Source organism: Eschrichtius robustus, chromosome 5 (genome assembly GCF_028021215.1).
Source record: "Eschrichtius robustus isolate mEscRob2 chromosome 5, mEscRob2.pri, whole genome shotgun sequence".
Classification (NCBI taxonomy): Eukaryota; Metazoa; Chordata; class Mammalia; order Artiodactyla; family Eschrichtiidae; genus Eschrichtius; species Eschrichtius robustus.
In genome coordinates this window covers 51,042,620-51,114,708 of record NC_090828.1, presented here as the reverse complement: position 1 = coordinate 51,114,708, position 72,089 = coordinate 51,042,620, and the positions used below count along the sequence as shown (strand labels likewise).

General features: G+C 38.7%; 1 protein-coding gene across 1 annotated transcript; it reads right to left on the bottom strand.

The window, feature by feature from the left end:
* Nucleotides 1-29,481: 29,481 nt before the first annotated feature.
* On the bottom strand, nt 29,482-61,616 carry FRZB (frizzled related protein). The gene is made up of 6 exons (XM_068544823.1): nt 60,562-61,616; nt 53,550-53,597; nt 37,709-37,774; nt 33,404-33,608; nt 32,992-33,055; nt 29,482-29,896 (listed from the first exon to the last, which is right to left on the bottom strand). The coding sequence occupies exons 1-6, from the start codon at nt 61,037-61,039 to the stop codon at nt 29,780-29,782; spliced, it is 978 nt and encodes a 325-aa protein (XP_068400924.1). The 5' UTR covers nt 61,040-61,616; the 3' UTR covers nt 29,482-29,779.
* Nucleotides 61,617-72,089: the final 10,473 nt, after the last annotated feature.

The window sequence follows — 72,089 nt, the reverse complement described above, 5'->3', positions numbered from 1 at the left end:
GTAATGAACAAGTGGAATTCGAAATAATAAAACACAACACCACTTACATTAGCACCCTTACAAATGAAATACTTATGTGGAAATCTAACAAAATATGTATAAGACCTATAAGAGGAAAACGACAAAACTCTGAAAAACTACAAAACTGTAAAACTTTACTCTTTTCTATCTGCCCTGTCTACCTGTCCAACTTTACCTTCACTCTTTTTGATCCTTTCCACCTTCATTCTCACCCACATACTATACACTCTGACCATATGCAACTAATGCAATTGAAAGGTCGTACCATTTGTTATGTCTCTATGCCTTTGCACACACTATTCTAATAAGCTCTCAACAACAGTGACTGTTATTACCTATTATAAAGGACTATAAAAATATTAATATGCCCACTTAATGAAGAATAAAAATACAGAAGCTTAATGAAGATAATACAAGAAGTAAAGTATGTCAGGGTGATCTGAAGCACTCACAAAGGCAGGACCCTCTTCATCCTGAAACTGCTCTTGTCAGGGTCATCGACAGACTCTATCCTAAGGTCCCTTTTCTGCCCTCCATTTGCTTGGCCTCTCAGTAGCGCTGAACACTGTCCAGCTTCAATGACACTACATTCTCCTGGTCTTCCCCTTCCTCACTGGTCTGCCTAACTAATCTGTTTGCTTCTCTCCTACTTGACCTCTAAACATTAGTGTAACACAGGACTCCATTCTCAGCCCTCTTGTCCCCTGTTTTTCTCCACCTATGTTCACTTGTTGGACAATCTTATGTGTTCCCATGGTTTCAGATACCATCTGTCAATGACTCCCACATTTGGGTCACCAGCTCTTTCTTTTCTAGGCTCCAGATTCACTTATCCAACTGCCTATTTGACATTTTCTTTTGGAGATATTAAAGGCATTTCAAACTTTACATAATCAGAACAAAGCTTTCTGTCTATCTGCACCCCCCCGCAAAAAATTTCTGTTCCTTCCATATCTTTTCATCTCAGTAAAATGGCCCCACAGTTGCTTATACCAAAAACCTAGGAATAGTCTTTAATGCCTTTGTTTGCCTCCCCTTCTATATCCAATTCATCAGGAAGTCTTATTGATACTACTTCCAAAATATATCCTGACTTCTCCTCCTTCAGCTCCCCTGGTACTACCCTATTTCCAACTTCTAGCATCTCCTGCCTAGATAGCCAAACAGCCTCCTAGCTGGACGCCATGTCTATACTCTTGCTCTTCCACAATTTGTTATTCATTGAGTAGTAGAAGTGATCTTTACAAAGTGTAAATTAAATGTCACTCTCTGGCTGAAGAATCCCTCAATCGCACCCTATTTCACTTAGAATAAAACGAAACCCTTCCCATGATCTACAACAATCTTGGTGATGTAACCCCTGACAATTTCTCAAGCTCATCTGGCACTGCCCTCCCTCTTGCCCCCTACCCTCCAGCCACACTGGTCTTCTTTCTGTTCTATGAACTCCTCAAAATCATTCTCCACCTTTAGGCCTTTGCACTTTGTTCCCTCTACCTAGAATACTGTCCCCCAGATATCTGTGTGATTGGCTCCCTCTTGCCATTTAAATCTCAATTTGAATATCACCTATAAAAGCCAGTTCTTAAAAATCTTGCTGCGCTTATTTACAACAAGTCTCGTTTAAGTGATTGTGTGCGTGGTGATTCTATAAAATAAAACAGGGAACACCTGAGGAGGACACAGTTTTGGAGAAAATGAGTTCAATTCAGAACCTGTTGAGTTTGAGATGGAATGCCACCAGGCATTTGAATGGATGGGAAAGAGATGTGATTGAACATGTAGTTACCAGTGCAGAGGGGGCAGCAGAAGGCATAAGAACTGGCAGGTTTGCCTCAGGAAATTAGAAAAGTTATAAAAGGACTGGTGGTAGAACACTATGAAATGATACCCATTCATTGATGAATATAGGAAATGGTTCCAAAAGGGCCTAGGGGATAAGAAGGAATAAGAAAACCAGTGAAGAATGGGTACACAAGGCAAAGGAGAAAGAAGTTTCCAGAAGAATGAAGTGATAAACTCCTATAAGAAATTGAAAGTGTAAATAAAACAAAAAGCGTTCAATGCTTTTGGAAATGATTGATCATTGATGGCCTGGGCTAGAGCTTCAAGCTGAATTGCAATAGGTTAGAGAGAAAGAGTGTAGGTGATGATACTTGCCTGCTTCTTTTATCAAATGTCTCCTTCACCAGACTTTAAGCCCCATGAGGGTAGAGCCCAATCTTTCCAGTATAGCCATGTTTTCCAGAACTCACTACAGTGTGAGGCACATAGGATACACCGCTACCCTCAAAAGCACTTACCCAGTGAATGAATGAAAGGAAGCAGCTGGGGGAGGAGCAGGGATAAGGAGAAGAAAGGAGAGAGAAATGGAGAAAGGAAGGGAAAAGAGAGAAAGAGAAAGCCAAACAAGGAAAGATGCAGCAGTGGGTAGATGGAATCTAATTGTTTTCAAGATTAGAACATATTGAGCATATTTATATGTGGAGGCAAAATTAACCCAATAGGGAGAGTTTTCAGACACAGGAATGAGAAAGACAAATAGAAAGAGAAGCCTCAGTGAGAGGGTAGGATATGGGCTCAGAAACCAGAGGAAGGATGAATTTTATATTGATAATACAATGAAAATTAAGTTTCAGTAAGACCGGCAGAATGCCATTGATAAGTAAAGGGTGATTTTTAATTATTTCGTAATACTAGTTTCCTACTGATTTAATCATGCAATTATGAGAAATAGCAAATATTTATATCCAATTTTAAATTCCTGATGAAATTCTTAATAACCCAGTTATCATTTATACTTGTTCCATCAGAATTTTAATTTTTAGAAAAACTTCCTACTTTAGCCATAAAACATATAAGACCAAGAATAAAGAACAAATATGCTTAATTTTCACATAAAATAAATGGTTGAATCTCAAATTAAAAAAAAAAAAATTGTTCTGATTTGCCAGTTTCAGAACCAATAGAGTGAGACAGAAGAAACTGAGAAATAAGGTTCGCTGTTTGTTACAAAAAAGATTCCAGTCTAAGTCTCATCTATTTTAGTCCATGTCTTTTGAGGAATGTAAACTTCTCCCCACCTCCAGAAAAAAAAGAAAGAAAGAAAGAAAAGAAACGGAACAGTTAGTAAACTCTACTTCAGCATTGTGCTAATATAGCCAAATTTCTTGTTTACCGAAATTGAACTGTCCTAACATTTGTCCTGTATGTTCCTACCTAAAGGACAAGGCCCTACTGATTTCTTTGTGCTCTCTAAAACCTTATTTTGGCCTCACCCCTAACCCAGGGAAACAAATCTGAGTTTTACCTAATTTGAATCTTAGTTAAAGACAGGCAAGAAATACAAATTTATTTTATGCTTTAAAAACTTGGTGCCTGGGGCTTCCCTGGTGGCACAGTGGTTAAGAATCCACCTGCCAGGGCTTTCCTGGTGGCGCAGTGGTTGAGAATCTGCCTGCCAATGCAGGGGATACGGGTTCGAGCCCTGGTCTGGGAAGATCCCACATGCTGTGGAGCAACTAAGCCCATGCACCACAACTACTGAGCCTGCAAGCCACAACTACTGAAGCCTGCGAGCCACAACTACTGAAGCCCACGCACATAGAGCCCGTGCTCCGCAATGAGAGAAGCCACCGCAATGAGAAGCCCCCGCACCGCAACAAAGAGTAGCCCCCGCTTGCGGCAGCTAGAGAAAGCCCGCATGCAGCCAAAAATAAATAAATAAATAAATATTTTAAAAGATAAAATAAAAAATAAAAACATGGTGCCTAACTAGGACCTAACATCAGATTCTTCATCTCTGTTTCATAGGGTATTTGTCAGGGCTGACCTCAGAGTTCCTCCTTTTGTAAGAAGATAGTGAGGCTCAGGAAGTCAGTGACTTGACCACATGCCACTAGTTATCAACAAAATTAGGACTATCTCAGGTGTTCTGACTCCTCGCACCCTTCATTTCCCACTACCTTTGGGTGCTCTTTTAAAGTACTTGCAAATATATGTGGCTAAAAAAATTGTGTTTCCAAGGAATAGTGTATCCCATCTGGGTCTTCTAAAATAAATTTTGAATTCCATTTTTTCTTCATCTCAATCGCACCTACTTTCACTCATTCAGGCATCCTATTGTTGATAACCAGAGCCTGTGTTCCCATTTTGCCTCCTGGGCACCTCTTCAATCCCACCCCCAACCCCCCAAACACACACATAACTGAAGTGCGGGGGCTTTCACACTCCAGGATCTCTTTTGACCAATGGGAGCCACTGGATACATTTTTCCACCTTTTGCTCCACACCCATAATAGCCCTGAACATAGTCTCTCTTAGACTCAAGAGAATTTCTTTTTCCTTAAGCTCCAGGAATAGTCTCTTGCATCTTTGAAACCATCATTCCTTCCAATTCTTGTTTCTTTACAGAGTTGAAGTTAGGTTGCTGTGGTTCTCCTAGAGAGGAGAATGAAGAAGGGAAAAAAAGCAGGGAATGTACTGCTTATAAAAGCCTGACACACGTGGTCCATCCCAGAGAGATGGGGCAGTGACCAGATGTGACACAACAAAAAACCATCCGTTACTTACATTTCTCATCACACTGAGGGAAAAATAGAGACTTTGACAACACTTCTTTAAAATTTCGTTTAAATCCTCTTACATCCATTAGAACTTTCCCTGGTCTTCTCTCCTCAAACTTCTTTGGTAAAACTTCTCTGCGCAGCTGGACTTATAAAGTTCAAACCTTCCCCCTCTTCAATTTTGATAACATTCTTATCTTAACTCTTTTTCTTAAAGTCCCTTCCCTCCACTTCCTGCCCTTTTGGCACTAACTCTGTGCCCCTTCTCCGAATCTCCCCCATAAACAACAATAACAATTTCAGAAGTTTTCTAGGAGTGAAAGTACCTTAGGATACACAGAATGAGTCAGGATCCGTATTAGTGCAGTGGTTCTCAAAGTGTTGTCCCTGAGGCAGCATCAACGAGCACTGGAACTTGACAGAGACAGAAATGCTCAGGTCCCAACCGAGACCTACTTAGAAATGCTGGGGGTAGGGCCCAGCAAGCTCTTTTCACAAGCCCTCCAGGTGTTTCTGATGTGAGCTAAATTTTGAGGGTATAATAAGTCATCATGGTCACCTGGTACTCATTCAACACAATGAGTATAGATCAGAACCCCCATGGAGCATTTAAGACCAACCCCCCAGAGACCAGTTTCAATTGGACTATGATGGGGCCCAGAGTTTCTAGGTGATTTTACTGTTTGGCCAGGGTGCTGAAACATTGCAGTATCCTCAAATAAGAACTAACTAGGGAAACAATTTTTTTCAATTGTGGAGGGTTTCAGGAGTGGGGGAGAAAAGGGATGGTGCTGGTTTCCTGGTTTAAGTTCAAAATATTTCGCTATCTTTATAACCTTAATTCTAAAGTTGTCATTAACATGAGTATGGAGCAAGACTGCATGTCCAATTTTTAAAATCTTGCTTCAATAAAATATATAAACGATCATTAGAATTTCTGAGCACATGTGATAGAACTGCTTAAAGTAAGCAAAACTATTCCGAGCATCGTGGACACCTAGATTGGCAACAGAGCACTTGTGGTTCATTGATGGCTGGCTGGGTGCCCTCCCCCTTAACAAATTTAGCAACCCTTCAGGTCAGTGCCCTGGCCAACTGGCCTTCTCACACCCTCCTCTCAGCCCCCAATCCTTTGGAACACAACTACAATTCTGCTAATGTCTTCAGACAAAGGCATCATTTTATTCAACTTTTATTAATAGCAGCAAGTGTTAGAGACTTTGTAGACTGAACCCCGTGGGGAAAAAAGTTAGAGACCGGGTGTGGATTTAAGCATTATGCCACCTCATCAGGCCATTTTTCCACTTTCTTTTCATAAGGACCAAAATAGACAATGTAAAAAATACCAATTGCAATATTCCAAATGGAAATGAGACACTGCTTTGGGAGTTCACTAGTGAAGTTTATGTTTAGATAAGATAACAAAGAACCACACAAATCTCTACCTTTTCTGGCTTAATCTGCCTCCATTACTGCCAGCTGATTTGATTTTGGGATTTTTTTTTTTTTCTTTCAATTTAAGTAATCACCTGGCATGTAGTTAGAAATAGTATAAACTTTTTGTTTCAAGAAACTTAAAAGTTGACCCATGGGGGTGGGATAGGGAGGGTGGGAGGGAGGGAGATGCAAGAGGGAAGAGATATGGGAAAATATGTATATGTATAACTGATTCACTTTGTTATAAAGCAGAAACTAACACACCATTGTAAAGCAATTATACTCCAATAAAGATGTTAAAAAAAAAAAAAGTTGACCCATGTATTCAAGTTTTAGTATTTTTATCTTGGTTGCATGAATTACCCTGATTAGAAAATCAATTGCAACACAATTAGCCAAAAATCCAGTGTGTTATCTGGTTACCCCATGAACAATGGCCAAGCTGCAGTTCAGGGAAAATCACCAAAAGCATGTGGTATTTATAGGGAATTTGAGCACCAGCTTGTCTCTATGCCCAACGACAATAAAACACTTTAAATATCTATTCTGTGCTTCCAGTAGGTTAAATGAGCATGAAGGAAATACATAAGAGGCGCACTGTGTCTATCCTCCAAGAGAAAGCACATCTGTTCTTTTGCTCACAATAAACAGTGCCGGGAATGGATACTCACTGCAAAAAACTACCTGCTGAGAATTCCATAAAATCTTGAACCTTGTCTTTGAAGTTATTTGCAAAACTCAGGGAAAACAGAAGTTGGGAGAAACACTGTAGAGAGATGGAACTTGAACTCTCCCCCCTGCAAACTATTGATGTGCAGAGCATGAAAGTAGCTGGGCAAGACATGGGCAAATTTGCATGAGGCGATTCCAGCCCCCTTCTGAGCTTCCAAGTGATTGACAACTGTCAGAGAACCCAGAAGGTCTTAACCAAAGAAAGGCCCAGTGGCAGGAAATAAAAACACACTGTGGTAGTAGAGAGACCAGCCAGGGAGCATGGCTGCTGCAACTAGTGGATCACCAGAGGGAGAGAGAGCTTCTAGGCCATGGTGGTGGCAGATGCCAGTCCTCAACCCGCCCAGGCGAGGCGCCCTCTTGGCTGAGGCGGCCCCAAGGCAGGGATCGCCATTAGACCTGTAAAGTTAAAGCAGCAAAGTCCGCTCCAGCCACGTTTCTGAGGCTCGGCCAAAGGGCCTGCAAACCCTAAGATAATGTTTTTTTGGTTTCTTAGACTAGACCAAATGTACACAGAAAACTCCAAGATCGAGTGACTCCTCCTCCCCTTTGAGTCATTATTACTAATAAAATTCTAATTCTAAGGAACTACAAAAGAGTAAAAATTGGAATTTAAAATATGACGGGCTTTTAAAGAACCTCTGCTGAAGGCAGATAACACTGTCAACCCCGGAAGGCGAAACATGACTTCTTCCTTAACGCTTAGCTGTTTTCCAAGGAGTCTGCTGATTCGACAGCTATATTGAGCCAAAGTTAAAACTGGACTTTCTCTGCTTAAGATTACATGATTTTTGAATACAGCAAAGATGATTATCTAAATCTTGGTAGAATTTAAGGGCCGAAAGCAGGATACAGAGGAGGCAATGCTGAAGTGAATCTTGGAAGACGTGCGTAAACTAGTCACATTATCAAAGGGCAGGATTGCTGGACCCAGAGAGGCAGCAAAAGGTAAAACCCTGAAACTTCATCAGAGAAAAGTAAAAATATTTTGTGGCCACAAAAAGACCTTAAGATGCTGATTATATATCGTATCATAAAAATAAAACCTACAGATTGTAGTTGATAATCTGATAATTTGTAGTGAAAAATACAAATATAGACAATTAAAAACTCACAAAAAAAGGCAACACTTACAAACTTCACCAGTAGCCAGGCAGCACATTCACTGTTTTCTGGGCATCAGCTCACTTGAATGTTTAGTAGTCCTGTAGGGTAGGTAATGGTATTACTCCCCCTTTAGAGATGAAAAAGCTGAAATCTGACAGAGCTCACCCTCCTGACCATGACATGATTATATGGCCTCATCGTTATAAACTCCTCCAAGGATAACCAGTGTATTGAGATCCCCAAAGATGTTTATCACCAAAGCACATGTAGTATGAGAATTAATTTCTTGGCACAAGTTGTAAAAGTGAATGCTTGGGCTCTCAGATCCCTCTATTTTTCACCACTTTTTTCTGGTACTTTACAATTTTTGATGCTTTTAATGCATTATTTTTTCCTCTGCATCTTTCTCAAATCATTTGCAGACTGCCAACTATACTTTTTCAATCAGTACATTTGGCTTAACAGAAATGGGAACCAGAAAAAAAGATGTTTTGATGTTCTAGCATTTTTTTAACCTCAGATTTTTTTTTTTTTTTTTTTGAGCAACTGTAATCATTATACGGTAACTTTGAGTCCTGCTTTATTCATTTAAATTATAACATAAGAATTTCTTGCATTATTAAACACTCTTACAAAAACATTTGAATAGTTGATAGTATTCTCTCAATTAACTAAATCATAGGCCTTTTAACCAATCCTCTGTCACGTGAGAGACATAAAGCTAAATTTGAAGTATAAAATTTACCTTAGCTCTAGAGATCTAGAAACTAATCAGTGGGTACTGCTGTCAGAGTTGGTACCTAAAAGGCTATTGCAATCAGTAAATTATATAGCCTGTCACACTTGATCAATTTTTACCATATTAACAGCGATTACACGTTTCTCGTGTTTCACTGGGAAAGCAAATCATTGACTACAGCTGGCAATATTTTATTTTACATGGAACACTGCAGCTGGAGGAACGCCAGGCTAGCCTTGAAGAGGGCTTTAATTGATGCAAACATTTAGGGGCAATGTCTTGTGCTGGCTGAATTTCTTTCTTTGCTAACCTTCTACTTGGTGTCTGAATATTTTCAGAAGTACACACAGGAGTTACATACCCTACACCAAGGCCCAAGGAGAACCCAGGAGCCCAACAAGCTTTACCCCAAGAATGCAAAACAACCCTCTAACCATCCAGGGTACGTCATAGGTACTTCTTAACAGCGTGTTTGGAAACTCATTTGAGCCCCTCAAGTTTTACAGCTGTTTCAAATCAATAAGTAAGGATAGTAACTTCAGAGAACATATTTTGAATGCCAGTAATTCTTGCTGCAGGATTTTTATAAGCAAGAATGAAATAAAAATGAGAAGAGGAAAAGAGAAATAAAAACGTTTCCTACCACTTTGGTTTATAAACTCTTCCTGACATGCACCATGTTTTACCTGAATCAATTGATTAAACAAAGAAAGGTTTATGTGTGAGATGCAGATTTATCAATATCATGTTTATTCATTCAGCAGGAATATTAACATGTAGTTGCAGTTGTTTTGTTATTAGAAAGAAATATCAAATCCATTCTACCCACATAATCCACAAAATTTGAATCAACATGTATAATTTAGACTGTAATTTTCCTAAAGTTGATTCGTTTTCATTGGGCACTGTAAGAAAACGAAAAAAAAAAGATCATAGGAAACATTCTCTAGGACATATCCTTGATTTACTAAAGATAGAGACAGATGCAAAGAACCCAATCTTACTACAGCTGCTTTTTACTTCACACAACAAAGAATGCTGCTGTCTACAGTAAAGGCACTTGAAAAAACAAAAATAGCCTTTAAAAAATTAACTTACTACAATATGTCATACTTGAATCTTTAAAACATAATTGAGGATCAATTGGAATCAGCTGATGAAAATATTTTTATTCTAATAAATAGCCATATACATACACATTTACACACACACATACATATACACTTCTCACAAGTCTAGCCTTCTATGTTAATTTAAAAACTTTGATGTCAGCATTTTAATGCTTGTATATATTTTCACTATATGCATGTCAACATAAGAATGATTGTAGGGGAAACACTGTCGCTCTCTGGAAAGAAGCTGAGGGTGGTCAGGAAGGCCTCTTTGAAGAGGAGTCACTTGAACAAAGATCTCAATGAAGTGAGGAGGCCAACCATGAGGAAATCTATGGAAGAATAAACCAGACAGGCAAAACCTTTGCAACTGACATCTTCATCCCCATTTTACAGAGGAGAAAATTAAGACTCAGAGAAGTTGAGTAACTCATTAATAAATGGCAAAGTTGGAACTCAAAGCCATATCTTGGAAGTCTAAATTTTATGCTCTTTTTGTATGACCACAAAAGATTCATATTTTAAAATTTTCACCTGATGGAAGAATAACCCAATACGTATATGTGGACTTTGAATTTAAACATGTACCTTATCGAGAGGAGCTTCAAGATGGCGGAAGAGTAAGACGCGGAGATCACCTTCCTCCCCACAAATACATCAGAAATACATCTACATGTGGAACAGCTCCTACTGAACGCTGGCAGAAGATCTCAGACCTCCCAAAAGACAAGAAACTCCCCACGTACCTGGGTAGGGCAAAAGAAAAAAGAAAAAACAGAGACAAAAGAATAGGGATGGGACCTGCACCAGTGGGAGGGAGCTGTGAAGGAGGAAAGGTTTCCACACACTAGGAAGCCCCTTTGCAGGCGGAGACTGCGGGTGGCAGAGGGGGGAAGCTTCGGAGCCATGGAGGACAGCTCAGCAACAGGGGTGCGGAGGGCAAAGCGGAGAGGCTCCTGCACAGAAGCTCGGCGCCGAGCAGCACTCACCAGCCCGAGAGGCTTGTCTGCTCACCCGCCGGGGCGGGCGGGGGCTGGGAGCTGAGGCTTGGGCTTTGGTCGGATCGCAGGGAGAGGACTGGGGTTGGCTGCGTGAACACAGCCTGAAGGGGCTAGTGCGCCACAGCTGGCCGGGAGGGAGTCCAGGAAAAAGTCTGGACCTGCTGAAGAGGCAAGAGACTTTTTCTTGCCTCTTTGTTTCCTGGCGCGCGAGGAGAGGGGATTCAGAGCACCGCCTAAACGAGCTCCAGAGACGGGCGTGAGCCGCGGCTATCAGCGCGGACCCCAGAGACAGGCATGAGATGCTAAGGTTGCTGCTGCCGCCACCAAGAAGCCTGTGTGCGAGCACAGGTCACTATCCATACCTCCCCTCCCGGGAGCCTGTGCAGCCCGCCACGGCCAGGGTCCCATGATCCAGGGACAACTTCCCCAGGAGAACACACGGCGCACCTCAGGCTAGTGCAACGTCATGCCGGCTTCTGCCACCGCAGGCTCACCCTGCATCCGTACCCCTCCCTCCCCCTGGCCTGAGTGAGCCAGAGCCCCCGAAGCAGCTGCTCCTTTATCCCGTCCAGTCTGAGCAAAGAACAGACACCCTCAGGCGACCTACACGCAGAGGCGGGTCCAAATCCAAAGCTGAACCCCAGGAGCTGTGCGAACAAAGAAGAGAAAGGGAAATTTCTCCCAGCAGCCTCAGGAGCAGCGGATTAAAGCTCCACAATCAACCTGATGTACCTGCATCTGTGGAATACCTGAATAGACAACGAATCATCTCAAATTGAGGAGGTGGACTTTGGGAGCAAAGATATATATTTTTTTTCCCTTTTTCTCTTTTTGTGAGTGTGTATGTGTATGCTTCTGTGTGTGATTTTGTCTGTATAGCTTTGCTTTTACCATTTGTCCTAGGGTTCTCTCTGTCCGTTTTCTTGCTTTTGTTTTTTTTTTTTACTTAAAAATTTTTTTTTCTTAATAATTATTTTTTATTTTAATAACTTCTTATTTTACTTTATTTTATCTTCTTTCTTTCTTTCTTCCTTCCTTTCTTTATTTCTTTATTTTTTCTCCCTTTTATTCTGAGCCGTGTGGATGAAAGGCTCTTGGTGCTCCAGCCAGGCATGAGGGCTGTGCCTCTGAGGTGGGAGAGCCAACTTCAGTACACTGGTCCACAAGAGACCTCCCAGCACCATGTAATATCAAACGGCTAAAATCTCCCAGAGATCTCCATCTCAACGCCAAGACCCAGATTCACTCAACGGCCAGCAAACTACAGTGCTGGACACCCCATGCCAAACAACTAGCAAGACAGGAACACAGCCCCATCCATTAGCAGAGAGGCTGCCTAAAATCATAATAAGGCCACAGACACCCCAAAACACACCACCAGACATGGACCTGCCCACCAGAAATACAAGATCCAGCCTCATCCACCAGAACACAGGCACTAGTCCCCTCCACCAGGAAGCTTACACAACCCACTGAACCAACCTTAGCCACTGGGGACAGATACCAAAAACAACAGGAACTACGAACCTGCAGCCTGCGAAAAGGAGACCCCAAACACAGTAAGTTAAGCAAAATGAGAAGACAGAGAAACACACAGCAGATGAAGGAGCAAGGCAAAAACAAACCAGACCTAACAAATGAAGAGGGAATAGGCAGTCTACCTGAAAAAGAATTCAAAATAATGAGAGTAAAGATGATCCGAAATCTTGGAAATAGAATGGAGAAAATACAAGAAACGTTTAACAAGGACCTAGAAGAACTAAAGAGCAAATAAACAGAGATGAACAACACAATAAATGAAATTAAAAATTCTCTAGAAGGAATCAATAGCACAATAACTGAGGCAGAAGAACAGATAAGTGACCTAGAAGATAAAATAGTGGAAATAACTACTGCCGAACAGAATAAAGAAAAAAGAATGAAAAGAACTGAGGACAGTCTCAGAGACTTCTGGGACAACATTAAACACACCAACATTTGAATTATAGGGGTCCCAGAAGAAAAAGAGAAAAAGAAAGAGACTGAGAAAATATTTGAAGAGTTCATAGTGGAAAACTTCCCTAATATGGGAAAGGAAATAGTTAATCAAGTCCAGGAAACACAGAGAGTCTCATACAGGATAAATCCAAGGAGAAACATGCCAAGACACATATTAATCAAACTATCAAAAATTAAATACAAAGAAAAAGTATTAAAATCAGCAAGGGAAAAAAAACAAATAAAACACAAGGGAATCTGCATACGGTTAACAGCTGATCTTTCAGCAGAAACTCTGCAAGCCAGAAGGGAGTGGCAGGACATATTTAAAGTGATGAAGGAGAAAAACCTACAACCAAGATTACTCTACCCAGCAAGGATCTCATTCAGATTTGATGGAGAAATTAAAACCTTTACAGACAAGCAAAAGCTAAGAGAATTCAGCACCGCCAAACCAGCTCTACAACAAATGCTAAAGCAACTTCTCTAGGCAGGAAACACAAGAGAAGGAAAAGACCTAAATAACAAACCCAAAACAATTAAGAAAATGGGAATAGGAACATACATATCGATAATTACCTTAAATGTAAATGGATTAAATGCTCCAACCAAAAGACACAGACTGGCTGAATGGATACAAAAACAAGACCCATATATATGTTGTCAACAAGAGACCCACTTCAGACCTAGGGACACATACAGATTGAAAGTGAGGGGATGGAAAAATATATTCCATGCAAATGGAAATCAAAAGAAAGCTGGAGTAGCAACTCTCATATCAGACAAAATAGACTTTAAAATAAGAGTATTACAAGAGACGAAGAAGGACACTACATAATGATCAAGGGATTGACCCAAGAAGAAGATACAACAATTGTACCTATTTATGCACCCAACATAGGAGCACCTCAATACATAAGGCAAATACTAACAGCCATAAAAAGGGAAATCGACAGTAACACAATCATAGTAGGGCACTTTAACACCCCACTTTCACCAATGGACAGATCATCCAAAATGAAAATAAATAAGGAAACACAAGCTTTAAATGATACATTAAACAAGATGGACTGAATTGATATTTATAGGACATTCCATCCAAGAACAACAAAATACACATTCTTCTCAAGTGCTCATGGAACATTCTCCAGGATAGATCATATCTTGAGTCACAAATCAAGCCTTGGTAAATTTAAGAAAATTGAAATCGTATCAAGTATCTTTTCCGAGCACAATGCTATGAGACTAGATATCAATTACAGGAAAAAATCTGTAAAAAATACAAGTACATGGAGGCTAAACAATACACTACTTAATAACCAAGAGGGGCTTCCCTGGTGGTGCAGTGGTTAGGAATCCACCTGCCAGTGCGGGGGACACGGGTTCGAGCCCTGGTCCGGGAAGATCCCACATGCTGCAGAGCAACTAAGCCCATGCGCCATGACTACTGAGCCTACGCTCTAGAACCCACGTGCCACAACTACTGAAACCTGCGTGCCCAGAGCCTGTGCTCCACAATAAGAGAAGCCACCACACCGCAATGAAGAGTAGTCCCCCACTCGAAGCAACTGGAGAAAGTCCGCAAGCAGCAACGAACACCCAACGCAGCCAAAAATAAAAAAAAAAAATTAATTTATTAAAAATAAATAAATAAAATAACCAAGAAATCACTGAAGAAATCAAATAGGAAATCAAAAAATACCTAGAAACAAATGACAGTGAAAACACAATGACCCTAAACCTATGGGATTCAGCAAAAGCATTTCTAAGAGGGAAGTTTATAGCAATACAATCCTACCTTAAGAAACAAGAAACATCTCAAATAAACAACCTAACCTTACACCTAAATCAATTAGAGAAAGAAGAATTAAATAAGCCCAAAGTTAGCAGAAGGAAAGAAAACATAAAGATAAGATCAGAAATAAATGAAAAAGAAATGAAGGAAACGATAGCAAAGATCAATAAAACTAAAAGCTGGTTCTTTGAGAAGATAAACAAAATTGATAAACCATTAGCCAGACTCATCAAGAAAAAAAGGGAGAAGACTCAGATCAATAGAAGTAGAAATGAAAAGGAGAAGTAACAAGTGACACTGCAAAAATACAAAGGATCATGAGAGATTACTACAAGCAACACTATGCCAATAAAATGGACAACCTGGAAGAAATGGAAAAATTCTTAGAAATGCACAAACTTCTGAGACTGAACCAGGAAGAAAGAGAAAATACGAACAGACCAATCACAAGCACTGAAATTGAAACTGTGATTAAAAATCTTCCAACAAACAACAGCCCAGGACCAGATGGCTTCACAAGCGAATTCTATCAAACATTTAGAGAAGCGCTAACACCTATCCTTCTCAAACTGTTCCCAAATATAGCAGAGGGAGGAACACTCCCAAACTCATTCTACGAGGCCACCATCACCCGGATACCAAAACCAGACAAAGATGTCACAAAGAAAGAAAACTACAGGCCAATATCACTGGTGAACATAGATGCAAAAATCCTCTACAAAATACTAGCAAACAGAATCCAACAGCACATTAAAAGGATTATACACCATGATCAAGTGGGGTTTATCCCAGGAATGCAAGGATTCTTCAATATATGCAAATCAATCAGTGCGATACACCATATTAACAAATTGAAGGAGAAAAACCATATGATCATCTCAATCGATGCAGAGAAAGCTTTTGACAAAATTCAACACCCATTTATGATAAAAACCCTGCAGAAAGTAGGCATAGAGAGAACTTACCTCAACATAATAAAGGCCATATATGACAAACCCACAGCCAACATTGTCCTCAACAGTGAAAAACTGAAACCATTTCCACTAAGATCAGGAACAAGACAAGGTTGCCCACTCTCACCACTATTATTCAACATAGTTTTGGAAGTTTTAGCCAGAGCAATCAGAGAAGAAAAAGAAATAAAAAGAATCCAAATCAGAAAAGAAGAAGTAAAGTTGTCACTGTTTGCAGATGACATGATACTATACACAGAGAATCCTAAAGAGGCTACCAGAAAACTACTAGAGCTAATCAATGAATTTGGTAATGTAGCCAGATACAAAATTAATGCACAGAAATCTCTAGCATTCCTATACACTAATGATGAAAAATCTGAAAGTGAAATTAAGAAAACACTCCCATTTACCATTGCAACAAAAAGAATAAAATATCTAGGAATAAACCTACCTAAGGAGACAAAAGACCTGTATGCAGAAAATTATAAGACACTGATGAAAGGAATTAAAGATGATACAAATAGATGGAGAGATATACCATGTTCTTGGATTTTAAGAATCAACATTGTGAAAATGACTCTACTACCCAAAGCAATCTACAGATTCAATGCAATCCCTATCAAACTACCACTGGCATTTTTCACAGAAGTAGAACAAAAAATTTCACAATTTGTATGGAAACACAAAAGACCCCGAATAGCCAAAGCAATCTTGAGAAAGAAAAACGGAGCTGGAGGAATCAAGACAGTATGGTACTGGCACAAAAACAGAAATACAGATCAATAGAACAGGATAGAAAGCCCAGAGATAAACCCACCCACATATGGTCACCTTATCTTTGATAAAGGAGGCAAGAATATACAGTGGAGAAAAGACAGCCTCTTCAATAAGTGGTGCTGGGAAAACTGGACAGGTACATGTAAAAGTATGAAATTAGAACACTCCCTAACACTATACACAAAAATAAACTCAAAATGGATTAAAGACCTAAATGTAAGGCCAGACGCTATCAAACTCTTAGAGGAAAACATAGGCAGAACACTGTATGACATAAATCACAGCAAGATCATTTTTGACCCAACTCCTAGAGAAATGGAAATAAAAACAAAAATAAACAAATGGGACTGAATGAAACTTAAAAGCTTTTGCACAGCAAAGGAAACCATAAACAAGACCAAAAGACAACCATCAGAATGGGAGAAAATATTTGCAAATGAAGCAACTGACAAAGGCTTAATCTCCAAACTTTACAAGCAGCTCATGCAGCTCAATATCAATAAAACAAACAACCCAATCCAAAAATGGGCAGAAGACTGAAATAGACATTTCTCCAAAGAAGACATACAGGTTGCCAACAAACACAGGAAAGAATGCTGAACATCATTAATCATTAGAGAAATGCAAATCAAAACTACAATGAGATATCATCTCACACCGGTCAGGATGGCCATCATCAAAAAATCTAGAAACAATAAATGCTGGAGAGGGTGTGGAGAAAAGGGAACACTCTTGCACTGTTGGTGGGAATGTAAATTGATACAGCCACTATGGAGAACAGTATGGAGGTTCCTTAAAAAACTACAAACAGAACTACCATATGACCCAGCAATCCCACTACTGGGCATATACCCTGAGAAAACCATAATTCAAAAAGAGTCATGTACCACAATGTTCACTGCAGCTCTATTTACAATAGCCAGGACATGGAAGCAACCTAAGTGTCCATCAACAGATGAATGGATAAAGAAGATGTGGCACATATATACAATGGAGTATTACTCAGCCATCAAAAGAAACGAAATTGCGTTATTTGTAGTGAGGTGGATGGACCTAAAGTCTGTCATACAGAGTGAAGTAAGTTAGAAAGAGAAAAACAAATACCGTATGCTAACACATATATATGGAATTCAAGGAAAGAAAAAAAAAGTCATGAAGAACCTAGGGGCAAGACGCGAATAAAAACAGACCTACTAGAGAGTGGACTTGAGAATATGGGGAGGGGGGAGGGTAAGCTGTGACAAAGTGAGAGAGTGGCATGGACATATATACACCACCAAACGTAAAATAGATAGCTAGTGGGAAGCAGCCGCATTGCACAGGGAGATCAGCTCAGTGCTTTGTGACCACCTAGAGGGGTAGGATAGGGAGGGTGGGAGGGAAGGAGACGCAAGAGGGAAGAGTTATGGGAACATATGTATATGTATAACTGATTCACTTTGTTATAAAGCAGAAACTAACACACCATTGTAAAGCAATTATACTCCAATAAAGATGTTTAAAATAAATAAATAAATAAATAAATAAATAAATAAATAAATAAATAAATAAATAAATAAAGCAGAAACAAACACCCCGTTGTAAAACAATTATACTCCAATAAAGATGTTAAAAAAAAAAAGAATGATTGTAAATTACTTACTTTTAATTTTAAATGTAGTGGTTAAAATGTCTTTTAATGAGGAACAATTTTTAAACTGTTCTATTTTTAGCAACTTTCAAGGTTTTACGTTCAGTATTTTCAAAATCTTACATTTAAGAAAATGTTGACTGGCATCTTTAAATATGCCTCCAGATCCTATAGGCCATTTTTCATGGTCTCTCCTGGGTTATCCAGGTTAATTGGTACCCCTCGCTGTTACACACACTACACCATCCGGGAACAGCTTTAGGGGTAAAATAAGTCTCATAGGAATTTTATTCCAGGGATTATTTCAATAACACTTCAAACCGAGATGTCTTAGGAGTTTAGAACAGTTTATAAATAACTTTAAGTAATAAAATATATGCCAAATTGTAACCTATTAATAACAAGAGAATGACTTCACACAATTTTAAAAACTGGTAACTTAAATTTGTTACCATGGCACATCTACTTGCCAGCAAATGCAAACTGTATTTTATTAATTTATTTTTTAACTCAGCCTACAAGCCTGCAATCCCTGCTTCCACGGGTGTCAAATGGAGCTGTTGTGTTTGTACAGTGTCCTTTGTACCATCACATGTGGGAATTTAGTAACCTTTTCACCACTGCAATTAGAAATAACAAAGAGGTAAGTATTCATTCAGTATAAATTCTGAGCATTAGCAGCTGGCCCAGGACTGGTAAAGTTATTAGACTGTTTCATATCTGGTTCACTGTGTTTCCCCCTTGGTAAAATATGTGTTGAGGTAGGGTTCTCATGCTTGAGGCTAGGCACCAGTTTATAGGGCAAAAGGCAACGGGACAATTTAACTTTTAGTTAAGTGTTTTTCCATTAATTGGGCCACACATTCTTACAAGCACCATTGCACACAGTTTGGTTGTGAGAAGATTTGCAAGTGTTTTGTGTGTCTTTTGTTAGTTCCGACATACAGTTTATCCTTGATTTAGCAGACTACAGTTACACAAGACTTTTCTTAATTGCTTTTCACGCACAGTTGGGAGAAACAGCAGGCAGCCTGTAAGTGAAGGTTTTGTGGCCCCGAAATGGTAGCTTGAAGGGCCTCCTTTTCTGTGTTTATTATTGACAATTCAATTAGCATGCCAAAGCAGCTGTGGGCTGCAGAAGGTGGGGTCAACAGAGTTGCACAACAACTAATTTTATTAATATGCAAAGCAGAGGGGCAAAATTTGCTGCGATGTATTTATGTCCTGTACTTACTGAAGAACACAACAGACAGGGGAAAGTCTAGCCAGTTTTCCCAGATTTAGATTAATCTTATGGAAAGTCACAAATTTAAGCTTATTTTCCCCCCCATTAGTGGCTGATGAAAGATATCCATTTTCTCACTCTTCAAGCTTTAACAAACACCATACTTGGCAACAATGAGATAAAGGACCTCATTACTCATTCAGGGTGTTCTTTTAATAAAAAGTGATTTTTTTTTTAACTAAAGGCAGGCAAACAAGATAAGTATCATATAAGGTTATTTCACGGACAACGCATTCAACAATGATATTTTGGGTAGCCACAAGCATACTGAATTGTTTAGTTGCTCATAGTAGTTCCAGTATAACTGGTGAGACAACCCAAACAGTGCCAACAGCTACATGTAGGTAGGTAAGCTGAGGGGACTCCAGGGGCAGAATGGGGGAAGCTCCTGGGGTGGAATCTGGCTCTGTACGTGGATCTGGGGGCAGTTTCCAGACAGATGCTCCACGTTCTGCTGCCGCAGCCACTCTCTGGAAGCCACGTGGCACTGGTTCCCTGGGGTGCCTGGTAGAGCTCAGAGGTGACGGCTGCATCTCCAGGAGTTTGGCATTGAGATTGGCTACAGCAGCAGGGATGACCGTCAGACCCGTGGCATGTCACAGCCAGAAGGAGGGAAGGGTCACTTTTCAGAGTTCACACTTGGTGGCAATGGCCTCCCAGACGCTAACACTTTTTTTTTTTTTTTTTAAGCTGACGCTTTTTACCTTTTATTTTATTTTTTGGCCACAGCACGCAGCTTGCAGGATCTTAGTTCCCTGACCAAGGATCGAACCCATGCCCCCTGCGATGGAAGCGTGGAGTCCTAACCACTGGACTGCCAGGGTATTCTCGCTAACACTTACTTCTAATGCCTTAGTTTGATTTTGGACATCACTCTTGGCTGATGGCTACAGAGAGTCTGAGCTGGAGGCAGAGACCTCACAAGGAAACAGCTTAGGGTGACTGTTCTTCCTGCTGTTTGATGTATATACCAAAAATTCTGCAATGGGCAGAATTTGAAACTGCATTACTTTTCTTTCCAGCACTATCAGCAAGGTCTCCTGAATCATTCCATTCTAATCCTGTCATAGTTTAGCCTCTTTTCCTACCTTTCTCTAAAATGTTTTTATCATGCCATTTCTTTGTACTTCTTTAGGCTTAACACCCTAATGTAAGCAACCACAGAAGTATTAATTTCACCCCAAATGTTCTTATGTTGGCTTTCCTGTGGTGTTCATCATCTTCTGCTACCTTCCCCATACCTACCTTTTTTTCCCCTGAGATTAGACTTCTCATCAAATACTACTAGGCTTCAAAATAAGTATTTCAGGAATTGTGTGTGTGTGAGGGTAGTAGAGGGCAGAAGTCCCACAAAGATAAGATATAAAAACACCTAGATCACCAACTCTCAGCAAAAAACAGAGAAGAATCTGAAGAAAGGGGTTCTGAAATAAGATGTAAACTCATTCATATAAAATCCACTCTTGGAAGATTTCGTATAGAGTTGAATGCTGAGTTGACTGACATTCTTCACATTGCACAGTTAGAGATGTCAGTCCCTAAGAACCTTACTTTGCAGCCTAATGATCTCCTCCTTGCATTCCATGGTTATTTCAGTGCCTGTGTTATTTTCTAAAAGCCTAATGAATGAATGTAATTGTTTAAGAACAATATAACTTTTATTGCTTTTGCAACTACTTATGTTTACTGGTCTATATTCCCTAAGGAAAAGGTAAGAATTTTTTGTAAGACCAGCATAGCAGTTACTTTCTCCTTCCAGTATCTTCACTTATAGTTCTTTGAAATTGTCTCTAATGCTACAGACACCATCACACACAAATATGGATTTGTCAGGATCCTAAATGCTCAGATTGTGTTTAATTATAGTTGACAGTTTAGAACTTTCAATTACACTTGGAAGAAATTAGAGAACCAGATTAGCCAATGTTTCTCTTCCCTGCTTATTTGCAAAAATGTGTCTTTAACTCTAGGAAAACATCTCCTAACTGAAACCTCCTAAAGTCAAGGTCTTAATCCACAGGCAAACACAATGTTGGCTACATTTCATGTATGCTTTCAAAGCCTGGTCTCTTCACTGATTGGAATGATTCAGTGGCAGTCATATAATTGTTTCCCACAGGCTACTAAGAAATGTAAACTAACTCAGATAACAAGGTTAAAGTCTGATTTATGAAGATGGTACACATGTTTCACATACCTAATTCATTCCTGCACACTCAAGTGGGATTAAATAATGCAGAATCATGTCTAACTCTGTAATCCTGCTCTTACATCACCTTCAAAGAAATGTCAGCGTTGACATATTCACACATGTAAAGCCCTATCCATTATATTAATAAATGCCTTCCTAGATATTCCTAATACAACTTGTTGTGATGATTGCAACCTTCTGGCAGTAATTCTGCCCACCTCCATTATCTTTTTATTAGGTCATCTTTGACTCTTTTCTCTTCCCAGCTCCCTACATCCAACCCATCAGCTAGGATTTCAAAATCTAACATGTGTCTTAAATCTGTCCAGTTCCCTCCATGACCACTACGACCACTGTTGTAATCCCAGCACCATCTCTTGCCTGGAATAGTGCCACAGTCTCCTTTCTCTAATCATGCTCCCAACCTCATATCAATTCTTATCGTCTGAGCAATCTTAAAAAACATAAATCTGATCATGTCATTTGCCTGCTTAGAACACTCCAATGGTTTTCCATATCACTTTGACACAAACCAAACTCCTTCATACGGCCACCGTGGCCCTCCATGTTTGCCCCTGCTACCTTCCCCAACTTTCCTTCCTACCCTCTCTCTCTATTCCCCATTCTACTCCCTCCACAGGTCCTCCAAGTGGCTGGGCAATTTCCAGCTTCGGGATTTTCAAATGGCCCTTCAACCCAACTGGACTACTACCCCCGCATCAAGCATGGCAGGCTGCTTCTTATCCTATTGGAATCAACCAAAATGTCTCTTCTTCAGAGAAACCTTCCCTAACCACTAAGAATGAATTCAGATTTTGTGAGCCCTGAAGCTTACACAATTTGGGAGAAACTTTTTTTATGGAAAAATTTTAAATCTTAAATTTGTAAATCTTATAAAAACACACCATCATGGGACCCCTGTGGCTGGGACAAGTGACGGGCCCTAAAGCTTAGCATCATACCCTTCACAGTGACTCTCACTCTAAGACTACTGTTGTCGAGCAGGTCCTCTCCATCCCCACCCCCACCTCCACCCCATGGCCTCTATCAGTGCATCCCCTTTACCTTTCTTAGCACTTCTCACAATTTGTCACTTGTCTCGTCTGCCCCCTGCATCAGACTGTACCTTCCAGCAGGGCAGGTACCATGCAATAACACCCACCACCAAACATCACATCAAAGTGCCACTGAATGAGTGGGTGACAAAGTGTCCTTTGAGATGAACAATGCTAGATAAGTGTAAAGAACTATTTTATGATTTAAATTTGCATGTCATTAAAGCAGGCTGGTTTTCTGTCCCTCTTTCCCATGAGAAGAACCTGGCAGTCCAGCGGTTAGGACTCCGCACTTCCACTGCAGGGGGCACAGGTTTGATCCCTGGTTGGGGAACTAAGATCCCTCATGCTGTATGGTGTGGCCAAAAAAAAAAAGAACTTTACAGTATGACATAATGCCTGGTATGGAGGAAACACTTGCTATGTCCTCTCTATCTACTCCAAGCCTCAGGAATTTTTAAGCCCACCTAATTTCCAGAGACAAAAAATCAGTTGTCCAAGAGGGTGGGCCTGGTTTGGGTCAGGATCACCATCCTCTGTGTTTTGGGGAGAGAGTTCTGCATCAACATGACTCTGGCTGTGGCGACACTAGTCAGGGGCCAGGGGCCAGCATCCTCTGGCATCCTCTTCCCAGGCTCAGGCCTCTCCTCTTTGGATATGTTTGTGTACCGTTGCCTCGTTATATTCACATTTTTGTCTGTTGGCCTGTCCTCATCACCGCAAGACGTTTCCCCAGTCTCCAGGCTGTGGCTCTGAGAATGGCATCATGGAAAGGGGCTGGAGTTTGTCTCCAAGGAGAGCTAACACCTGAACCCAGGCGTAGTTGGAGCTCACACACTCCTTCCTGAATTTGAAGGAGAAAAGTAGAACTTGAAATTTTCCTGATTTACTAAGATGATAGTCAACAAGTCTGAAATACTTTCCAATTTGGCTATTTAGTGTAAAGTATTAAACAAGTACTTGAAAAAAAAAAAAGCATAGTTTTTATAATTGTAGCTAAATATTTCATGTATCTTGACATTTTCTTGCACTAAAACCTGCAATGTAACCTGCCAATAGCAGGAATAATTATTAAACCTTAGAATTATCTACCAATAGAAATCATTAAATGACTTCCAGCATACTCTTTTTGAATGGGAGGGATATAAATAAATCACTTTCTTAAATGGTTTAAATTTGGTTTTACCTGAACTAGACAAAGGTGAGTGGGGTTGCTCTCAGGTTTAGAATGCTACAAAAATCTTGTCTGCCTTCCACTAAAAATCCCTCAAAGTCCTCAAAAAAGAACAAGCTGCACAAATCCAGAAATGAACTTGAAGTTCTTCTGTATTTATATGAACAACCTGCATTTCATTTGTTGAGTGACTCAGGATCTATGCTATTCATTTATTTGTGGCAGGTTAAACAGTCAGCTGGAGTGTATATTTTATGGTTAAATTAACCTGAACTAGGTTAATTATGGTGGCAATTGAACCTCAATCCTATACCTTGCAGACTGGACCTTGGTGAGACCATATTCCTCTGTAAGCTACAGTGAATCAAACACAAACTTCTGATTGGAAGCAGTTTCAGAATCAATTTACATTCAAATAAAAAGGCACTCCAGTGAGAGGCACATTAAGATGTTTAAATTATGGGGCATGTGGGGTTCATCAAGCAAGGAAAGCCGCTGTAAATCAAGCTTATGGTGAATGGGTTAAACACACAAGGGGGTTTTAGTGCATGAGCAACACTTCCTAGTATCTTTTTCTAGTTTTAGCAACTTAAGTGGAAATGTTAAGGAAATAGCAAGGAATAAGTAAGGTTTCTACAAATGACAACTACCAACCATATTTGTAGTTTTCCACTGTTCCTGTCATGCCAGCTTTAAAACTAAGGAATAACTAGCACTAGGAACATTTCAATATACCAAACTAGAATGAATGGGAGGGAGGGCAAGAGAGAAATGAGACCGGGAGTGCGAAGGGCTTTTAAAAAGAATTACCCTTTGTTCTTGCTTCTTTTGTAGATTCTACCATTTTGTATTATATGTGGATTTTCCTTGCTGGATTATCCTATTCCACGTCTTACCTTCATTTCCTAGCCCTGAGCCTTGCAACAAAATAGGTGTTTGTTGAATGGGTGTGTAGTAACCGAAGTGGCACTCTCTGTCTGGATATCTAAGCACTCATTCATGCAGGACATTATTCCTAAAGAATGTGCCTTTGCAGGAACAACAACAACAAAAATATTATTGGGTGGTCAAATGGATCCTATGAATAATTGTTTAAAGCAGGGAGACAAACACCTCCCTTTCATAGCTCTCCCCTTTCAATCCCCTTTTCTTTACTCTAGGCACTATGTGCTCTCGTGCAGCTTCTAGGGCCTCTTTTGGTCCTAGCTACTTAATTAATACTAAAGAAATGCTGACTTGATATGTTTCCCAAGCACTTGCATTTTAAGCAGATTCCTAAAGAGAACAATGTTCAACCCATAAACTGAATTTCTAATGGTAAAATTTTAGGCAAAGTCCTTTTTAAGCACAAATCTAACTTTTCTTAGTAGTTAATTTCTCTATGCTACCAGAACCACCTATTTCATTAAGTCCATCAAACGATAAAATAATTCAAACTAGTCAGGGAGCATTTGACTAGATCCACAAAGATAGACAAACTACAACCCAAGGGCTAAATCCAGCCTACCTCCTGTTTTCGTAAATACAGTTTTATTGGAACACCACCATGCTCACTCATGTATGCATTGTCGAGTTTGCTTTTGAGCCTCAGTGGCAGAGCTTGCAAGAGACTGTGTGACCCACAAAGCCTTAAGTATTTACCATGCAATCCCTGGGTTAGGTTGTTCCCTTTTTCAGCTGGCTCTTAGGTTATCTTCTATTTTTCCAGTATGTACTAGTCCAAGCCCTTGTGAGTTATTCTTATTTCCAAGTTTCAGTAAAAGCTGCCTCTGTTTTGAGAACCCTCAGTGTGTAGCCTGGAATGCAGAGCCTGCACTTTTGAAACATAAACACTTTGTCTCGATATAATTTTAGTACTTCTGGAACTCCCTAGGAAATGAAAAACACCAAGAAGCTCCTCCGACAAAATTCAACACATATTGAGAACGTGTATCTTTGCAAGAGGTCTCTCCTTGCTCACCTAAACCAGGAGCAAAAACCTTTTTTGGAGAGCCAAACTTTTACCAATAACATTAAGAGAAAATTGTTTGACCTGCCTCGCTCCTTGATGTGAAATAATTTATTACTTATAATAGATAACAGTAAAGTATAGAAGTCCAATTCCACTTAAAAGTTGAAAGATTAATAAGTGAATTAATCTGGAAGTTGACATCTCCATCGCGATGAACAGCATAAAGATATGAAGCTTTCTATAGTTTTATCATCCTCTATATTTAAAAGTGATTGGAGAAGTGTTCTGGTTGATTTCCAAAATAAATCACATTTGAAATAACTTTGTATCAGTGATGTAAGTATTTGTAGAATTGACTACTATGCTGTTTTTACAAAACCTTATCTTTTTCAAAATTGATTAAGTATTCATCTAGTCTCCTGATCATGTTGCTTTCTAAGCACATCTACCTGGCTGGAGGAGGTAAAGGAAGACGATTTCAATCATCTTCAACTTGAGGATGAGTTGGGGGGACTTTTTTTGAGTCTGGCATCGTAAAGATGGAGGAAAGAGAACAGGGCAGGGGTAGGATCTCTTGGAAGCTGCTTTTCTTCTTGCGTTAAGCACTTGCGAGAGAACTGTTTGAGAACTGAGTACCTCATAAAAGTATTCAGTAGTAAAAGGTGGAATGATTCTGACACTTATTAAGCACCTCCCATGCTCTAGGCACTGGCCAACAGGCTCCACCCAGCTCAGCTCACCTGATCTTAAAACTTGGAGTGTAGACTAAACAGCCAGTAAGTTGCAAAGTGAGAATTTGAATCCAGGTGCCTTAACAAATCTCTTTTTGAGATGTGATAAGGGGACCATTTTGAATGACTGAATGTCTCTAAGGAAAAAGGAGTGAGGGCAGCTGTAGTTCCAGGTTGATGGCACTGCTGGGTGTTTATGTCAGGAAGCACTTAACTTTTTATCAGTAATTTCAATGGTGAAAAACATATAACTTGGGGAATAAGATGGTCTGAGGCCCAGCTCTGCTACTTACATAACTCTGAAGTTCTAAATTCTTGATTTCTTCATCTGTAAAATGGAAATAACAATTCCTCCTTCACAGACTTCCAAGGATTACATGAGGTAATACACATGCCAAATGTTTTGCAGAGCACTCGAGCCACTGTTAGACATTATTATCCCAAAGAGGTAAATTATCAAAGGCGTAACTATACTGTTTTTGGTAATATTAGTACAGCTGGCAACCATATTTTAAAATTCTATCGGTTGGATTTCAATAACTGTATTAGAAATCTCCACTTTACCTCACTTTTACCCATGTTCTTGAAAGCTTGTATTATTAAAATATTAAAATTCAGTCTAAATAAACATCACTCTTGAAACATTTAATTTTTCATTTTACTTGTTGAAAGATAATAGCAAATAATTTCTTGCAGAAGACAATAAGTAGTGCTATTTACTCACAGTGATTACAATTTTTGTATTTGCCTTCTTAATCTATAACAGATGTGGAATGACATGGCTTTGTCTCACCCCACCTCCAATGCTCAGTGCAACATATGGCACCGAATCAGATTACACTCTGGACGTGACACAGTAAAATACTCACGTATCCATGAGGAGAATCCAAGTTTGCTGTTATTGTACTTTTTGCTAGTTTATTCAGCATGCGTCTAACATTTTTAGTGTTGTTATTTGGCTAGGAAAATTAAAATCCTGAAAGTGAACAAAATTTTCCAAAGAAATGTTAAATTAATTTTGTAGATCTCAAGCTTACTGACAAGGAGGCATATATATTAAATTTTTAGTGGCTTTGAAAGTTAATGCTTGTCAGAAAAGCCTGTAGAGGGGCATTAGTTAGACGTATTTGTATTACGGCAATTACAGAGTAGAAATGATTTTGCAGTCTGGTTAGAAACGTGACCATTAAGATAAAAAAAATCACGTCATCCTCCAAAATAGGCCTATACATAATTTATTAATGGAGATATTGCAACTATCAAACTGAAAACGCAAATGCACTTTATTCAGGGACCTTATACCATTAGAAACTGCAGCTGACAGAGGCTCGTACTGATGAGCAGAATGGAAGGTGGAAAAAAACACAGCTGAATCTAAAACTCTGGTCATCTTTTGCTTATAAATATCACAATTGTATATGTATTGAACATAAATTGTGTCAAATCTCTACACAAATATTATTGCCCTCCCCCCAAAAGAAGAAACCTGCAGGAGCTGCAAACAGCTGTGGCTTTCATTGTACCTCAAAAGATTTTGCTACTTAAAATTCCTCTTACTATGGTTTGGAAGAGTTGATGACATTTTGTGGATTTGAGAAACCAATTCCTTTAAATCTCCTGCAGCCGGTTCTTGCCCTTCTTCCCTCATGAACATGAAAAAGGCATGAGAGAAACAGGAAGAGGCAGAAGTGCTAGTTTCCAGTCCTCAGTCCTTGAAGCTCAAGTTGAGGTCAGGACGAGAGATACTGAGGTACAGTTCATCCACTGTGGGACTTCACTACTACCCCGTGACACCCAAACTCCCCTTTGTGGGCTACAACAGCAGCATCTGGAAAGAAATGACCCTGTCTTAGCCATCTGAGAGTAAAGCCCAAAGGGCAGATGGTGAAAATACCTGAAAGCAACCATATGGCATTTCAAAGACTATGTGGTCCTGATGTAGGCAAAGGTGAGAACTCCTACTTCTGGGATTGTGGAAATGGTTGGGGTTTGGGGGTCAGTCAGGAGGCGGGGATGTTCTCTTACTTCCAAAAGAGGGAATTTAGATGAATTGTTATTTACCATTTTAGGGAACTTTTGTTCAGGAATGAATTTCATTCTTACATGTTTGTCCTTGTAGAAGGAAACAGCACCATTTGCTTCATAAGTGTTTTCTTTTCAGCATACCACAGCTTAGAAATTTGGTTCTATTAATACTAATATCAAAAATGTAAATTTAAGAGAATGAGACTGTCAAGTGATGGGCACAGGCTCTAAAGAACCCCTGCTGGAGGAAGAAGTGAGAGCATGATTTGTTCCCCATGGTCCCCGGAGGGACCCCACTGCAGCTTGGGTAATGAAAATGAGCATTTGTTTCAAAAGTCAGAGTCACCTCTCTCCTGACAACCGTAATTCCTTTTATTAAGCATATTTTACTGAGCATTAAACAGCACAAATCCAAATGATAAAGTGCAGGCCACTGCACAGGCCTGTAATTCAGTTCAGCTTGGGTGTGAGTGTACGGACACACACCCCACGCTAACACACACAGACACACCCACACCCAGAATCTTGCACGTTTTACCATCCTGCAACTACAGCATTTTAGAGAGCCCCATATCTTTAAAAGAATAACACCCTGGTGCATATGCTTACACACTTTCTTTTCCTGGTCAAATGCAGCAAGTGAGATTTATTTTAAAAGAAGAAGAAAAAAAAGACTTACACCAATGGGTTTATCTAAAAGGAAGCAAATTAAACAGAGCCATGCTGATAACAGCTGATGTCTGGTTATAATTCACTTCCCTAATGCTGATTAATATATTCACAAACAAATTGAATGTGTTGCCAAAAGAGAAACGCTGCTGTTAACACCCCAACCAGCTACTGGTTTCAGTTGTGCTTCTCGATCAGGCAAAATGCTCTTTCCCCAGCTCCTAACACTGTTTATTTTGCTTCCTGCCAATCTTGCAAATAATTCATCTTGCGTGTCGTTTCCTCATAAATGCTTCCTGGTGCTTGATCGCTTTGCCTGTGTGGCATTTGATTTCAAACTGCCATTTTACCTTTATAAACATTTAGAACTTTCTAAGCGTGAGGAGAATGCCCAAAAGGCATGCAAAAATGAGGCTCTAATTAGATCAGCAAAGTATGCTTTACAGCCTACCTAGCTTTCTGTGTATACCAGAAATCTCTCTTTGCATCCAATATTGCATTCCCAATCTGGGTGCAGAACAGTAAATTAACATTTACTCCAGCAAAGAGGCCCTGGTATCAACATGTTTAATTTATTATTATTGCAAAGAACAGTTTTCCCATGATTAGTGAAATAGAATACATATAATATATTTAAGGATCTGCACCCAGACCACAAAAAAGGGGAGTAGGGATGGAGGAAAGGAGAAAAGCAGAAAACAAAAGAAAAAATAGAAGTAATATCAGTTACCACCTGATTTTTGTGGTTAAAAAATAGAATATGACGTGCAATAGTGCAATTTTCCTTTGCTAGTCCAGCAACGCAAGTCTTAATAGGAAGTCCACTGAGGATTTTCTGCATTTCAGGATTTAGTTGCGTGCTTGCCGGGGGTTAGCATTCCTACCAGACTTCTGACTCTGAGGGGAATCACTATGGCTAGAATCACTTTTATTCAGTCCAAGATGACGGAGCTTCAGATCCCAGCGCTGTGAAATTTAAAACAGAAAATGGTCACAAGCACATATTACCAGGGTCATCACTTCCATTATTCTAACAACTGAGTAAGACTGCAAAATCAGATCTCAAAAGCATTTTACTACTTTTCCAAAAGTATAAAATCTATATCCCAGGGTAACAATGAGATGGACGCTATATAAACATAATTCTTTGATTTGAAAAAGCACAAAATTGGCCACTTGTAATGTATCAGTAATGCTTTCATATCAAATCTTAAAGTTAAAATCTCCAATAAATGGTGACACAAATATACATTGATATCTGCGGGTATTTCCTGAGGTAACATATACAAGTCTAGTACTTACTTCATGGGTGACCAACCAATGGAAGATTTACATAGAGAATTTGAAGAAAGGGCTACTTTTTATTTTCCTCTCTTATGACTCGTAAAAACACAGCCTTTTAAACCTGTGTGATATGAGCAGTGAAAAAAATGAAAATGGGGGGAGGGGGTAGAGTCCCTTAAAAATATTTCCTAAATAATATCTACCAAGTGCAACAAAACAGAACAAAGTTCTGCCCTCATTCTACGTTTTACAAAGCAGACATCACCAATGTTTCTAATAACTACAATCAAGTTTATTAATATTTCATACTAACAATTTCAATAATGTTTACATTATTGAATATAATAATTTAAAAAGAAGTTATATTATGGTATTACAGGTAGTAAATAAGAATAAGGGCTATAGCAGTACTTCTTAAACTTCAATGAATATAGAAATAACTTGGAGATCTTGTTAAAATTGCAGATCCTCATTCAGTGGGTCTGGGACGGGGCCCAAGATTTTCATACCTAACAAGCTCCCAGGTGATGCCAATGTTGCTGGCCCAGGGAGGGACCACACTTTGAACAGCAAGGAGCTAATGTCAGATGGCCCAGGTTCAAATTCTAACTCCATCAGTTACCATTCGAAGATTCTTGGACTTACTAGACCTTATCATTTACATATTAGAATTAATTCTAGCATCTGTTTAGTGTTCTGAAGATTCACAGATGAAAAATGTATAAAATTCTTAGTAGATAACAAATTCTCTATTTTCAATCACTGAAATTACTGAAAGTAATTCTTCATTTTAGCACACTTAACTCTACAATCTTACTGGATTTTCATATAAAAAAAAAGTCTGAATTTCAGCTCCCCAAGGCAGGCCAAATATCTTGATTTGAACAACCTGCTATTACAGAGACTTAGGTTTAAAAAAAATTTGCATTGCAAAACCATAAAAAAGTCTTTAATTCTTGATCTATCCCTGAGAGCAAAAAAAATCAGCTGAAAAGGACAACTCTTATTTAAAAAAAACAGTATCCTCCCTAAAACTCTTTTACATCTTCAGAACTGACTGGAAAACTACAGTAAGAATCTCAGTAATTCTAGCCAAAAGAGGTTTCCCATTTATGGTCTTTAACCCTGAGTTCTGCGTATGAATTAAAAATTGTTGAAGTTATTTCTTCCCTTCAGCATGTTTAAATCCAGACTGAAAATATAAATGAGTTCACAATAATAACTGTGAGTTCCCTGTAGAAAGCAATGGAAAATATCTTTGCCTTACTAGGAAAAAGGACAAACACGCCATGTGTCCTGGGTCTTTACACGATGATAATTGTTTTGGTACCAAAAGAGAAGCAGCAAGCCGTGTTATATGCTTTGCAGCAATGATGTTGAAAGCTCTTCCAACTGGTACAGGAATTTAGGACAAATTCCTGTTCTGCATTAGCAAGCAGAAAACGGAATTAAAAGGACAGTAAGAGATTCCAACACACTGAAGAAGAGCTACTTTTTAACAGACACCAAACAAATTGAAGAGAGATACAAATAGAGGATTCTCATGAGTCTGAACTTGAAATACATCTCACTTTTGACAAAATACTGGGGTGGTGGCGGGGGGAGAGCTTTCTGGAGGGTATTTTCTCCCTGCAAAATAATGCCCTCTACGTTTCTTGTAGGTCACTTAAACTGAAATGTGTCTGCTGTGTCAAGTGCCAGGTGTATAAGATAAACTGCCTGGGGTTGTTTAACTTACCCTTGTAAATGTTTCCCAAGCCTTCAGACTCAAAGAGGGAAGAGGATGTATTATGTTTGGTACAATTCCCAATCTCCCCTCCCCCCCTTTCTGCCCACTACACACACACACACACACACACACACACACACACACACACACACACACACACACACACGGTTTTTGATTCTTTGCCCTTCTGTGCATACTCCCCACATTCCTTTTGTTGAAACAGATTTGCTTAGTAAGGGGAAATGGAACCTTCTATAATAAAGTGATTTACTGTGATTTTTTTTTAAATGCATCACTTACAGAATCTAAGAGTCATTGGCTTAAAAATCAAGCTATGTTTCTGCTCTAAGGACCTAATCTGGTCAGATCTCTTACATACAGATGAATGAGGCTGCACCTTGTACATAGGAACTGGTGTCTCTGCATTGGGACAATATTGGCAGTTTTGTACCCAAGCTTTATTCTCCCCTTCTTCTCTGACTCACAGAACTGCAATTGTTCAAGGAACCAACATATTCAGCTAAAAAAACTACATTTTCCAGCTTCTCTTGCAGCTAGGGATGGACAGGAGACCCAGTCCTAAGTAAAATTGCTAGGTAGGATGCTTGGAATCTATTTTTACCTCCTTTTTCTTTCTCCCTGAAATGTAGGTGTGATGTGGAGGTAGGGCAGCCATCCTGTGACGTCCAGCTAACCTTGAATATGGAAGCAATATCTTTAAAAATGACAGATCCGTAAGCTAGATGGAGCCTAGAGCCCTAATGATAATGTGGAGCCACCAGAGCAGGGCTGGACTAACTACAGCTAGACTTCCCATGGTGAGAAGTTAGGCAGCTGTAGTTAGATCTCTGATACACACACAGAGAATTTGCTCCTTAAATGAAACAGACATTACAGACAAACTCAGTTCTTGGAATATTAAATATATATGTATCAGGTTTTAATATTTCTCATGAAGTTGAGGGCAGCTATTTTGTTTAAATGACAAATGACTGTCTTTCTACTTTTATTTTCTGTTTATCATTTTGAACATAAAATTTAGGCTTACCTTAACTTTTTTACCAAGTCGATCCTTCCATTTCTCAGCAATAGAACCTTCCACCAACAGTAATCTATATTTTTAAAGAAGCAACCATTTTTGAAACATTAAAATATATTACTGAAAAGTACAAGGAATCATTGTCAGAAAGACTTAACTGTTTATACTAGACTAGGACAGCCAAGTTTTAGAACAGTAATTCTAACTAATCGGGAGTCATGGACCCCTTTAAGAACAAATGAAGTTATGATCCCTTTCCCCAGAAAAATGCACACCCACAAATTTCCCACATATACTTTTGTATCCAATACATGAAATTGAAGGATCCAACTAAAACTGATCTTTAATCCCCCAGAAGGTAGACAGATCCCAAAGTAAGAACCCAGGAGTCATTATTCTGAATCCTTAAGGAGTGAATTACCTGGAGCGTTCCTCATCTTCATAGCCCATGATGAGATACTCCTCATTGACGTTAAGTGGAGGACACAGGCAACCGGAGCTGGTGTAAAGGTTAACAGTGTCCCTTGGAATGTTTACCAGAGAAGCCTTTAAAATCTCCTTCACCTCCACTACTGCAGTCACATCATGGCACTTGATCTTTACTTCTTTAACTTTAGCCCGAATGACTGGATAAAAGACAATAAAGCTGATGTGGTAATATGATACACAATAGGCACTGCATTCAAAAAAGATACATAGGCTTCTTTCTAGTCAATTCATATCCACTTAATGCTCAAAGAATAGAGAGGAAAAGTCAACCATATATTTTCACCTTAGACAGTAGTGAGTGACACACTACACAACACACCTGCCCCCTTAATGTTCAGCCCTGATCCCCTTTGCATGTAAGTTTATATTTGTGTGTATATAAGCATACATGTGTGCATGTATTTCATGGTGAGAAACCATTTAGATAAGCAAAGATTGAATCTGGATGTAATTTTCCTTCAAAATTTCTTTTTGGTTGTGTGTATATGTATATGTGCAGTTTCAATTGTGCCAAGAAGAATTTAAACTATATTAATTTCACTATATGTAAAGACCTAGTACTTAAATATTCTTTGTTGCTTTGTCAGCATTCTTCTATAGGGTCTATTAATAGATTTTCTAAAGAGTTGGGGTTTTCTTTAGTGTCGTAAAGTTGTTCTGTTCTACGGTGTTCCCAAGCTTGTTCTTCGATCTTTCCACCTTCCTCATCTTAGCTCACTGTTCAGACGTCGGCTCCTTTCTTCCTTTGTTTCAGTATAGATTATCTTTCATACCCTCCTTAAGGTATACTGTATTTTCTTTTTGAATAAAAACTGTCACCACTCATGTGCTATGGAATGTGGTCTACTATGTCAATTGCATTAATTTACCTCTCTCAAGGGATATTCTAGCAACCAACTTATAAGACACGGCTTGACTTCTCAATATAAAGACAAACTGCCTTAAAAATAATTCAGTTGCAAAGTCAAAGTATTTGACTCAGAATCTAGAAAGTACAGTTCTCCTTCTTTTCTGTATTTCTCTCCTTTGGAAGAGCCAAATTCTTTAGATTCCTACTTCTGGTAAATGAGCTTTTTACTTTTTTTTTCCTAAAGGGGGAGTTTGAAAAAGCCTAAGAAGAAGCAAAAATGTCAAATAGTAAGAAGCCAGTGGCTTTTGACCAGGCAGCCTCATTGCTCTAGTTCAATATCCATGGATGTTATACAGAGGAAAACACAACATATCTAAATGAATGTACTTTTTGAAAGCCTCTTAGGCATATATCTGTAAACTACTTTCATCTGAGTCCCTTCCCACATATTTTAGGGGTTTAGAACTACAAAGAAAAAAGTAATCCGTGAAAATATAAAGCCAGCTAATAAGCCATTGCCTCCCGTCAATGCCCCAATTCCATACAGAAACTTATTCAATAACATTCCACCAGTACAAGACACATACAATAAAAATTAAGCTACTAATTCTAAAAACTTTAGGACAAAACCTCATTTTTGCTTCACAGGTATTTCAATCTTCAGAGAATTAGTTGTCTCAAGTATGAGAGCTTATACTAAGCAAAATGTAACTGCCCAGCTGTCCCTGCTTGGTGTGATTTGTGAGTGAAGGAGTCCCTTTTTATTAGTGTTCTACTCTTATTTTAACAAAAGATAAGATTGCCCTTTTTGAAATGTCATTTGGGAGAATCAGATGATAGATTCACAACCCCAGCTAGCAGACATTTTTGTGCGTCCTGGCTTATGTGAATGTGCTTCATAGCATTCATCAACTATCACAGATTAGTGAACTGTGCAAACCTTCTCAAACTAATGATTTATTTACCCGGTGTGTCTACTATTTTCATTAGAAATTTTTAGCACATGTACCCACTCCAAAATAAATATCTCTCTACAAGACTTACTTTATTATTCAAGCAATTTTGTTAAAGCTCAAGAGCTTTTAACTGAATTAATCTGAATGAAGCAGAGGTTTTATCTGAATTATCAAATGCTCCCACCCCCACTTTGTTTTCTCAGTAGACACGTGTAGATATTTAAGAAAGACAAAAATCAACATAGTTTGGAATTTAAAATGTATTTTCTTTGCAGGGTTTTTCCTTCTATTTAATCATTTCAGTGCCTGCCTTCCCCAAAGAAGCTCTGAGTAAGCCTCAGACAAGTGAAAATCCTTAAACTATGAGCAATCTAGTTATTGTTTGGCTATGAGAAAGAAATTATCTTTTTTCCATTAACTGTGCTCTGTATCCCATTTTTGGTTGTAATTTTCACTCAGCTACCTCGTTGCTGATTTTCTCTTCCCATGACTTGTAACCAGTAGTATTTTATCTTTTAACAAAAATAGCAGCACTAACCACTGCAGCACTAAGAAGGTTGGGTATAGTAAAAATTAATAAGTAAAATAAATATAAATTCAACTAAAATTCCCCAATATAAAATTTCTATCATGCTTTTGTTTTTAATATAACCGTACTTAAAAGTTCATATAGCATTTTTCAGTCTTACAAAGCTAACCTCCTAAAAATTAAGACTTCCCTTTTCTTGTGATATTTCATATCACTTTGTAGAGGAGAGGGTCCTCAGGTGAGCAGCCAGTCTCATCTTAGGTAAACATTTCAACCTTGGAAAGTGTGTCTACCATTGGCTAAGAGAAACTATAGATTCCTCTAAAGATGTTAGTAAACAAAAAATAAAAATTGATTCCATTGAAGAAAAACTTGAGAAACTAGGTATATTTATTTTAAAGAGATTTAACTACACTGAATCTTTTACTTGATACCTTTCAATACACAGTATTCTCAAAGATATCAAAGATTACTCTTACAGAGATTTACTCATTTCTCTCCATACAATTCCCAAAATTATAGAAGTAGGATAAGTCTGCCGTGTATGTCCTATATTCTCTAAAGTAGGGCATGTAAACTCAATAATAAAGCCCTCATTTTAATAATGTAGGTGCCTTTAAAAATCTATTTAATTACCATGTTTATTCATTTACTCAGCATCGACAGAGACAGTAACATGAACTTTATTAATCTCATAAATGCCGGGGGGGGGGGGAAATTATAATAAAATGCCTATGGAATACAGCAAATACTGATTTGTTCCTTATTTTATCAACTGGAAAACTCTATTAATTGACCTTTTGAAATATAATGGTAATTGATATTTGTGACTCTGAAGCATCCCAGTACCCAAACGTAATTCTGAATAATCAAAGGAAAGACAACTTAGGTTCAATAATCATTGATAAAATAAGGATAATAGAACGTCTCATGGCGCAGTTGAGAAAATCACATAAGACAGTGTATGGAAACCACCTAACACAGTACTTGGCACAGAGGCAGCAGACTTTTTCCTCTTCCAGTTAAATTTGTCAGCTACATTTAGAATGGTAGCTCTTCAATTAATATTTTGTTTATCAGAATACCAGATGTCTAGGTCAGGCTAGATAACAAAACATTTCCTTAATTGAATACTAACAACTTTTGTGTTACTTTTCAACTCTGTCAATGTTTTCCATGAGTTAGACTGAAGAAACCCAGTTTGATTCTTTTAACCACTCATATGCATTGAAGTGCTCCTCTGTTTACCTCACTTACTGTTCACCCCCGTAAATCACAACTGATGACCCACTGCAGCTCCAAATCCTCCCTGGCCTGTCAGAAAGGGAAGAGTCCCTCCCATCTGTTTTGAAATGTATCTCTGTGTACTTAATTGCATGGTTCTAAGATGCCAGCAATGTTGCCTGATATGCTTCAAAAAAATCAAGCATTTGTTGAGAATGGTCCCCTTATGAGACCGTTTAGTTGTTTGGAACAGGGAGAGTTTGCTCTTAAAAGTTGTCCCTGTTGGGGCTTCCCTAGTGGTGCGGTGGTTAAGAACCCACCTGCCAATGCAGGGGACACGGGTTTGAGCCCTGGTCCGGGAAGATTCCCACATGCCGCGGAGTAACTAAGCCGGTGCACCACAACTACTGAGCCCATGTGCCTAGAGCCTGTGCTTCATGACAAGAGAAGCCACGGCAACGAGAAGCCTGCAAACGCCACCCGAGCCCCTACTTGGGGCAACCAGAGAAAGCCCACGCACAGCAATGAAGACCCAACGCAGCCAAAAATAAATCAATTAAATCAATCAATCAAAAAAAAGTTGTCCTTGTTTGTTTTTAAGCCTCATTCTTATTTACACACACATACACATCCTTTCTTAACTCAGCAGTTTATAAATCAATCATGAGTTATCCTTACCATAGTTGTAATTGTTTCGGAAATAGGTCTTCTGTGTAGCTCTGATGGGTTTACATTTGCAGCGTTCTAAAAAATATAACATTTTATCTATTATAAACAAAACTCCAACATCAGCTTTCTTTTGTTTATGCACATTTTTTGGTAATATTAGATCCAAGTTCGGCAGCAAGGAGGCTCTTAGCAATTCTACGTGTCTGGTCTCTTTCTCCTGGAACTACATTCACGTTTATTCTAGCTACATAGTCTCTTATTCAATGTCAAATGCTCATAAGATCCCACTCTCCAACAAACCACCCAGATCCTGAGGAAACACTTCACCACCATGCAGGAGGAGAGCATGACTCCAGAGTCCTGAAAGAGACATGCTTAGTGCTTGTGGCAGAAGAATCAATGCCAACTGAGAGGCAATTTATGCTTATGCTCAGGTAACTGGTTTACCCCTGTGCAAGACCACTTGCATTCATAGACATTTTACAGATTACACAGCACCCCTCCAAATATTAGTTTCCGGATCTAAAAGCAACTCAGTGAGATAAGCAGGTATTGTTATAACCCAGTGAACTTATTGAAGAGGCATGAGTTCCTTCTTTTTTATTTAATTTTTACTTTTAAAATTTTTAACTGAAGTATAAATGAGTTACAATATTATACTTGTTTCAGGTGTACACCATAGTGATTATCATGACTACCTTCTACAGGCAGAATAACTGCTATTAAACTCAATGGTATTTTTATGTTTATTGGCAGAAATTACTAGATACATATTTCAAAATGAGAAGTTCTGTGCTTTTTAAATATCTGGTGAGTGGTGACCAGAACACATATTCTATGTGACATAATACAGGTGTATGTAATAAACGTAATTATCTCAAAATGTTTCATGTATTGGATAAATCATTTAACATCTTGGAGAGTAGATTACTATACTGTTTATAGATGACTTAGCTAAGAAATATACAACATATATACATCATACATCATAATATGTATACATCATAGTAAATTCTTAGTCATTAAAGTCAATATAAAAATAGGAAATAATACACAATTACCTTAGAAAGCATTTTAGTTTATGTAAAGATTTCTTTAAAATAGTACCCCTGAGAAAGCTTCATTTAAGATGAAATGGTATGTGTTTCTTCTATTTTCACACAGAAAAAGGAAAAAGGAACACATGAACCACAGAAAAGAAGCCAACAAAAAATTTTTGTTTAAAAAGTGTTTTATGTTAGCATGTAGACTAATAAAAGGCAGAAGCTTTCCTTGACCATTTGACATTGTGTTTTCTAATCAAAATAAATGTTATTTCCGGTTGAACTCACAGATAACATGCTTTGAAGTAGTAGTCCCAAGGGATGTAACACCTCACTACCCGCTTTTCAGTTCTAGAAATAAGCGTCTCTACTGGGGGCAGGTGCTGGTCTCCAAAGCAGGAGCAGCAGTGCTGTTGTTCTCACCCAGGAGAGAAGTGAGGGTGTCCTCAGTGCTACACACAGCAATTCTCTTGTTCTGCAGGTCATTTTTAACACTATTTTTGTGGAAGAACAATCTCAGCCCAATAAACCATACGTAACATCAGTGCTGGTTGCTAGTTTGAAGAAGACTCTTCAAAAAATAACTTTCTTATTAGCAAAACATTTGTATTCCCATTTAAAACAGAATAGAAAGTGATCTAGTTCTACTGTTTTATTTTGTACCAAAATATTACACATTTTTAAAAGAGAGATATTCTTGAGATTGACATTATTTCTGAAGAAATATATGTTATGGTCTTTGACTTACAAATTATCCTCACCCATATATAGATATGGATTTATGCTTTTCTATCTCTTTATATTTTTTTTAATTAAAAAGAATTTTTTTATTGGGGTATAGTTGTTTTACAATGCTGTGTTAGTTTCTACTATACAGCGAAGTGGAGTTCCCTGTGCTGTACAGCAGGTTCTTATTAGTTATCTATTTTATACATATTAGTGTATATATGTCAATCCCAATCTCCCAATTCACTTATGCTTTTCTATCTCTTTAAAAATAGATATTTATTCATTAAAAATAATGAATGTAGATAAATTATCTACATGTTTGTAATTCTTCAGAAAATTGCACATGTTCTACTAAAAAATTCTTGGCAAAAATACACCAGCGGTTACTGGATTGCATCTAATATGATGTTGTTACCGTATAACTTTGCTTGAAGCATAAAAAATGGATTCCAAAACACTTTCCAGGCAGAGATTTTTCAAAAAAATTATATCATAAAACAATTTAGGAAGATTTCAAGTAGGTGTTTCCACAACCAATTGTACAACTACATGTATTAGCTAGTCTCTTTCCTAATAGCTAATGACCTAAGCAATTGTTTTCTTGGGACTAAATTTTGTTCCTCCTCAATGCACTTGTTTCTCCTGCTGGCCTCAGAGGTGACAATGCCGTACTATATGTTTGAAAACTTTCCTATGCTCCAAACCTTAGCTCTTGCTATCAGCAAATATCTGTCTGGTTGAAGGAACTAGTAGCTCAAAAAATAACAGAGTAATAAGGAGGAGTGGAATTTTATATCCACAAGGCTCAAATACAGAAGAACTTTCACTTATTTATGCTAACTCAACTCAAACATTCATATCTGAAGGTTTTCATGAAAAGTGTATCTTAGATCAACATATCTGGAAGATTATCCCTTTTCTAAAGTATTTCTACCCACATCTACATATATGTCTCCAAAAGCCCAAGAACTGGGAAATGGCCAAAAAAAAAAAATCATAGAGGAATACACCGCATGCATTATTTACTACATTTTTTTGTACCAGCCACCCTAAATCAGACTGCAACAGCTTCTTTTTATTTTACTACCAATAGTTGATTTCTCAGACTTTTTATTGGGCCAGTTGCATTATCATCATATATACTTTAATTCACCAATAATTTTGCCACTAGTCTCCCTCCCCCAGCTTCCCAATGGCACAAGGTCTTATTTTTTTCCCTAAGTGGCAAAGTAAAATCTATTATTTTACTGAGCTTTGCACAAAAGACCACTAGATATTGATTTGCTTGCATTCCACTGTTGAGAAGAAAAACGTGTAAAGGAACTGCCTTGGTGCTCTTACCTAAGGAAAAAATACGGCAAAATTTAAAGGAGTTGGCTGTGACACAGTAAAGAAGTGACAAGGAGTTCTTCAAGTGTGGGGAAAGTTTTAATATCAGCAATTCATTCACCTCGAAGTATAGAATTAAATATAACCTGAATCACAGAACAACATGCAGTCCTATATCTCACAAGCATCCGTGGAGCACAACCAGGAAACTGTCTTGGGCAGCTTTCCCTCATATTCTCTAGCTAGATTCTCTCAGCTACTCTTCTAGAATCCAAGATCTCCTACTCCTCTGCTAATGAAACTGAAAACTGTTTATTATCCTAGTATGAATGTGAGTTTACCACCCTAGAACAGATAGGAGTTTGTAAAATTAACATGCCCAGTGCTGCACAGAACCTGGTCTGCAATTCAGGGGAGCTGCCCTATGGTGCACTGCAGTGCCTGAGCCGGGAACAGCTTCACTGTCTCAACACTGGGGCTTCTTAGAAACATAGTTCCGGGTGGAAAGTCATCACATCCTTCTTTATTCATTTTTTTACACATAAAAATAAGAATCAGCTCATTTATTGAAAATACATAAAGACAAAAGTCTTTTTTAAAGGGTTCCATGATTTCACAAGTCTAAAAATTATAAGTACCTGACAATTATGAAATTTGATACTCACCGGACCTTAACTATTTAAGGCAACCTTGTTTGAGTTCAAGCTTAAGTGTGATATGGCTTTCTAACTAACCCTGACCTTTGTTTGAAATTGACTTCTCTTGGGTCTTCTCCAGAGCTGTAAGACTATAATTAACTTTGGCAGATTCCAAAACCCCTATAACTTTTCATGTACCATGACTTTGGAATACTACCATCTGTGAGTGAGTACTTTTCTGCTTTTTTTTAGGAAAAGGCCTTAGATCTGTGCTCAAGATTTATTTTCAAAAAGTAGGGGGAAAAAAGAAAATACAATTCTATTTGCATTACAATTTCTATTATAACTCTTTCAAGACTGACTCTAATCAGATCAGAGTTTAAATAATTTTAATTTGTACCAAATGAACTGTATGTTTTATATTTGACCCTGGAAGCCCACTTGTCCACCTTCGCTCCATTTTAAGACACATAGAAGACCACAACAATTTTTAAAACAGATGTAAAATATAAAATGTTATGATCCTTAACTATGACTTCTTTACTGAGATCCAGATCTATATTTTCAGTTGCCTATAAATGGTGTCCATGGGCAAGGCTTGAGTAATTTTAAACATATGTCAATGTCCATCACACCATAAACTTGTCTTTCTTCTATAGAAATAGCGTTTTCTGACTCTACAACCCTGGGATTAACTATGCTTCTCTAAAGATGGAAAAGGAAAAGAGAACTAACATTTGTTGAACCCTTTGAGTAACTTACATATTAATTCATTCATTCTACAAATATTTATTGGGTGTCTATTACATGCCAAACTCTGTGCCAGGCATGTAGGACACCTGATGAGCAATACAGACAATTCAGAATAGGATACAGACATTGAACAAATAATTACACACGAAATAATTTATTTTCATATGTAATACTTCCTATGAAAGAAAAGTACAATGTGCAGTGAGAACATACAAATTGATGACCTAAACTAGTCTGGTCTTCAAAGTCCTCTGAGGAAATGACATTAAAGCTTGAAACCTGAAAGATCAGCTGTAGCTATCTAGGCAGGAACTACATCTTCATACATAAGATAGTGACGAAGAAGACCATAAAGGAGACTGAGAAGGAGCATCCAAAGATGGGGAAGAAATACAGGAGAGTATAGAGTCAAAGAGCTGAAAGAAGATGGTGTTTCAAGAGAAAAGGAGAGCTATCTTTGAGGAGAGAACCCTCAAAGCTCAGATGACTTAAGAGAGAAAGGGGTCCATTAAATTCAGTTGGCAAGGGGACTTCCCTGGCAGTCCAGTGGTTAAGACTCCACACTTCCACTGCAGGGGGCATGGGTTTGATCTTGGGGAACTAAGATTGCGCATGCTGGGGGGCCAAAAAAAAAAATTTAGTTGGCAAGGAAAAGATGGGTGAAAGCCAGAGGGACTCTCTAGGACTGCACAAGAAGAAAAAGGAGAGAGGGGTACTGATGTTGACAGCTTCTAAATCTGTTGCTGGGATGATGAGAGTTCATTCTGATGGCTTTTACTTTCTCATTGAAGGATGAAGTCATCAGCTGTGGGGAAGGAGAGGCTAAGAGAAGCAGGGTATGGAAGAGTAAGGAGAGAAGAGAAAGTATAAAACAGTTATTTTATTGAGCGGAAAGGCAAACTTTCTAGAGAAACAAGATAGGATTGCTAGGCAATGTTGATCATGTATTTGAATTTTGTCTTGAACTTAAAGTAAAACCAGTCACCCTACCTAAGTAATCTTCTCCGGCATCAGGAGTTGAGAGTTTGCCAGGTGACTAAGGCAGAAGAAAAGATAGGCAAGGGAATTGAGGGTATTTTCAAGGGAATGATTATTACAATAGACCATGAAATCTCAGGTAGACAAGGAGGTTAAGGTTGAACAATAATAGTAAGTGGTATATGATGAATAGGTAGTCCCAGTGGAGTAACATTTTAGCAGTGATGATACTAAAGCAAATCTGCTGGAATGAAAAGAGATGGTAGGCAAAGAAGTGGATACTTGAAATTAAGATTACAGAGCTGGCACCACTGCTAAATGGCAAGGTACAGAATGCACCCATGGAAGTGGATGGCTGGGGTAGAACAAACAGGTTAGTGAAGTGAAGGAGTCAATGCACTAGATGGATGATCTACTTTATCATCAAAGTCATCAAAATGGCAACAGGGATGGGTGCCATTATGGAACATGTACAGATAGAGCTTAGTGCAGGGTGGGCAATGTATCATTTGGCCTTCTGGAAGTCAGTTTCACTACCCTTCTAGAAAAAAAGAGATGGTGAAACATCCCTAGATGCCACCCCTAGGACCACCTTCCCTCTTCCCAAAATTACAAGTCATGAAATGGACACTGTATTGAAAATCTAGAGGATATTATTATTCCTGGTGCAGTGAAAAAAAAACTAAAACAAACAAAAAAACAGAACCCTAATGTCCTGATCTCAATAATGAAGGAAAAATTTTAAAAAGAACAGCAATGCATCTCTTACAGAATCAGGAACCATGTTGATCTATACCACTAAGAAGATCTATACCACTGAGGCAGAGTCCAGGAAACACCATGGTTAAAAGGATGGACTTTTATTGTGAGACACAGCTGGGTTTGAATGTAGGCTCCATCTCTTACTATTTTTGTAACTTTTAATATCTAAAAGGTGGTATCTTGCAGAATAACTGAGAGAATTAAATGAGATAATACACATAAAACACCTTTCACAGTACCTAGCACACCATGGCCCATAAATATCAGATTTATTTTTGTGCAAGATTCACTGGGAATCCTAATCCCTCATTTGTAAAGACCATTTAATGAGTAAGATAAGCAATATTTTCCCAAGGCTCCTTGCCACCTACAGAACTGTGGTGCCTACCAAAAGTAAGCAAAGCAATCAGATTTTTTTCAGTAGTACCTGACTCTGCTATTTTGATTCAGGTACACCAAGCTCATTTCTTTCCTGATGTAGGAAGTCCATTTGAACTATTATGTACACATCCAAAATTTGAAGGATCAAACTTAGCGAGCCAAAGTGATCATATATGTGGCCATTCTAGTAAACATTAGTGCTAAAGAGTATGGCAAAATTAAGGGCACATGAGTTTAAATCCCATCTCTGTCCCTTCCTACTTATGTGGCCTTGGGCAAGTTACAAAACCCATTTCTAAACTAAAGCTGGCTACCTCATAGGGTTATTGTAAGAATTTAAAGAGTAATTCACATAAAGAATTTGGCACAGAGCCTGGTACTTAATCACTCATTGGATGTTAGCTAGTAGTAGTAGTAATATATAAGCAAACCAAAAAGATTGGAAGGAAGATACTTATGCAAATTCAAGAGCAGTTTATGAAACAGAAGAGATAATTTTCTAACAAAAAAATGATCTATATGTTTGAGGATAAAAATTTGCTAATTTTTTTCCTAGAGATAGAAACTTAATTTAGATTATTACATTTTGTTTTGGGGGAACTGTATAAAAAGAATAGAATTTAGAAATCATATTGGTATTATGCTCACACAAAGGCATACTATTTCACAATAAAATGATACACAGAACTAAATGGGTAAATCTCAAAAGCATTATACAAAAACAAAAGCAGCCAGTCACAAAAGAGTACGTACTGTATGATTCCACTTCCATGAAGCCGAAGAACAAACATTAATTTATGGTAATAAAAATCAGACCTATGCTCACCTCATGGTGGGGTAGGTGATTGACTCGGCACAAGGGAATTCTCAGGGGTGATGGAAATGTTCTTTATCTTGATCTGGGTGACAGCTACATGGGTATATACATTTGTCAAAAGTCAATGTGCCATAGACTTAAGAATTGTGCATTTTACTGTAAGTACCATTGACATAAAAATTCATACTTATATGAATTCCTTTCATTTTTCCATAAATTAAAGTGTCATGACTTAGCAGCTATTCATTACGTGTTTAAAATAATATTTATTTCCTAAACATATACATTGGGCAAAGAATATCATATTAGATTCTATTTTGGATTAGAGCAGTATGTGGAAAATGCAATGAAGTTGATTGGTGAACTCAGGTAATATAATCAGGCTTTAAAAAGCAAAACTAACATTTGTTTAATCTAGCTCAAAAAACAAACCTCGAACATTGTAATAAAGGTCTCAATTCATAGTAATTTGCACTTTGTAAAAGGGAATTGCTTAAGATTGAGGGAACTAACACTATATTAATATGAAAAGGAAATTTAGTTTTATTCCTTTAGGATTTATGTCACTGGAAATTTTAAAATGAACTGTCTTTCAGAAGGTTTCTGGATCCACAAGTCATTCAGGATATACAAAATGTAGAGAACAAATGTGATATGCCTGTTTTCTCCTGTGAGATCTGAAGTGTTAGTTTTGTGATATATAAAAGAGGTCAATTAAGAGGGAATTCCCTGGCAGTCCAGTGGTTAGGACACTGCGCTTTCACTGCCGAGGGCCCTGGTTCAATCCCTAGTCGGGGAAATAAGATCCCCACAAGCCACTCGGTGTGGCTAAAAAAAAAAAAAAAAGGTCAATTAAGAGAAAAGCAAAGTGGGTCTTTCAGAACATCATGCATCCACTCAATGTCAACCACACAGAAAAGAGGTGGGAGAAAAGGGTAGTGCAGTCAACTGTTCACTCCTTCACTCCCTCCCTGTTCTTGGCATCAAGTATGCCTGGTGCAAGGGGTGGTCATTACATTTTTGATGAACGGTGGGTGGATGGACTAATAAGTTTATCGGTAGATGGACTATGAAGTTTCAGTACCGGGGATCTGGGAGAACAATGGTGCCACATACTAAAACAAAAGTTGCAAGGAGTAAACTTTTAATGAAAAGAACATTATTAAATCATGTAGTATTTGAAGTACAAATAGGCTGCCCAGGTAGAAGTGTTCACTGGAGGAGAAATGTGGAACTCTACCTGCGAGAGTGATCAGAGCTGTCACAAGAGTGATCATTAGGCCTATGTGGCTGAATGACTTCCAGCAGGAAGAACTCATTGCAAGGAGGAGCAGAGGCCAAGCACAGAAACTTGGGGAATGCCCATAGCTGTGGACAGGAGGAAAAGAGCTAGGACAATTTGGGTAGTAGCTCAGGGAGAAGAATACTTAGGAATAAGTATTAATCAAAAGTGTCCAGGGACTTCCTTGGTGGCGCAGTGGTTAAGAATCTGCCTGCCAATGCATGGGACATGGGTTCGATCCCTGGTCCAGGAAGATCCCACATGCCATGGAGCAACTGAGCCCATACGCCACAACTACTGAGCCTGCGCTCTAGAGCCCGTGAGCCACAACTACTGAAGCCCACGTGCCCTAGATCCTATGCGCGGCAACTACTGAGCCCACACACTGCAACTGCTGAAGCCCACACCCTCTAGGGCCCGCGTGCCACAACTACTGAGCCCATGTGCTGCAACTACTGAAGCCCTCGTTACCTAGAGCCCATGTTCCGCAACAAGAGAAGCCATCGCAATGAGAAGCCTGTGTACCGCAAGGAAGAGTAGCCCCAGCGCAACTAGAGAAAGCCTGCTTGCAGCAACAAAGACCCAACACAGCCAAAAAAAAAAAGTGTCCAATACTGGAAAGCAGTGAAAAAAGCATATATTTGTAAGCTACTATATAATTACAAAATACGATTTTTATCTATCCTAATTTTATTTTCAAATAAAAGGTAGAAGTTGCCACAAGTTAAGTCAGCCTCTATAGTCAGTATACATTTGCACCAAAGGAAAAAAAAACACTGGACTCCTTCCCAAAATTAGTAGAAGCCAAAGGGGAGGAAATAAATTTGGAGAAGGAAAGAGAGAGAATGGGTCTGTACTACCCAAGCTAGGCATTGGTCATCCCAATAAAAGGGGGGGGGGGTGGGTGTTGCCAGGGCAGCCCTGGCAGGTGCAGGCAATCAACAATCACCAGTTACTCAGCTGCTCAGAGGAGTTTCTCAGAAGCAACTTTGAAAAAGGGTCAGGAAGGTGTTAGTGAAAACTGGGAGACTATCCAACTTAACACCAGCAGATATTACTCATGTTTCCCTAATTTGAAAATATATCAGATATGGGACTTCCCTGGCGGTCCAGTGGTTAAGACTTCGCCTTCCAACGCAGGGGGTGCAGGTTCGATCCCTGGTCGGGGAGCTAGGATCCTATGTGCCTCGCGGCCAGAAAACCAAAACGTAAAACAGAAGCAATATTGTAACAAATTCAATAAAGAGTTTAAAAATGGTCCACGTCAAAAAAAAAACTTAAAAAAAATTTTTTTTAGAAAGAAAATATATCAGATATATATCAGAATTCAGCAGTCAATATGATCTGATTTTATATTAAAAAAACAGACCCAGAATAACAGGTTAAGTAATTTGGTCATGCTTATACAGTTAATTAGTGTCAGAATTTACTAACTATATCATCTCTTTGGGGAAATTTGTGTTTTTCAAATACAAAAGCTCATAAATTGGTCACCATCACCAAGTAGAAAACTGGGGTCGGGGGGGAGATTCTTTTTCAAAATTGTTTTAATAAACAACATATCTTTTCATTGCACCATTTGAATACCTGTCTTAATTTTCTGTGTTGATTTGACAGACGAAGTGACTCAGCAGAATAGAACTAAAATTGTTTTTCTCCATATTCCATGTTATGGAAACTAGAGAGAATGTACCCCTTATTGTGATAGTGGATTTACAACAGCAAAACACACTCACGAACTGGAAGCTACTCAGACAGTCACTGTCTCCCAAAAAAGAAGACTGTTAGGCTTTGAGGCAAAGGATAAGTTAACCAGAGAGAAAGAATTTCATTTCCAAATTCCAGACAGAAACAGCTTGACACTTTTGAAAGAGGGGTTATGAGGGTTACAATGTTTTTGTGTCCTCCTCATTTCCTGCTTTGTCATAATCAACCTCAGCTGTTACATTACTCCAACGCACAAAATTTTGAGTGTGAACAAATTTTCTTTTCTTTTGGAACATGTGACTATGTCAGTGTGTTTCTTCACAAGCAAATGAGCTTGGTTTTGCCTCCCTGTTAATTTGTTTTCATCGCTCCCATTATACCAGGGGACAGGAAAACATTTATAAAAGAGAAACAGTAAACACTGAACCCTGGAACACTGTATTCATTCGAGGTAGTTTTACACATTGAACTATCTTTGTGTATGAATTTATAGTGTCATTAATGTCTTCTCTCTTTCACACACTGAAGTGCTATATTATTCTAACCATAAATTCTAGACAAATTGATAGCACATGCATGCGCTTGGCCTGAAATTTTGACTCACTAATTGTACTATATACTAATGAGTTTTTCGGTTTGTTTTCAGCAAACATGAACATAGCAGGAGTGATCCTTAAAATAGCACCACTACTGGGCACCAGTGATTTCCAGCTAATTTTATGACACTATAAGAACACTCAATTACATTAAAAAGGTAACAACATAATTCTAAATAAATCATTTTAATTCACTTGTGTTTTTTAAAAGATAAATGTTTGTTTGGTGCACACTGCCTCATGTCAAATACTTGTCACTCTGATAAGATTCAGTGGAAATCAACAGTGAAAACTCTTCCAATCTAATGACAATTGATGTTTCAAACTTATTTACAACTTAATAAAGATTCCACTTCCACATATAAGACACCTTACAAGGCAGTACATACAGACCCAAATCAGTGCACATTACTATTTCCAGAAAGTAAAAAAGAAGTATACAGTAACTAATTGTAGTTGTAATGTTCCTGCAGAAACAAATGCAGCATTAGTCATAGTAAAAAAACAAAACAAAACTAGAAACAGAGCAAACGTCCAGGAATATTAGAATGAATAAATGAAGTGCGGTATACTCATATGATAGAATACTATATAGCAATGAAAATTTAGAAGTTCTGCTATACACAGCATAATGAAGAACAAAGGAAGCCCCACACACGCACACACATATGCACACACACTATATATATATTAGGATTCCATTCATAAAAGTTGAAAATCAGGCAAAATTAATCTATGCTGTTAGAATTTCTGCTAGTGGTTACCTCTGGGAAGAAAGGTGGAAGTAGTGGTTTGGAAGAGGCACAAGGAAGTGTTTCTGGAGTGCTGGTAATGGTATACATCTTGATCTGTGCAGTGGTTACATACGAGTGTTTACTTTGTGAAAAGGCACTGGGCTGCATGCTTATGATTTGTGCCTTTTCTGCACGTATGCCATACTTCACTTAAGGGTTTATTTTATGGAAAGATGGAGTAAGTAGACTCCATCATGTATCTCCCACTGAACACAGTTATAAAACAGAACGCAAGATGTTGCTACTTAAGGACTCTGAAAAGTAAACAGTAGCAGGAAGTTTGAGGAGAAGCTCAGTACCATCAGACTGATAGTGGGTTCATCATTCTTTCCACCTCTGGTACCTCCCAGCCTGGTTTCAACACAGCCAGGAAGTAGTCATCATGCAGAGAGTCCTCCAGGAAAAGCCCCCTGGTTCTGACTCAGGAAGTCAGAAAGGGTCTCCTAACACTCCATTCTCTTCTATCCCCATCTCTGAAGGAATCCTGGGACAGTGGTGGCAGCAACAGCTGCTGCAAGGGAGGTCCTTGGAAGCCTAAAATGACAATGGAGGGGAACCTTCCTTTCTGATTGGATGACATGTGGTGTCAAGAGACTGGGACAAACCCCCATTGCTTTGTCCTCCACCACTTGGCCCCTGATACAGAAGAAGTCACAGGAAGTATATCACAGAGTGGGATAAATAAAGCTCCAGCTTTCTGGCCAAAGGACAAAAAGGGGGAGCCCCCAAGGAACAGAAAAGTACTAAGGCAATCACAGAGAGGGAGGAGCTTGGGAAATGATCCCATAAAAATATTTATGAACTGCTGGGCTCACCCCGGGTATGTGTGAATCTGACACTAAACAGTATACTATAGACTTTGAAAACTCGACTATGGTATAAATCACAGCCTTGATCTCACACTGGCCACTGAGTAGTGTACACATGGGATAGATCTGAAAGGCACCGCAAATGCCTTTGGAAGTGGAACTGATATTGAAATCACAACCCACAGAAGACTAGTCAGAATTTGCAGCCTAACCCAGTTAGGTAGACTGCTGCTAGAGCAAAAATATCACCATTCTCCATATGATTTTAAAGACCCAAAGTCTTAGAACATAATATTCAAAATGTCCAGAATCTAATAAAAAATTACTCCGCCCATGAGAACCAGGAAAATCTCAATCTGTATGGGAAAAAACAATCAGATGACACAAATGTTGAAATTATCCAACCATGATTTTAAGGCAGTTTTATAAAAATTCCCCAGAAAGTCATGGTGAACACCCTTGAAATGAAGGGAAAGATAGAAATTCTCAACAATGAAATTCAGGATATAATAAAGAACCAAGAGGAAATCTTAATTTTGAAAATTACAATAATGGAAATTTAAAAGTTCAGTGGATGGGCTCAACAGCAGAATGGAGAGGACTAAGGCAGGAGTCAGTAAACTTGAAGACAGGCCGATAGAAATTATCCAATGTAAAGAACAGAGGAAGGCTGGGAGGGAATGAACAGAGCCTCTGGGACCTGTGGGAAATATCAAAAGGTCTAAAATTCATACCATCATCAACTCTCAAGTAGAAGAGAATGTGGTATAAAATATTTTTTGAAGAAATAATTGCTGAAAGCTTCCCAAATCTGAGAAAAGGTATAAACTTATAGATACAAGAAACTCAATTAACCCTAAACAGGATAAACCCAAAGAAATCAATGTCCAGACATACTGTAATCAAACTGCTAAAAAGTAAAAACAAAGAAAACATTATTGAAAGCAACCAGAGAAATCTGATGCATTACTTACAGGAGAACAACGATCTGAATGACAACCAATGTCCCATGAGAAACACTGAGGACAGAAGTAAATGAAATAGCATTTCTTAAGGACTGAATGAACTGCCAACCCAGAATTCTATATCCAATGAAAATATCCTTCAGGAATGAATATGAGATGAATTTTTAGATGAAGGAAAACTGATAGAATCTGCTGCCACCAGAACTGCTCTAAAAGAAGCATTAAGGAAGTTCTTCAGACACAAGGGAAATGATACTAGAACATCAGGGAAGAAGGAAGAACAATAGAAATTATAAACATCTGTAGAAATACAGTAGGCTATTTTTCTCCTCTTGAGCTGTTTAAAACATATTTAATGTTTGAAAGAAACATGAATGGTTCAAAGAGAAAATACTACATTGTCTCATGGAAAGATAGATAGATATATATCACACAGACACATACATGGGTGTGTCTGTGTGTGTGTGTACACACACATGCACATGAAACAGAGAGAGAGAGAGAATGAGAGAGAGATTCATTCAAATAATCCAAGAGAAAGCTAGGAAATTGGAAACAGGAATGAAAAAGAGAGGGAACAAACATAAAACAAAATAGTGGCTCTAAATACAAAGATATTAATAATTACAACAGATGTAAATGATCTAAATATACTAATCAAAACACAAAGGTTGACAGAATGGATAGAAAACCAACACCAACAAAAAAACCAACTATATGATGTCTAGAAGAAATTTATTTAAAACATAATGATGTAGGTAAGTTAAAAGTAAAAGGATAGAAAAAGATACACATTGCAAACACTAATCAAAAGAAAACTGGAGGAGCTACATTAACATAAAACAAAATAGACTTTAGAGAAAAGAAAATTACCAGAGATAAAGAGGAACATTACATCATGAAAAGGGTCAATTCACCAATAAGACATAAAAATATTAAATGTGTACACACCAAATAATGTCACCTTTGACTTCATGGAACAAAACTGACAGAACTGAAAAAAGAAACAGAAAAATCCACAATATTTGGAGACTTAAACATTTCTCTCACAGTGATTGATAGATGTAGTAGATAGAAAACCAGCAAGAATATAAAAGAACTAAAAAAAAGTATCAATCAATAAATCTAATTGACATTTAAAGAACATTCCACCCAGTAACACCAGAATATATATTTCCAAAGTACACATGGAACATTCACCAGGATAGACCATATCCTGGGTCATGTAATAAATCTTAACAAATTTAAAAGATTAAAATCATACAAATTATATTCTTTCACCATAATGGAATTAGAATAAAAAATTAATAGCATAAGAAGAACAGAAAAACCTCCAAACAGCACCAAATTTAACAACACAATCCTAAGTAAGGCATGAGTCACAGAGGTAATCTCAAGGGAAATTATAAAACATTCTGAACTGAAGAAAAATCAAAATAAAACCTATCAAAATTTGCAGGATGCAACTAAAGCCATTCTTAGATGCAGAGCACCTAGAACTCTTAAGTATTGCTAGTGCAAAATTGAACAGTCATTTTGGAAACAGTTTGGCAGTTTTTTTATGAAGTTAAACATACCTTTATCATTTAGCCCAGTAATCATATTCCTAGATATTTACCCTAGAGAAATGAAAGCTTACATTTACACAAAAACCTATACACAAATGTTTATAATAGCTCTGTCTATGATAGCCAAAAAGTGGAAACACCCCAAATATCCTTCAAGACATAAATGGATAAACAAATGGTAATACATCCAAGTAATAAAATATTCAGCAGCAAAATGGAATGGACTATTGATACATGCAAAAACTTAGATGAATCTCAAAGGCATTTTGTGTGTGAGAGAAGCCAATGTCCAAAGGTTACATACTCTTATCATCCCACATATGGCAATCTCAAAAAGACAAAAGTATAGCAATGAAGAACAGATCAGGGTTTGCCAGTGGTTAAGGGTGGGAGAAGCTCAAGGGAACTGGGGTTTTCTTGTTTGTTTGTTTTGAGGTTATGGAACTGTTACGTATACTGACTGTGGTGGTAGTTACACAAATCTAAACATGCATTAAAATTCATAGACCTATACACAAAAACAAAAGATCAAATTTTACCATGTTAATTTAAAAACTAAAATTAATACAAATAAATATTTTTATAAGTTTACTTTGAAAATATAAGACACAAACTTCCCCAAATAAGATTTGAATATCTAGGTAACATCAAGACTAATCTGACCACAAAAGAAAACCAGGAAGATAGTGATATACTCACCACTGCTTGCCCCTCTACAGTTTCCATTACTAGAATCCATAGGAAAATCTGAAAGGAGATGATAGAATAAAGTAAGAATCATAACATATTCATTATTATTTCAAGAATTCCCATATTAAAATCTAATTCAGTCACAAGTTGATTTGGGTAAGAACCCAGGTGTCTCAAGGAAATTGATTCTTGTTAGTGTTGTGAGGTTGACACACTATCATTTGTAGGTCAAATAAGGACATGATGTATTCTTTCATGTGATTGAAAGTTGATATACTCTTTTGAATCTTCATCAACTGTGCATACTATTTCAGTATGTAATAAACAAAGTTTCTGAGTTTCACAAAAACTTCCTGTAACTTTAAAGCCCATGAATATATTAGGTATTCACCCAACACATTTCTTGATGGCTAAAAGAACTAAATACACCTCTTCGATAAATAGATGTATCACACTTCACTGGCATACATTTTAATTCTTAGTGCTTAAGGAAAGCATGCAGAAAGCATTCTTGTGTTTCGGGTTAACTGCAGACTAAACAGTTCGTTAGCAGAAAGGAAGCCTACCATCTAGGGACTACTCAAGCCAGTGCAATTAACAGACACAGTAATAATTGGAAAGTGCCATTGACTCTTTTCATGATCCCCAAATCCCGGAAAATGATAAAATGATAAATGGTAATGAAAATGGTAATTATGTAAAATTCTTCTTTGTTCTAGTTTAGAAATCAGCCTCTAATGAATAACACTGAGTGCCCCAGCAAAGCACTATGCTGTACCTAATTATATGTTCTTACTGACACTTCAACTCAGTACACTTACACGAGCATTTTACATTTGTATTAACACTTTATGTTAAGTGAGTTTAATGCCTCTGTTTATCCTAATAGAAAATAATGTTCTTCCTCTGTCCTTTTTCTTCACAGGTCATATCATGAATAAACTAAACAAGGAGGGGTAATACCATTTTAGAACAATAATACCCAAAATTACAACTAATGAATTACTTTCCCAGGCTTAGTAATCATTAGCTGGTATTTTAAAAGTTATATCCTAGGGAGTTTCCTGGTGGCCTAGCGGTTAGGATTCTGGGCTTTCACAGCTGTGGCCAGGGTTCAATCCCTGGTCGGGGAACTTAGATCCCGCAAGCCTGAGGTGTGGCCAAAAAAATTAATAAAAGATAAGAAAAAAAGCTATATCCTAGGAAAGATGGCAGTCACCAAATAAAAATATAGATAATTAGGCAACAAATACTTGATTCTAAAATGTTTGGTTCCACTCAGGTCAGAGTCTATGAATTCTACTCTTGAATAAGTCTAATAATCATGTGATAATATGCATATGATTTATACAAAGATGATCTCTCCGTAAATTAAAAAAATATATTGATCCACATTTAAAATAATTGTTTAATGTCAAAAGATTGAAATAAAACTGAAAAATAAAATTCTTCTCTTGGAAAAAGAAAACCCCTTTGAAGCAGCTGAACCTGGGAGATTGGTTTTCTTCTTTTACTCTTATTCATAGGAAAATGTTTCTACACTTTTTAAAGTGCTTAGACATCAGTTGTTAGAATTATAAGAGAGAAAACCAAAGTTTTCTGATCATAAATAATGCAAAAAAATGTTTTCAGAAAGTTAAACTTAGGAATTCTAACAAAATTATCCTAAATTAAAATAGTGGGTATTATTAGTAGGTTTTAATGCCCCAAGGATTTCAGGTAGGGGTCATAGAGGTTTCCAGGAGAAGAGCTCTAAATAAGAGCTGGAGAAGGAAAGGAGGGTTTTCCAAATAGAGAATAGCACATGCAAAGGTCTGGGGTGAGAAACCACAGGACTCATCAAAGGACCTGCAAGTCTTCCAGTGGGGCTAATAGAGTGGTGTAAGCAGAGAGAAAGGAAACTAGAGAGGTAAGAAGGCATGAGATCATGAAGACTAGAGGCAGATATCAAAGGATTTTAAACAACAGATTTGTATTTCAGAAAGATCACCCTGTTGGAATAGGGAGGCATCATACTGGAGGTCAGCAAGCCAATTATCATTCTAGCTCCATAATCCATGGAAGAAATGGTGAGGCCAAAACAAAGAAAGTACCATTAGGGAAGAAGGGGAGGGAACTGGATTCAGAGTAGATCTCATAGCACTTGATACCTACTGAATGTGGGGGATAAAGAAAAGGGTGGAAGCAAAGCTGACTCCCAGGCCTGGAGTATGGGTGTGGTGGTGTCTCTTAACAATATAGAAAATACTAGAAGAGAATAGGCGTATGAAGGTAAGGAGATGATGAGTTCACTCTGGGGCCTGCAGAGACTGAGGGGCTCAGGGTTAGACAGGAGAGTCTGCAAAGTATGTCTCCTGCTGTCTCAGAAGTTCAGAGAAGTACTTATCTCTTATCTCTTGGAATCCATTGTCCAGGACTGTCTTCTATTCTCTTAGGCCATATATAAATGGGCTTTTGAAATGCAATGAAGAAAACTTGTTCCTTTAACTGAAATCTGATGGTCGAAAGACACAGATTCTCTGTACAGTTAGTATCACCTATTTCTTCATAAGAGAGGACGTATAGCTTAGAACAGGTCCTGGTTTGAACCTTCTTTCTATTAATAGCTTTACGGACTTGGTGCACTTAACTTCTCTAGATGCTTCAGCTTCCCTTTCTGCAGATAAGAGTAATAGTATTATACCTACTGTGCAGTTATTATGAGAATTAAATAAATTAATATGCATTGCCCACTTAGAACAGCACCTGGAACACACTAAGTGTTGTTAGTTCTTATTCTGTGGCCGCTAATGATTCCTGTTCCTCTTCCCAATCACATTAATGTTGATTTACCATTTATCATTCACTTCACATGAATATTTCTTTTTGTTCTTCACAATCCCAATGTTAAGGTCAGATGACTTGCTCAAGGTACAACATTAATGGCAAATCTGGGATTCCAACTAAGGGCCCATAACTTTTAAACTGGTGTTCTTTAAACTGAGGATATATAGCCAATTCTTCATCATTTAAAACTCTATATGGTGGTTCTTGGTCTCCTCTTTTGATACACCTAGTAGGAGGAGAAAGGACAAATATAACTTAGTCATTTTTGCTATTTATAGCAAACAACTATTTAGAATTTTGTGGGAATAAGATAAAAGTGAGTTACTGAAATACAATTTGGAAACTACATGAGATTCCATTACCACTAATAATTGTGTTAGCTATAAATAGAATTTAATATCACCGCATTCTAAAATACTCTTCCCTACCCCATCCAGAGTGCCTTTCGATATTTTACATTATGAAGAAGCTTTAGAATCATGTTTTCTCTCTAGTCTTAATCTAAAATGTCCATTTCTCCTTTCCATTCCATTTTCCTCCTCATATCACACTAAATAATTCTCCCTTCTTGGTATTTGGCCCCTCAAATATTTGTAGAACAGGGCTAAAGAAAAGGCTGCCTGTTCCCCAGAAAGTGGAGAAATGATTAAACAGCAGTGCATGCATGTGAAAGTTGGCACAGCTCTGCCAGGCGAGAGAGGGCTGGGAGAAATGTGCTGGGCAAGAGCTGGGGTGACAACAAAAAGCAGCAATGACTGAGGAGCGATTATAAAGCCCTTGGCATGGCAAACCAGGAGGCTGTATAAACACCAGTTAACTATCAGACCATAAATTTTCTTAAACACTCAACGTCTACATTTCTCAGATAAACTATTTGTAACTAACAGACATCCATCAGACTCATTCTTTATACCTATTGCTCCCAAAGGGATTTGTTCTTGAGCCTGAGGTCCAGGTCCATTTGTGTACAATGAAATACAAAGTTTATATTCAGGAGAAATAAGATCCGCTTTCCCAGTTAGTTCTCAGTGTGAAGCTTGTTTCCCAGAGTTGAACTGATAAAAGTTCTAGGCCGTACCTACATTTACCAACAGAGCATGTTTGTCCAAAAAAACAAACAAAAAATCAATTTGAATAACAATGATAATAATGGTAAAATAGCAATAGCAACAGCAGCAATTTGTTGAGGACCTACTATGTACCAGACGTCCATGGGGTGTAGGCAGTATGTCCCCATGTTACAGATTAGAAAACTTTGAATTGGAGTGGTTATATCATTTCCCTATAGTAACAGTTGGTATGAGGCCAGAGTCAAGATTCAATACCTGCCTAGTCTGCCCCATTCCAAGCACATACCCTTTACTCACTATACGATATTAAAGATTTGACTAATGTCTTAATTAACTGGCTGAATGACTAAATTGAACTGAATTCTCAGATAAAGCAGGTGTACATGCAGTCTCAACTCTCTAGTAAATATAAAATGTGGAAAAAGAATAAATTTCATGTGAATTTCTTGGTAATAATCAGGAAGATATGATCTTTTCTTTATAAAAATATGTTTGCCCCTAATATTTCACAACAAAAAGTAGTTTGAAGCGATATTTCATTTCAATAAGATTTTGCTTTGTAAAATGTCCTTAAACTTGTTGGTGGAGTCATAATGTACTACAAGGGAACAGATCTGTGTGAATGGTAGGATTTGAAAATCCTCTTGACATTGAAGGAACGTAAAAGGTGGTTCCATTTTGTTCAGGGAGACCTCATTTTTATATTCTGCTAGATTCTAGGCATAAGACATAGGAACTCTGTTTATACCTAGAGGAAGGAAAAAAAAAACCCTGCTTTGTGAACTACCATATCCCACTGAACCAAGGAGCATATTGCATCGTAAATTAAACTGGCCACATATGGTAGTTCCTAAGTAATTCCAGGTGCCTGACAGTTTGACCCAGGATAGGGAATGTAATTTTCAGCAAGCTGGCCTTGGAATCCACCATTCCATTCCCCTTCCCCACCTCCCCTTCAGCTCCCTCCTGCCACCACAGTCTCTGATTCACACTGAGGGTTATGGTAAAGGGAAGGGGAAGGGAGACCATCACTAAAATACAGTTCCAACTGCCACTTACCCCTACTTCTTTTTCTAGCAAGGATGCTGTCAGCAAAGCACATTATGGCATTTTAAAGCAGCTTAGCAATCAGGTTCCATGGACTGACAAATTGTTTCCATGCATGTCCTATTTGAGGGCTTCAATGAGGCAATTGTTCTACATTTGGTCCACGATGATAGGTAACTTAAGGGACACTTAAGGAAACTGCTTTCCATTCATATTGACCATGGCTTTTGAGAGCCATTAACCTTGCCAAACCTCTCTCATTTGAAGTGCACCTGTAACAGAGGTTTCAGAGCAAGAGGAGGAATGCATTTCAGTGTGAACCGTGGCCACCTCGTTCCTAGCCCTTGGCCTGAGAAGAGCACCAGCATTTAACTAATCTAAGTGCCTGGCAGACCAGGGCAGCAACTGAGCTCTCCCAGTGTCTGCACAGCCTGTAATGTTAATGAGTACAAAAGCTCAAGAGTGCTCTTTTAGACCAAAGATTAATAAGAAATACATTTCTTTTTGATTATTTTAAACAACCAGTCGTTGGTTCGTCATTAAAATCAAGACGACAATAGGGGTAGTCAAAGGTGATAAACTGAGGTGACCATCAAAAAGCTCTTGAAATCTTTCTGTTCAGTTTGGTTTTGCAGCTATTTGTACAAGTACTTTTCCCCTCCCCACTCACTGTATGTTAAGTGGGTCAATGCAATGTGCACAGAAAGCAATTTTTCCAAATCAATTCCCAGACCACCAAGAACTATTTTACCTAGAAACGGACTAAGGACATGAGCTTAGGCTGAGCAAGTTGAGAGGCAGAAGAAAAAGTTGATGCCCCAAAAATGAACAGAGAAGGAGGTATAAAGACATCACATCTAAGGGCAGAGTTGATCTGGGGAGGGTGTGAAAGAGGACCAATCATAAAAGATTGGGTTTATATTTAAAGTATATGAAGGGTGAAATTTTCGAGTTTTGGGTAGCTGGGAGGAATGATTTTGAGTTAGAATTAAATGGACCATAATGAACTAGGTTTAGCTGGGGTCTTAAGAGTTATGACTGCCCTAATTAGACCAAACACTAGTGAGAAAACAACTTGTGATCGATTCCATTTACTGTAGAACTGCAATAAAGTTTTACAGTAGGGAAAGATTGAAATGAACCGGTGCTTGATGCACACAGAGAAAGAGCATAAAATAAAGTATCGAAGACAAATTATTTGCAGAGCTTAAGAGTGGGATAAGGGGTGAGATTAAAAATAACATTACATGAGTGTATGATGATAACACGCCTTAAATATAACTCCTTTCATACATATGTCATTTACAAAATGACTTGAAGGCATGTGGGAATGTGAAAGGAGCCCAGCAATTTCACTCCGCCAGCTCTGTGGCTGCAGGAAGTCTCAGGAGCTAATTAGCAGTGCATGGCAATGTTTCCCAGCTATTTCAGTCTGGAATGGAAGAACAATTTATCTCATTGAAAGGAAGGGGAAATTTAAGGTGAAGGTAATTGCTCAAACTGGATGTTGAGCAAACACATACCACTAACATCTGTGGGTTGGAGTAAGGTTACTGGAATTATCTTGGCATTTTTAACGATTAGAAGAAAACAGTTCTTCAGCTCTCTGTTTTCACCATACAATCTTGACAAGTAGCTAAACACGAGGAATATAGAAAACTGATGACTGAGAATGCAAGAGAATCAGGCAAGAAAGTTAAGTGATTCTAAACAAATTAAAAAAGTAAGAAAAAAGCATCACTCTAGGAGATGTGGTTACTTGGACATGGAAAGAAGAAGTGAAGGGGCAGTGTTGAGTAGAAGTGTAATGGGAGTGGAAGGAACTGAGTGTTTTAGAAAGACAGATCGCCTATTGGAATAGAGCGCATCCGTTTGGAAGGGTGATGAGGTGAGAGGAAAAAAAGCATAGTGCTCGACAGAGCAGTAATTGAGGGAGACATTAAGAGAAGTGAACCAAAGAGAAAAGACAGAAATCAGAGAGTAAAGGCGAGTAACAAGGACTCCAAGAAGTGAGCGGCTGGAGGACGCGCTTGGGCCGGGGGTCGGGGCGGCGCAGGTTGTGCAGTGTCAGGACTCACCGGCTCCGTCTGCAGTGACGATGGCCTCGGGAGAGATGCACACGCCGCGGTCATAAACCGGCAGCTCCTCACAGGCCAGGCTTTCCGGCCACGAGTGGCGGTACTTGATGAGGATGGGCTCGCAGCCCTGCCGGGCCCGCTCGCACACAGACTTGCAGGGCTTGATGGGCTCGTGCTGGAAGTCAATGGTGCAGATGGGCGCGTACATGGCGCAGAGGAAGAAGAGCAGATCCGGGCTGCAGTGGGTGCCCAGCAGACCTTCGAACTGCTCGATGGCCAGGATGGCGTTGGCCTGGGTGCTGTGGTGCAGGTGGTTGGGCATCTTGGTCATGTTCCAGGGCAGGGACTTGCACAGCGGGATGCGGACGGGCTCACAGGCTGCCGCCCGAGCTCCGGGCACGCGGAGCAGGCAGAGCGCAGCCAGGGCGAGCAGCCCGGCCCGCAGCAGCAGCCTCCCTCCCGGGCTGCCGCACACCATGATCCCGGCGGGACGGGGCAGGGTGCAGCAGTGCCGAGGACGCCAAGAGGCCCGCTCCGCCGTCTCCTCCTCCCCCCCTGGAAGTGGACACAATGATCTGGGAGCTTCTCCTCCCCCGGCAATCTCACAGCTTCCTTGGATCAAATTCCCCCAATGGGGTACCACGAGCTTCGCCGAGCTCCAGCCGCCGCCGCCCCTGCCGCTCCTGCAGCTCTGGCTGCTCTTTCCCGACGTCTAAGCCTTCTGGGGCCGCAGCATCTATTTATTCCTCGCTCCCTCTGGCAGAAGCATCGGACTTCGCCGATGAATCAGATGAGAGGAAAACAAGAGGAAGCGAGGGAGAAATGAAAACAAAAGTAGAATTCAGCTGAGGTAGTTGGAGCTCTGGGGTGTCACCTCCCCTGGATTACAACAAGGTGCTAAAAGAAGCATGAAATTCTCCCAAGTGAGGAGGAGGACCGGAGGGGGGTTGGGGAAGGGGGCAACCAGAGGGCAAAGACTCCTAATGCGGGAGGAGGGTGCAGGAAGAGTTTGCAAGTCTTGCAGGCTGAGCAGAAGATCCAATTTTTGGTGAGAGCTGCGGCCAGCCAGCCGCAGGCAGGAGGGGACCAGCAGGAGTCTCGACGGGAGGTCTATGGCTCCGACCCTCTGCTCTTCGCTTTCCTACCTACCGACCCGACAGGCAGCTCCGCCCCGGTGCAGTCCCAGCCCTCCAGCGCTCGCTCCCCTTCCCGGGAAGGGAGTGAGGGGTCCGGAGAGAGGTCTGTGGGTTGGAGGCGGAGGAAAGGGAAGCCTGGAGAAGCAGTGAGGATGCGAGAACCCAAGACAGAGCGGACTTGAGACGACCACCTCTTCCCCACCCACACACGGGGGAGCACCCCCTCAGCCCCCCACCCCCGGCTCCAAAGGGGAGCCCCCAGCCTCTCACTGAAGAGCCCACCCCAAATCCCCACGAAGGAGCGCCCCCAGTTCCCCACTTGGGAACCCACCCGAGCCCCACGCTCCCTGGAGATATTTCCTTTAATCAAATTATAGCCTCACCTCTGTGATCACCGGCTCTGCAGAAAGTCAGACCTGAGGGGGAAAGACTTAAGCAACGTCACTCAATGTCCAAGTCGCAGGAAGCAGGGACCCCTGCAGCGGTGTTGGAGCCTTATCAACCCAGAGCTCCTGACTACAGAGGTCTGCATTTTGAATAACTAGGTGGAGGGAAATCGCCTTTCTTAAAAGGAGAAGAAACGCTATATAATTACAAATAGGCCACCAGAAGCAAGATACGGGTGGGTTTTTTGTTGTTGTTGTTTTGTTTTGTTTTTCCTTTGCCCTGCAGAATTAAAACTTTTGAGTTTTGCTTTTTAAGTTTCAAATTGAAAACTGCTTTAAAGTACTTGGGCATTTTTTTTTCCCGATTTTACTCACTAAAATAAAATGGCATTTATTAACTCTTCTCACCAATAATTTCACCTAACACTTGAGAGATGTGTAGGAAAATTACACCACACTGGTAATGATAATGATGATAATGACAACAATAAAACCCTTTTCATCCAAATGAGCTCAATCTAGAAAAGAAAATGGAAAACAGATCCCCTCCTGGTCTGCTCCTTCCACTAATGAGCCGCCCCTTTTCCTCCCTCTCCCCCTTCCTCCCTTTTCAGGGCAAATTGTAAATGAATGACCTGCAGAGGCACTCTTACCCTGCCCTTTCAATGGGAAATCACTGAGCAAAAGGATTGCAGAATGTCAGAAAACACAGCCTTCATTGAGAAGAGAAGGAAACAAACCCTAAAACAAAACAGGAAGTCACCTTTGCTCTGCATCACTGAAACATTTCGCTGCTTTAATCCATCCATTTCTCACAGTCAATAATAAGCAGACAAAAGATGCTTCCACTTTAGAGCATCAAGTGAGATGGTTTCCATTCCCCAGCATTGACTCGACAGCACTTATAAAATGTCAGTGCTAACCTGAGTTTATGGAATTTTATCTCTAAAATGACCATAAACAGCCATTTGGGACTGCAGTAAATTATTTCAGAAGGAAGTTTGTTCCACTTAGGAGAAAAGAAAAAACAACAGATGGCAGATAGGGAGTCATTTAAGTGAGTATACCAACTTTGCCTGGTCTACAATTATTTAGTGTCATTTAACAAAAGAAAGCCAAAAATTATATAAATGAATTAGATGAAAAATGATTTAGCAAGTAAAATTTAGGGGAAAAAACAAATATAAAAACAGTTAATAATAGAGCCTTTGGGGGGCTCTGTAAAGAAAATGTAGGTGGAATTTTCAATAAACTAGAAGGAAGAAGTGAGGAGTAGATATAATAGATTGTTTGACAAATATATTTTCCTGTTCATCTTAAATCTTAACAGCATGAGGTGAAAAAAATGAGCCAGTTGTTTTAATGGTTCTACAATTATCTGAAATAAAGTGTGTTTGCCTTCCCCTGCACATAAGTCAAATATCCCCTTTGTCTAACATGTACCCTCACAACTTTTCTCTAATCCAAATTTCTCTTTATCAAAACCCAAAATAAATTTCACTGCCTCCTAGAAGCCTTTTTGGGTTTTGGGGTTTTTAAAATTTATTTCTTTATTGAAATATAGTTGATTTACAATGTTGTGTTAGTTTCTGGTATACAGCAAAGTGATACTGTCATATATATATATATATTATTTTTCATATTCTTTTCCATTATGATTTATTACAGGATATTGAATATAGTTCCCAGTGCTATACAGTAGGACCTTGTTATTTATCCATGCTATATATAATAGTTGGCATCTGCTAATCCCAAACTCCCAATCCATACCTCCCGCAAGCCCCCTCCCCTTGGCAACAAGTCTGTTCACTATGTGTGTGAGTCTGCTTCTGTTTTGTAAATAAGTTCATTTGGGTCATATTTTAGATTCCACATATAAGTGATATCATATGGTATTTGTGCTTCTCTTTCTGACTTACTTCACTTAGTATGATAATATCTAGGTCTATCCATGTTGCTGCAAATGGCATTATTTCATTCTTTTGTGTGGCTGAGTAGTATTCCATTGTATATATGTACCACATCTTCTTTATTCACTCATCTGTCGATGAACATTTAGGTTGCTTCCATGTCTTGGCTATTGTAAATAGTGCTGCTATAAACATAGGGGTTTGTGTATCTTTTCAAATTATAGGTTTTTTTCCAGATATATATATGACCAGGAGTGGGATTGCTGGATCATATGGTAACTCTATTTTTAGTTTTTTAAGTAACCTCCATACTGTTTTCCTAGTGGCTGCACCAGTTTACATTCCCACCAACAGTGTAGGAGGGTTCCCTTTTCTCCACACCCTCTCCAGTATTTGTTATTTGTAGACTTTTTAATAATGGCTATTCTGACCTGTGTGAGGTGGTACCTCATTGTAGTTTTGATTTGTGTTTCTCTAATAACTAGCGATGTTGAGCATCTTTTCATGTGCCTATTGGCCACCAGAAGCCTTTTTGAGTACCCTGCCTGGTTCTGATCATTTTTCTAGTTAGTTCCCCTTGAACATCATTCATTTTTGCAAATTATTCTTTAGCACTTGCCAATTTACTGCTTCAAAAAAATGTCTTCATTATTTCATCTGGGTGGGCTGTGCCTTCCTAAATAGCATGTATTTTTTTTTTTTTTTAAAGAAGAGACTTCATCTTCTATTTCTTTTGAAATAGTCATTTGAGAAATGTTGGCTGATGGAACTTGGAATGCAATATTGTAAATATTAAAATATACATATCTTAAAGAGAAGTAAAATACAAACTGTGTAAATTATGATAGCTGAGTTTGAAAAGTAGGCCATACAGTCATGAAGGAAACACAAATGAGATATGGCATAGTTTCCACTAGTAGATGAGATGTACCCTCAAAACTGAGGGCCTTCAGACAGGCCCACACTAGAGAAAATTAAGGGAAGGCTGAAACCCAGTGCCCCAGAGGAAATAGGTCATTGGTAATTTGTTTCTCTTATGTTCTATTTTACACCACTTTATTTAACCAGCGTTTAACTGACAGAACACTGATCTTTTTGTAAAACTGCACCTGGGCTACATGAAAGACAGCTGATTGCTTTAGACATTTCTCCCTATCTGGTGAAGAAATTTCAAAGTAGATAATCTGTAGGCCACACAGAAGGGGCTGGAGAATTGGAGCTTTTAAATGATATTTTGATGGGCATAGCTATAGTGATCTTTTAGAACTCACATTTTGGAACTAAGGATGAAAATCAAAGAGTTTTATGCAGTGGATTTTATATTTGAGAAAGTTATCAAGGCAGCAAATGCAACTTATTGATGTACCAGTACCTTGCTGAAAAACATTTTATGAAAACCGGATTCCAGGACTTTGAAGGGCTCCTCAAGGCTCATCCAGTGGGTTTCTTCCAGGGATGAAGGCACTTCAGAGTAACCACATGGCACCTGGCTCTGCAAGAGCTGCAGCCTAGCAGCCCCCTTGCACCTAGTTGGGACTGTGGGTCAATTCTGGGCTCGACGGCTGCTTAGGAGCTACACCCAGACCCAGTCATGGCCAATCAGTCTTCTTATAATGCCTCATGGCACCATGGTAAGTACCATTCCATTTAAGTACCCAATAAGTGTTCCTGTGGAGACATCAAAAAAAGATCTTGCTAGAGGTTATCACTGTGAAATAGCCATATTTCCAAAATTTAAGTTTGACCAATTAAAAAGAATTTTGCAATGTCTTGTTTTGTCAATAATTTAAACATTAACATAATTTTCATCTGTTAAATACACTTTAAACTTACCCCAGCTGTGGTTTGTAAGACTGTCCACATCTGTCCTATAAGGAAATGTGCGGGGCTGACGTGTGAAGTAACTAACAACTAGGGCGGCTCAGACACTGACCAGTCAGAGTGACTGCAGCCAATCTCATTCTGCACCAACTGAGCATTAGCCCTAAGTACCCGGGGAGCAAGGGGACTAGTGTTTATTCAATACCTACTATGTGTGAGGCACATAAACTGCACCACGCTTTGCCAGAGGTATTGGTTACAAAGATGAAGAAACTGAGGCTCAGAGAAATGAAGTCATTTCCCAAAGCTCTCACAGCTGGCTAAGGGCCTGTCAGAAGTGGGACTTGAATCCATGCTCTTTTCACAGTTACAACAATCACACTTCTTCCTGGGCAGAAGGGAGCTGGGAAATGGGAGAAACAGGGCTTTCTGTGAGACTGGGTCTCTGAACACGGCCACACCGGCGGTCAGCCTCTGGCTCTGCTACCCAGGAATAGAATGCAAAGCTTTGCCCTCCAAACAGGGACACCTTCCTGCTTCATGGCCCCTGCCCAAGCTATTCTGAAGACTTAGTAATTCCTCTTTAGGAAGATCTCACGTTTCCAGTCTCCAAGCAATCCAACAAAAGCTTCCCACCTGTTAGCTACAACAGCATTAGGGCAGTGACTCTCAAACTGTAATGTGCAGCAGAATCCCCTGCAGGGTTTCTGAAAACACAGATTGCTGGGCCTCGTCCAGAGTTTCTAATGTAATGGGTTTGGGGTAGGGCATGAGAATTTGCACTTCTAATGAGTTCCAAGTGACGCTGATACTGCTGTCCAGGGACACTTTGAGTATCACCATTTTGAACTAGATATTAAGCTCTGATTTACCTTTAGTAAACTCTTTACATGCTATAAAGATTTCATGATTTTTGTCTCCTGGTTATCTTCTCTTACTTGAAACAAAATTTCAGTAAAGCAGTCTAACAGCTAAATGACACTCTGAAAGGGGTAGGAAAGAAGAGAGGACTAGATGCCTCTGTTAGTTATTCAAAGGTCATCCTCAGAGCCCCAGTGAGTCCTGACAATAAAATCAGCTGGCTCTCTGACCCTAATGTACTTTTCTAAAGGAAAACAGCACCACTCCACCCCGACTGCAACAAAAGAACAATAGATCCAGCTTCAGAGAAGTTCCAGAAGGAACCATAGTATCTTAGTAAAGACATGAACCTCAGCAATATAGCCCACCCACCTGTTCCCCCTCCCTCACCTCCCAGCCCTCCATATCTTCATTTGAAGAGGAAACTCAGAGTTAAAATCACTTATGTAAAGTCATGAAGTCAGTTAATGGTAGTTAAAGGTTCCCGGTTCAATATTCTTTCTATTTACACCATCCTTCTCTGTTGAAGGTGTGTGTTTTTCATCCATTTGGAAACACCAAGTGCCTATATAAAGTTTATATGATAATTAAACATAATGGTATTCAGTTTACACAATCCCTTAAAATCTTGCAAACCTTCCAAACAGCTTAAAAGGATTTGGGAATCCAGAAGAGAAGGTATGGGACACATCCAAGGAAACCTCGCCCTGTGGCACTTCCTGTGTCTAATGTCAATTGAAACCTAGATGATCCTGGATTTCTTTCTAATCTCCCTTTGACAAGATTTAACTGCAGATGATTTCTAGAATACCCTTTCTATCATCTTACTCTAGAATAGACCTCCATGTTTTGCTACATCTTTCATCTTATCATATGTGTGGAAGTCTTGATTTACAGTTCCCCTCTTATGGTGCCAGAGGAGAAGTCAAGTAACACACAGGTCATCCCAACCCGAGTTATGATGTAAACAACTGAGCAACTGACGGTGGCCATCAAGGCCACATTAGAAAATGGCATTAAAATGATCCCCACAAGATTAGAAATCCTGCAAAAAAAAATCAATAAGAAGCAATAACCCAGGAATTCCCTGGCAGTCCAGTGGTTAGAACTCCTTGCTTTCACTGCCAAGGGCGCAGGTTCAATTCGTGGTCAGACAACCCAGCTAGTCTTCTGTCATCTGTGATTTGTTAAATGTGAGTTGCACATATCATATTTAACCTGGAAGATGATTCAATCTCTTCCATGGTTATATAAGTAATGAGAACATGAATCTGCCAACTTGGCAACTATATCAATTACTAAAGCCAATGAATTTTTTAAATTTTTTTTCAGTTTTGAAGAGTAATAATGCTCATCAGAATATCAGAAGTAGGTATTGAAAGATTTCTACATTCAAAGTGAGAGACTTCAGGGACCTCCCTGGTGGTCCAGTGGTCCAGACTCTGTGCTCCCAGTGCAGGGGACATGGGCTCAATCCCTGGTTGGGGAACTAGGATCCTGCATGCCACACAGCACAGCTAAATAAATGAATAAATAAATACTCATCTGCTTTATCCCACAGCATACATACAACGCTCTTAGAATAAAAATAACAGCACAACCAGCAATATGATTACTGTAAACACTAAAAAAAAGAAAAAAAAAAAGTGAGAGACTTCAAAATAAACTACCCAGTGTAAAGAACCTAAATCTTAACATGGATCCTCTTAGTGCTAACAGGATCTTTCCTGGGACTAGGCTTATTACCCTTATATCACTGGTCAACTAATTTGCCCCATGTGAGAATCCTGACCTGCTGAACTTCTTGCTAATCCAAGACCATTAATTAATCTGTGCCATTTTCCTCCATGATCCTTTCTAATTGAGGCCCTTGACCCTCAGGTTGGCCCTCAGCTATCTTACTCTTCCCATCACCTATTAATAACTCCACCTCTGACTAATACTCTTTCAATCTTTCTCTCCATTCTTCCATCATAAAGAACTGGATCATTATAGTGCAGCTCAGGCCAGAATAGTGGGAACCACCCAATGCTAACAACTTTAGTAACTCAGTAGTTGAGTTAGTAGTTAGAGAATTTCCTAATTGCAGCTCTCAAAAGGTAAATGCACACATTTTGCCTCTTTCTTGAGATATATTTAATCACATTTCACAGAAACAAGGTATTATTTCTTAGAATGTAGCAACATGAGGAGGCAAATGCTGATGTTGTTTTCCTTTTCCTCTGTGTTTTTGTTGTTGTTGTTATTATCTTTCTGAAATCTGTCCCTTAGAAATCCATTTTTCCTTACTCCAACTTCGGCTCCTTTTTTCATACGTTTACTCACTAAGTTGGAAGCAGAAAGAGTTGGAATTCAGTCAGCACCAAAAAGTTATGTTTTGAAGTTTGTGGACTATATATAATAATAATAAATATTTATATAGCATTTACTATGATTTACTATGTGCCAGGCACCATAAAAACATCTAATTCATTCAGTCATCACAACAACTTGATAACATGGTAACATTATTCTCACTTAGGAATGAGGAAGCTGAGCCACAGAGTAAATAAATAATTTCCCAAGACCCCACGACTTAATAAGAGGTCACGTCAGGATTCAAATCCAGACAATCCAGCTGTAAGACCTGTGCTTTTCCTCTTGGCCCCGCATTGCCTCCACATGAAAACTTACTCCTGCAGTCTTGGCACAGTGCTCATTAGGACAGTGGGTGTGCTTTAATGTAAATACCTTACCTACTAAGTATCATGCCAATCCCCCAGATTTTTTTTATAACATCTATATTGAGATATAATTTGCATAAATTATATAAACTTCGTTCTTCTAAAGTATATTATCCAGTGGGTCTTAGATTATTCAGAGTTGAGCAACCACCATCACAACCAATTTTAGAACATTTTCATCATCCCCAAAAAGAAACCCATTCCAATTAGCAGTCACTCCCCATTTCCCCCAAGCCTTCTAGCCCTAGACAACCACTAATCTATCTTCTGTCTCTATAGTTTGCCTATTCTGGACTTACATATACCTTTTCATATAAATGCAATCATACAATATATGGTCACTGTGACTGGCTTCTTTCACCTTTCATAATGTTTTTGGGTTCATCTATGTTGTAGTATACGTCAGTACTTCGCTTCTTTTTGTTGCTGAATAATATTCCGTTTTATGGATATACCACATTTTCTTATCCATTTACCAGTTGATGAACATTTCAGAAGTTTCCATTCTTTGGCTATTATAAATAATACTGCTATGACGTTTCTGTACAAGTTTTTACATGAACATATGTTTTCATTTCTCTTGGCTATATACCTAGGAGTGCACTTGCTGGATCACGTGGTAACTCTATGTTTAACCTTTGGGGAACTGCCAAACTGTGTTCAAAGTGGCTGCACCATCTTGCATTCTTACCAGCAACATATAAGTGTTTCCCGTTCCTCTACAACCTTCCCAACACTTAATATCATCTGTCTTTTTTATTACAGCCATCCTAGTGGTTGTGAAGTGGCATCTCATTGTGGTTTTGATGTGTATTTTCTTAATGACCAATGATGTTGAGCATATCTTCAAGTGCTTATTGGCTGTGTATTTGTATATCTTCTGTGGAGAAATCTCTCTTTGGATCCTTTGCACTTTTTAATTGGGTTGTTTGTCATTGTTGGTTTGGTTTGTTTGCTTTGTTTTATGTTGTTTTGATTTGTAAGAGTTTTTAATACAATCTAGGTACAAGTTCCTTATCAGATATATAATTTGCAAATACCTTTTCTCATTCTATGGTTTGTCTTCTTATTTTCTTAATTGTGTTCTTTGAAGCAGAAAAGTTTGTAATGTTGAAGTTCAATATTTCTTTTGTCTTTTGTGCTTTTAGCGTCAAATCTAAGAAGGACTGGAGTAACCCAAGGTCACAAAGATTTACTCCTGTTTTCTTCTAAGAACTTTTAGCTCTTGTATTTTGGTCTATGGTCTATTTTGAGTTAGTTTTTATCCATGGTGTAAGGAAGAGGTCCAACTTCATTCTTTTGCATGTGGCTATCTAGTTGTCTCAGCACTATTTATTGAAAAGATTATTCTTGCCCCATTTAATTGTCTTGGCATTCTTGTCGAATATCAAACATAAATGTAAAGGTTTATTCTGGACTCTCAATTCTATTCCATTGATTCCCTTGATATCTTGATTCATTCTGATGATAATTAGTGAAGATCTTAACACCAAGATTGGTTTTATCTTAGGAAATTTGTCTTGTAAAACCTGTCTCCTTTGAGGAATCTCTCAGAAATGATAAAGAAAGACAGGAAGATTATAATTTCCAAATCCTACCCTGAATGTATGACTGATCGATACAATATTATTAACTGAACACAAGAGTAAATAATTTCTTTTTTTTTTTATTCAGAGAGTCACAAAAATTATAATCATCCTCATCAGTTCACTCAGTCCCATGTAATTAATTTTTTTTTTTCATCTTGATCTTTTGTTAGCACTTTTATGAATTCATCAGTTTTCCATTAGAGTTCTGAAAATGCTTATTCATTCAGTTCAGCAGTATAGTCAGTTACCAGAAACCTGTACCTGTCAGAGGCTTTTCCATGAATTCCTTGAAAATGAAATCCTTTTATAGGAACATTTTTGCAAAAGCATCAGAGTACACCCAGAACTGTCTGTAAATGACAAAAGACTTAAAAATGACCACGGTTAAAGATTTGATGAAAGTTCATAATAATGCAATTGACAAGGAAATTTAGTTATTTCTGAGATATACATTTTAAAGTAATAACTACAATTATGACTTATAACATTATACCAGAACATATAAGATTTTTAGAAATTTCATGTAATGTCTGAAACATTTATGTTAACATATTTCCATACAAATAACCCAAAGAAAGTTTAGTGTTAGTTTTTGTTTGTTTGTTTGTTTGTTTGTTTATACTGCAGTTTCTTATTAGTCATCAATTTTATACACATCAGTGTATACATGTCCATCCCAATAGCCCAATTCAGCACACCACCATCCCCACCCCACCGTGGTTTTCCCCCCTTGGTGTCCATACGTTTGTTCTCTACATCTGTGTCTCAACTTCTGCCCTGCAAGTCGGTTCATCTGTACCATTTTTCTAGGTTCCACATACATGCGTTAATATACGATATTTGTTTTTCTCTTTCTGACTTACTTCACTCTGTATGACAGTCTCTAGATCCATCCATGTCTCAACAAATGACTCAATTTCGTTACTTTATATGGCTGAGTAATATTCCATTGTATATATGCACCACAACTTCCTTATCCATTTGTCTGTCGATGGGCATTTAGGTTGCTTCCATGACCTGGCTATTGTAAATAGTGTTGCAATGAACATTGAGGTGCATGTGTCTTTTTGAATTATGGTTATCTCTGGGTATATGCCCAGTA

Bases quoted from the DNA above. Each gene is read 5' to 3' on its own strand.
- FRZB (XM_068544823.1), bottom strand. From the start codon at position 61,039: ATGGTGTGCGGCAGCCCGGGAGGGAGGCTGCTGCTGCGGGCCGGGCTG. The intron at 53,598-60,561 runs GTGAGTCCTGAC...ATCTCCTTTCAG, and splicing joins CGTCACTGCAGACGGAGCCG to ATTTTCCTATGGATTCTAGT. The intron at 37,775-53,549 runs GTGAGTATATCA...TATATTTTTTAG, and splicing joins CTGTAGAGGGGCAAGCAGTG to AACGCTGCAAATGTAAACCC.